Source organism: Hydractinia symbiolongicarpus, chromosome 1 (assembly GCF_029227915.1).
Source record: "Hydractinia symbiolongicarpus strain clone_291-10 chromosome 1, HSymV2.1, whole genome shotgun sequence".
NCBI classification, from domain to species: Eukaryota; Metazoa; Cnidaria; class Hydrozoa; order Anthoathecata; family Hydractiniidae; genus Hydractinia; species Hydractinia symbiolongicarpus.
The window spans coordinates 13148834-13209781 of NC_079875.1; the positions used below are offsets into that span (position 1 = coordinate 13148834).

The window sequence follows — 60948 nt, forward strand, 5'->3', positions numbered from 1 at the left end:
TTTGTAAGGAAAAAAGGAGAAGATGTATTATCCAATGCTCTAAATAGTTGTCATTCCATAATAAAGCTGACAGTCAAAGTTAATCCATCGAAATTCTTGGACACATATGATATTCGTAAAAATAACGATTTAAAACCGAAGTTCACCACAAAGAGAATAAATGACCCCAAGGAGGCTGTACCCAAGAGGTACAAAAATAAATTATATTTTAAGTGATCTTCAGCAGGCATTTTGAAAAGGAATTAATTTATATAAAAAGAAGATATAAAAAAGTTTTATAGATTAGAAGCTAATTACCCAGAAGGTTTTATTAGCAGTACCTTTATAGCTGACAGAGATGACGTAATGGTTTCAGATTTGTTAATTGATGAAAGACAGAAAGGTGTGTTTTACCATTCCATATTGCTTGAAAAATGAATCAGACGTTAAAAAATTTATTAATGAATTGAATGAATATTCAAGAAATCAGTTTATTTTCTTTGTCTTATGGACAACTAGAAGTATCAGGTCACTTTTTCCTTCGAAGGATAAAAACAAATTTACGAGGGAGGTTGAGTCTATTACAACAATGGGAAATCAGGGAGTTACCATTAACTTGCATTTAGGCTATTGGGTCCTCTCTTTGCAGTCCTACGTCCTGGGCTATTGTATTTGGTTTTTGTCTCCTGGGTCCTGCTCCAAGTCCAGCGTTCTGTGTTTTTCTTTAGGATACTTAGTTCTACCATTTTGTTCCTTGCAATCTAGAACTCATCCAGAATCCATCCCCGCCCCCAGGACTTAGACTTTTTACATCAACTCTGTCCTGATGAAAACAAAGAACGAGATTGGGGACGAGCTTGCCCTACGTTCTAGTTTTTGATGTGGCATTTTAAACGCGTTTCTTGTGTGACTCTTAATTTTTTCTTTTATGTTGATAAAACAATCATTTTAAAAACTTGTTGTAATGCAAATTATTTTAATATATTATAAACACCAGAGAGTAATTAAAAAAACAGAAAGCTCCAATTATTACTCTTAGTGATACAAAAACGGTTGCCATGCAGTTACCATAGAGTTTGTTTTGTGTATTCATAATGGCAGCGTTATTGAACTGAAGTCGCGTGGACATACGATCTTTAATAAATATTTGCGTTACAGTTTTTTTTTTTTAAAAAAATATTACAGTCAGCTGATAGACGAATGTGAATTTATTATGGTTAACTATTTCTAGATTAGAATATAAACATTAGTTTTTTATACCTATTCCAGATACATGAAAATAAATGTTTTAGTAAGTTTAAATACATGAACAAGAGGAGAAGAAATTCTTGTGAAGGTTGGTGCTGTATCTTTTATTATCAAAACAATATCTTTGTTAGGACAAGGAGGTTTAAACCTTCTTGGTTTAGATTTAAATTTTCAGGTATAACCATGAATGTTTTACAAACAGATTGTTGTTGTTTCTTAAATTTTGAATCCTGTTATGTCATTACTTCTTCTGTTTGTTTATTTTCATTTATTTGCTTGTTGTTTTATGTTTGTTTGTTTGTTTGTTTATTGTTCGGGTATTTATACGAAGTATAATTTTTGGCGAAAACCTTGTAGTATTTGCAACAAAATTTGAAAAGAGAGTGTCATAAAAACGTAATCTGTTTTGTTTACTAAACTTTTTTTTTCAAAATATTACTTGCCAACGCAGTAATTAGCAACCTATAAACGATATTTTGTGCAGATAAAACAAAATGTGAAAATAAATATTGTCAATAAAGATATTTAACAAAAAGACACAAGGAAGTGTTAAATTCTGGTCCTGCTTTTATTAGCATTAAACAAATTATATCGTTGGAGTTCAATTTATTTTGTTGTTGCTGTTGGTTTTTGTTGGTGGTGGTGATATTGTTTTGTTGTTGTTGTAGGTGGTGGTTTTGTTGTTGTTGTTGTTGTTGTTGTTTTCGTTTTTGGTTTTTGTAGATGTTGTTGTTGTTGGCTTTATTGTTGTTTCTGTTTTTTTTGTTGTTATTGTTTATTGCAATTCTTGAAAAGAACACTTTTCTAGGTCCTATATGGATTAAAAACGTCGAATAATCTTATTGTTGAGTCTAGGGTTTTAACTCGATTCGTTTTAGTTAAACTAAGATGCCTCTCTATGTTACTCTCCCACCTAATCTTTGCAAAGAGTTAAAGCATGATGGTAGATCTGTATACTACAGCGATTACTGTGCAAGGCATACGATGAGGAAACCATCCCCCGAAAGAAAACCGTACACGTCAATGATAACACAGGTACCGGTTTCCACGTTGAAAATTTTATTCCGTTTTTTTCCTACCTTTCCGCACAGAGCATAAATGCAAATGAAAAAGGGAAGGGGTCGAACATTATTTCTGCACGCAGTTAATTTCAAGGAACTTAAGTTATTTGATTAGACCAAACAATTTCCAATTTGTTCTAAACGGATACTTACTGTTTTGATGGCGTACTGCAAAATACAAATCCTGATGTTAAAAGTACGGACCAGCTTGTGTTAAAAGCTTGATCTGTATTTCCAACATCGGGCTTTGTATTGAGCAGTACAACGTCAAAACCGATCAGTATCCGCCTAACTTTCTCTACTTTTTTTACAAAAAAAAAATCATTTTGCATAAATTGTCAACAATTATTGTCATTGTTTTTGTAGTTATCTTCATTGTTTTTGTTTTGTTTATTTGTTTTTGTTTGTTTTTTGTCATGTTTTAGAACTCTGTCAACAACCTCATCGGGACCGATCACTACAGTACCCTACCACTAGGATATTCGCATCAAGATTACGACGAAACACTAGATCGAATCTACAAAAACTCCACAACAGGAAATAATGTGAAAGAAGACAAAGGTTGTTTTGTTTTTGTTGCTTCATTCTTTTTTAATTTATCTTGGGCCAATATAAGTTACTGCTGGGTTTAAATAATGTTAAACCCCTCTCCTCCCTCCAACCCCCTATCGGTTTATTATTGAGGGATACTTTCACTCTGTTGGAATTATTTTTAAAAAAAGTTTACATAGATTCTCACATAGATTCTTATTAAGAAACACAATATAAAAGGTAAATTAGGCAAATATAAATTAAAAGGATTAAAAAAAGCCATCTTTAAAAAAAAAATTTTTTGATGTCAATTAGTTTGCTACACCGTAAAAAAAAAAAAATATATTGACCCTTACCAAAGTTAATGTTCTCGATTGTGGTACATATGATTGTAATGGTCTCCCTTGATCTATTCTTTGTCTCACCAAAGAGCGCTACAAGAAACTGCTGCATTAGTCTACCGTTTGGTTAGTACCTTACCTTGTTTATTTGGAGAAAAGACAACTTCACTGAATAATTAGCGTCGAACTAAAACGATCAATAAGAAGCCTATACCTGTCTCCAGTGTTCGTATCGACACTTTGCAATGTTTGTAGCAACGGTCTTTAATGTTTGTAGCGACAGTCTGCAATGCTCGCAGCAACATTTTGTATTTTTTGTAGCAACAGTCTGCAATGTTCGTAGCAACGGCCTGTAATGTTCGTAGCAACAGTCTGTCATGTTCGTTGCAACACTTTGCAATGATCGTAGCAACACTTTACAATTTCCGTAGCAACAGTCTGCAATGTTCGTAGCAACAGTCAGCGACGTGCGTAGCAACAGTCTGAAATGTTTGTAGCAACAGTCTTTAATGTTCGTAGCAACGACCTGCGATGTGCGTAGCAACAATGGAATTTAACATATCGTTCTAAACTCTAAATATATATTTGCTTCCAATTTTTTAGACGATTCCACAAAAAACTTAGATAATATACTGTTAAATAAAGCTCCAAAGGTTTTCAACGATATAGAAACTGCATGGGCAGAAGAAGTGGATGCAACAAAACGGGATAGAGGTTTGTCAACATTTCTACGTGTTTATCTTTTCTGAACAAAGGAAGAATAAAGGAATGTTCTCCATCTGTCTGAGTCGAAAGTTAGTTGAAAAAGTCTTAAAAAATCATTTTTCGACAATCCATATATTGGAAAATGAAGAAAATGCAAAATTTATACCTTATGGTAAACCGGTGGGTTAAAAAAAATACCAGCATAAAAAAGTAACGTTAACAGACAAGTTTTGAAACTAAAAGATACTTCTTCTCCACTCCTACTTTAAAAAACTCGTCGATGTCTTTTAGAAACATTCGCAACATAAATATCAGATTTTTATTTGAGTTCATAATCAAACTCCTTACAGAATAAAAGGACTTTTTTAATTCTTAGGATTAATTTATGGTGCTGCAGGTAAAGGAATGGATACTCAGAGTAAAAAGGTATTTCTATTTTATATACAATTTTTTTATACGGTGCATGCAAACTAAGTATTCCTAACCACACAGTTTTTAGGCAAAAAATTAAAACAAATTTTAGCAAGAAAAATATAATTTTTAAATTATCCTTTATAAGCTATACTACATTGAAATGTTTTACTATCAAGAGCTCTTGCAAGAAAATAATGTGATTAATTAATAAGCAGAGGAAAGTCTGTCTTTTGCGAATTCATTAACAGTCTTTTGTCTCTTGTCTCAGTGCTCTGCTCCTAAGCCGGCAAGGCTGCAGTTCGCTGTGTATGTTTATATTTTAATACTTTTCAGTTTGGTGATACAGCAAGTAAGATGCATCCTGGATTTGACAGATGGTTGAATACTGCTAATGAATACGGTGTGTATATATAGTACATATATAGTACATATATAGTACATATATAGTACATATATAGTACATATATAGTACATATATAGTACATATAATACATATATAGTACATATAATACATATATAGTACATATATAGTATTCGGCTGTTGTATAGGTTATATATAGTATGCTATGAGTATGTGGTGGATGTATATAATGGCTTTTTACAAAAACCAGTAAATTTCAAATATATTTTTTACATGCGTATTTCCACATGTATCATTGGGAATACAATTTAAAACATACTTAACAAAACTTTTACATCAATTTTTAGAGAAAGAAGTGGTCCACAAATTTATGTCAACCGTCTCTGAAGATCCTAAACAGCAAGTAGAATCCAGACAGGCTTCAGCCAGACCGAAGACATGTGAGAGTCTACCAAGCACAACACGTGGCAGTCCTGTCGAAATGAAGACTTCTACAACAAAGAAAGTCCGAATCCATTCCCCTCCCAAATCTGCCCCTCCCTTGCTGTCTGGCCGTTCAACACGTAGTCCTAAAACTATTCATTATACTCCACCGGGCTCAGCTAGCAAACTAAAGTCATATAACTACTCTCCACCGTGCTCAGCCAGCAAACGAAGAGATACGTGGCTTCCATTGACAAGAGCGTCTTCTGATCAAGGTTCTGTTTTATCGTCTTCAAGCTCCACAAGATCATTCGCAGAAATACCAGGATACAAGAATGTTTCGACACAAGTAAGTAAAGTTGAATGTTTTTAAAAAAAATTCAGATTAAAAATGTAAACAAATATGGCTTCCATCCATCAAATCCCTACTGGCTTGATCAATCATCCATCCTGTCCCGCACAATTGAGACTTCCGCTTTGCTTGCCCGAGATCTAGTTTCTTATTGTAGTGGGGATAAACTGCATCAGTTTTTTCACACACAGTTGTAAACAAATTAAAATTGTTTCTTATATCTATATCTTCATTTGACAATTTTGTCGTGTAGTTACCTCACCCATACAAGGAGAAACCAAGCTCGCCGCTGTACAATCCAACACATAGAAGATCAATTTCGTCACCAGCCTCCAGTTTTAAACACAGTTGCCAAAACTGTGAAGCATGCAAGAAGAAATTGACGAAGAGAATGTTAAAAGAGTTGTCTTTGTAAGTCTCTTTTGTTTTCATTTTGTAAATTATTCCCAACATGCCAACAATTGCAAACAGGCGTTCCAACCAATGATCGCTTACTTACTAAATAGGCTTTTTGCGCTAAGGTCTTATGGGCGTTATTTTTAATAGCCCATGACAAAACATCAGTAAAGTCCACCCGTCTAATTACGTTATTTTGTGGTCCTGCGGTTAACCCACTTGCGTGTAAACCCAGTATAAAGCTCTTTAAATTAGCAGTTAAAACCTTTCACCTTCTAACAGTTAGGGCGTATAAAAAAAGAAACGTCAGAATCCAAAATGAGGAGTCTTAATCAACTTGACTAAACTAGAAAAGAAAATTTATAATAAACTTACCAACTAAATAGACCAGCAGGACACTTGACAGGTTGAATCAGAAAAGAAGTGAATTAACTTTTAACAGAACTTTCATTTTCAAACAGATGAATACGCAAGTAGCTAATTTATAATTCTGTCTAATGGTATTAACCTTATCTGTTTCCAGGGAGAATCCAAAATCATGTGATGAAATAAAGAAAGAAAGGTCCCGTTACCCTAAAACCATCTCAACCTATCTGTACCAGCCAGTTGAAGATTATGCACATCCTGGGACTTCTTTTCACACAGTGAACAAGCTTAAAAGGGGTTACTTTATCATCCATCCTGACTTTGTATCAGAACATCCAGCTAACCTGGCCATGAAAAGAGTTGTAAACAAGAAGTATTTCGGAGAATCAAAACCAGCTGCAGTGTACTGAAAAAACAAACAACATTATTTTATTGAGAAAAATTTCGGCAGGGAGAAATTTCGTGATCGAGGTCAATCAATTGTACATGCGTTTTTTTTTATTTCTTCGGGGTTGAATATTTTGAAATGATGCGGAATTTTTTCCCGTAAAAATGTACTCTGAGCAAAAGCACATGCGCAGTGAAATTGCTGCTAATTTATTAACACAAAGACAAAGACAAATTGTAAAATAACAGATCATGTGTAATTATAATTGATGGAAAAATGTGATTGATTCTAATGTTTGTTTTTTTTTATTTATTTATTTATTTTGAAAAGGCTGATATTTAAAAACTACTTCTTTCTTAAACCAACGTCATGTAAACAAACGACTCTGAGCGACCCGTAAAGTTTCATCACAGATACGACAATAAGATACTGCAATTTTTATTAAAACAGATTGTATTAGACATGGCTGTGTTTAAAAGTTCTTACTTTTAAAGGGAACATAATAATATGAATATATTTTTTAACTTGTACAAAAGGCCTAATTTTACCTTGACTGGTCGATGCCCGGTAGCTGTTTGAACACAAAGTTGTCACCATGCGCGGAGTATATTTGGTATAATCAAATCTAGATATCTCTATTATAATAGCCGTATTCCGTCTGTCTGTCTCTGCGCGGACCCCCCGCTGAGTTAGAAAATGATGTTACGGAAACACGAATATCAAATGCGATATATTTTTATCCACTTTGTTGCGACGGGTAAATATAAAGGACGGGTGAACCCGTGGATTTTCCACGGGCTAACGACTAGTCTATATCATAATGCCCGTATACGTCTTTCCGTCCGTCCGTCTGTCTGTCACGCAAAATGGTAGCTTAGCTGCGACGGGCGAACACGGGCTAATATACTCAATTAAAAACAGGCAGCTATTTTTTTTTTTTACTTCGGGTGAAGCGTGATGACGAGATATATCAGTTCAAAATACTTTTTTTTCAGAGTATGTAATACTTAAATGTCACAAGATTTATCCCCTCCTCCTTCCTTAACGTTAGATTGACGTTTATAAGCGTACACTTTTCATAGTCCATAGAAGAAAAACTTTCTATAGACTATGACTTTTTTGATATGTCAGCCATGCATATGCTTTTATTATGGAAGAAAGGGAAGAGTTTACATTATATGATCATTCATAGTTCTTTTACACTGGCTCTTATAGAAAGATGTAAAACTAATATTGCAAAAAAAAAGAAAAAGAGTAATTTGCTTTCTCAAAAATACTTGTCGAGTAAAATAAGTGTCTCTTTTTCAATTTCACGTTAAAAAATATCAATACATAAAAAATAGAATATATTAAAATTTAATAGCTAAATTTCTTCATCACTACATCTCTTCAGAAGTTTTTCTCATGAATTCAATTATATCCTCCGACTCCATGTTACCTTCGTAATCAGCAAAAAATTCACCTTTTTGAAAGATCTTTAAAGTTGGGTAACTGCTAACATCATAATGTACACACTTGTCATGATAATTTTCACAATTTAGCTGAAAGACAAATTGACAGTGACATGGCGTTATCCAACAACAACGACAATTACAGTTGACTCTTAAAACTCGATTACTTAAAAATTCTCTGCAACTTGAACTTTTTCTTAGTCCATTGGTTCCTTGACCCCTATGCCCTACTTCAGACAGTCCCTTGGCCCCTATACTCTACTTTAAACTTTTCTCAAAAACTTAAATGTCTCGATAAGTCAAATAACTTTGTATGACGCCTATTTTGTTTTGATAGCTCTAACCATTTTTTTGGTCCTATGGCAGTTCGCGTTCTCAAAAGTCAATTGTACCTATATTTAAATAAATAAATAAATCATACCCTGGCTGTTTCAATTCCATCTTTTTTTAGTTTCGATGCAATTTCTTTATATGTCGGCATGAACGTATGACAATGTGGACACCTGAAATTAAGGACTGTATTTTTTAAAACGAATAATGTTTTATTCAAAAATTGGAGTGTTTTCAGTTTTGAAACTAAAACTAAACTTGAAAAAAGTCCCACAGTTAAAGCGCCATAACCTTACGAAATAAAATAATGAATATATAAATTGTTAAGGGATCTAGCCTCTCTCGTGGCTAATGCATTAATTAGGAAAGGATTGAACTCACCATGTCCCGTAAAAAAGTACCAACGCAACATCATGTTTCTTTACGCTATCTTCAAATGAATCAGCAGTTAAACTGATGACATCACTGCAGGCTACCATTTTTATACAAAGCAAACAAACAATAATAGCTATGCGTGTTGTGAGGAGCATGCTGTGGCGATTCTGAGGGTTGATATCGAAAAGATAACGCTGCGTTTGAGCTGGTGTGATTGTGTAACCCCAATGTATTTTTTGCGGTGAAAGGAAGTGCTTTTTTTTAATTAAAATCAAACAAATTAAGGTATGTAGCACTTGCCCAATGCATCAGTTATTTTGTGTTCATCACGATCTCATTGCGCATGATTAAAACTTCCGCGTATATGTTTCTCACACGTACAAACAGGCATAATGTAATTCCGGTGTTTTTATACTCCAAGTCTGTATTCAACACAAACGGTTAGCCTTTGTGATAAAGCGTTCGCTTTCAGGTCGAAACTGCGATGGTTTGATCCCGGCCAAGCCTTACCTAAGACTAAGTACCAGCGAACCGTCCCTTTTTTTCGACATCAAAATAGAATTGATATTTTGCTCGACTTAAAGGGAAGCTGTAAATGCAACAAGACCTCCTTCGTTGACGAGGCTAGTCATGATAATAATAATGGTCATGTTAGTAATTTCTACCCTAAGCACTTCGTGGAATTGAGATTTAAATGGCGAACTAAATTCCCCGAAATGCATTACATCTCGCTCAACCGGAAATTTATGTTCAACAAAATTTTTTGGAAGTTTCTAAAACAAAATAGTAATGTTTTTAAAAACAGTAATAGATTTTGTAGACATTTGATTTGAGGTTTAAAGTGTAGGAAATCTAAAAAAAGTGTGTACGTGAATGTTATGAAATTTGAAATTTTTGGTAAAGATTCGTAACCGAAGTCCTACGATTTTACTACTTGATTTAACAAAAGGCATTTACATACATATTCTCAAAATTCGATATATCGCGAAGACAAATATTGCAAAAAAAAAGCAGTTTATAAAATTTCACCACAATGGGAATCAATTTGAGAACAAAGATGTAAGAAAAAAACACATACCCTGAAACTTCAAAGGGTTGAGGTACATCATTTGCAGTGGCATTCATCTTGGCAATAACTACATCTTTAATATTTTTAAATTTCTCTCCTAACTCGTTAAATTTGGGTTCCAGTGATTTACAATGTCCACACCAAGGAGCGTAGAACTCAATTAAAACGTCCTTTATTGGATCGTTTACTATTTCGTTAAAATTCTTACCAACTACAACCTGGAAGATGAAACGAAAAATAAACAGGGGTGGCAACTTATAGGAAAACAAATACAGGAAACTGTGCAAGTACTTGGTATAATCAAATCTAGATATATACTCAATTAAAAACAGGCAGTTGTTTTTTTTACTTTGGGTGAAGCGTGATGACGATATATATCAGTTCAAAATACTTTTTATTCATGTTATACTTAAATGTCACAAGATTTACCCCCTCTTCCTTCCTTAACGTTTGATTGACGGTTATAGGCGTACAGTTTTTTGATATGTCAGCCATGCATATGCTTTTATTATGAAGAAAGGAAAGAGTTTACAATATAGGATTATTTATAGTTCTTTTACACTGGCTCTTATAGAAAGGTACACATTATAAAATATATACTAATAAAACTAATATTGTAGAAAATAGAAAAAAAGAGTAATTTGCTTTTGTCGTAAAAAATAAGTGTCTCTATTTCAATTTCACGTTAAAAAAATATCAATACATGAAAAATAAAATATATTCTTAAAATATAAATTTAATAGCTGAATTTCTTCATCACTACATCTCTTCAGAAGTTTTTCTCATGAATTCAATTATATCCTCCGACTCCATGTTACCTTCGTAATCAGCGAAAAATTCACCTTTTTGGAAGATCTTTAAAGTTGGGTAACTGCTAACATCATAATGTACACACTTGTCATGATATTTTTCACAATTTAGCTGAAAAACAAATTGACAGTGACATGGCGTTATCCAACAACAACGACAAATACAGTTGACTCTTCAAACCCGACTCCATTGGTCCCAATACCCTACTTCAGACAGTGCCTTGACCCCTATGCCCTACTTCAGACAGTGCCTTGACCCCTATGCCCTACTTCAGACAGTCCCTTGACCCCTATACTCTACTTTAAACTTTTCTCAAAAACTTAAATGTCTCGATAAGTCAAATAACTTTGTATGACGCCTATTTTGTCTTGATAGCTCTAACCATTTTTTTGGTCCTATGGCAGTTCGTGTTCTCAAAAGTCAATTGTACCTATATTTAAATAAATAAATAAATCATACCCTGGCTGTTTCAATTCCATCTTTTTTTAGTTTTGATGCAATCTCTTTGTATGTCGGCATGAACGTCTGACAATGTGGACACCTGAAATTAAGGACTGTATTTTTTAAAACGAATAATGTTTTATTCAAAAATTGGAGTGTTTTCAGTTTTGAAACTAAAACTAAACTTGAAAAAAGTCACACAGTTAAAACGCCATAATCTTGCGAAATAAAATAATGAATCAATAAATTGTTAAGGGATCTAGCCTCTCTCGTGGTTAATGCATTAATTACGAAAAGATTGTAACTCACCATGTCACGTAAAAAAGTACCAACGCAACATCATGTTTCTTTACGCTATCTTCAAATGAATCAGCAGTTAAACTGATGACATCACTGCAGGCTACCATTTTTATACAAAGCAAACAAACAGTAATAGCTATGCGTGTTGTGAAATGCATGCTGTGGCGATTCTGAGGGTTGATATCGAAAAGATAACGCTGCGTTTGAGCTGGTGTGATTGTGTAACCCCAATGTATTTTCTGCGGTGAAAGGAAGTGTTTTTGTTTTTTAATTAAAATCAAACAAGTTAAGGTATGTAGCACTTGCCCAACGCATCAGTTATTTTGTGTTCATCACAATCTCTTTGCGCATGATTTAAACTTCCGCGTATATGTTTCTCACACGTACAAACAGGCATAATATAATTTCGGTGTTTTTATACTTCAAAGCTGTATTCAACACGAACGATTAGCTTTTGTGATAAAGCGTTCGCTTTCAGGTCGAAACTTCGATGGTTTGATCGCGGCCAAGCCTTATCCAAGACTATATACGAGCGAATCGTCCCTTTTTTTTGACATCAAAATAGAATTGATATTTTGCTCGACTTAAAGACATTTGATTTCAGTTTTTTTCTGTTTCCTCCTAAAAAACCTTTTATTTTGCCACGAGCAATGACACAAGGAAAAACACATTTGTTAGTGAAATTGGTACTTCGCCGGACTTCGCACCGCATACACTATACAACAGCAGAACTGGCGAGAGAGGCTTATGTGACACTACGTGAACATTCAAACTTATTTCAATGTGTACATGCACATATCCGATAACCCGATTGTATTGTAGTGTCAAATCCGAAAGGAAACTATTTTCCTGACTCTGCTACGCACGTCGAAACAGGGCTCATTTTGACGTGACGCGATTGGTATAATTTATTTGATTCTTTCTGATCTCCAGTTATCATGTTTATCAATTCGTTTTGCGTCTAGTTACGTTTCCCGTGAGACTTTTTTCCGAAAACGCGCAAAATTTATACTGTGAAATTTGCACAAATTTTCTTGTTTTAATCATCCCGGTTAATAGCTCCCGACAAGTCGGTACATGCGTACGTACGAAAAATTTACGAATAACCATTTACGTCAGCAATATTTAGCATTGTAAGAATAAACCCAACACCTTAACACCCCTCCCTCTCTTATACAAGTAGAGACAAAATAACCAACCCTCAGTTTTGGCAAAACTTCAAGTATCGCGTCCAATGGCGTAAAAGCTAGTTCATACTTTAAAATTTTATCTTTTAAATTTAAAACGAAACAGATACAAATACTCAATGGCACAAAAATCACCAAAAATTTTACTCTACTTTAAAAGTATATACCAAAAAACAAATGCTTTGTTTTGCAAATGTCGTTGCTAAGAGATAACGAAGATACTCCTCCATAGAGGCTTTGTAAAGATAGAACGTGAATTTAAAAAATACTACGGTGCCCATCGACATCTATAATTCTTTCTCCTTTGTACTCTTCTTCTTTTTCTTTGGAAATTCCACTGGATTGGTAGCTTCTTTCTTGATAAATTCAGTGAAATCGGTTACTTCCCGACCACCTTGGTATTTCTTTGGATTTTCTTTGTTCCCCATAGGGACCCAATAAAGTGTAGGAAATCTAAAAAAGTGTGTACATGAATGTTATGAAATTTGAAATTTTTGGTAAAGATTGGTAACCGAAGTCCTACGATTTTACTACTTGATTTAACAAAAGGCATTTACATACATATTCGCAAAAGTCGATATATCGCGAAGACAAATCTCGCAAAAAAGCAGTTTATATATAAATTTCACAACAATGGGGATCAATTTGAGAACAAAGATGTAAGAAAAAAACACATACCCTGAAACTTCAAAGGGTTGAGGTACATCATTTGCAGTGGCATCCATCTTGGCAATAACTACATCTTTAATATTTTTAAATTTCTCTCCTAACTCGTTAAATTTGGGTTCCAGTGATTTACAATGTCCACACCAAGGAGCGTAGAACTCAATTAAAACGTCCTTTGTTGGATCGTTTACTATTTCGTTGAAATTCTTACCAACTACAACCTGGAAGATGAAACAAAAAATAAACAGGGGTGTCAACTTTTAGGAAAACAAATACAGGAAACTTTGAAAATTTAGGAAAAATTAGGTATAGGGTCTAAATTTTATAAAACACAAAAAACGCATTAAAATTATATTAGGAAATTTTCATAAAAGTTGAGTTCGAGTAAACCTAATCTTCTTGGAATATATGTTAAGCCAGCCTGAAACAACAAAATATTGGCACAGGAAAGGGATTTCAAAGGACGTATGTACCTTAACTGGGCCATCATTGTTTTCTGGTATGTCTTCAGATTTTATGTATGGCTCCAATTTATTATCTTTAAATTCATTGACGAATTTCTCTAGATTGTCAACACTAAAATCGTCCGTCATTAAAAATACTTCTCCTTTAGCATTGCGGGCAGCTACTTTCACTTCGTCATCATCCTTAAATCCCCAGTCAGATATTTGTCGACTAAAATCACTTTTAGCTGCAATCGCAAAATTTATTTCGCCAATAAATTTTTTTGCAATTCGAGCAACTCTGTTTCGGTAATAACGGGAGCCCTTAACATAAATTACGAAATATAAAACAAAGAATATTGAATATGAAAGATTATCTTGTACATTTAAAAAAAATTGATGACATACCTTAGGATTTTTTTTCCAGTCAACACGATAATAAGCAATTACAGATGGTTTTTTTAGGATGGCTTCATTACTTTGTGTTATTTGACCAACCATGCCAAGTTGTTTTTCGTCGATAAAATTTAAAATATCGTCTACACTCGCAGCACTGGCTAATACTTCATGTTGCGCTTCAAACTTAGCATGCAAGTGCTTTGGACGGAACAATACAACCACACTTTAAAATAAGAAAAATTTAACAGTGAGAAATTTTCAAGTACTGTTAATCTAGAAAATAATTTGTCAACATAAGGGAAGAAATGAATGTGTTGAACAGGAAAAGAATTTGAAGTTAATGTTTGCCTTGTTTTTGCAAACTTAAATTCTGTATTTTTTAAAGCCAGGACAGACTTCTGCAGCTTGCTATTGGTTTTTGAATAATTTTTGTATAAAAACAGGTGCATTCACAGTTTTCAATCTGTACTTCGCACCCTATATCAGTTTTAATTCAGAAATTTTTTCCTGCTTAAATAATTTCTTCCCTAAAGTTAATCATGGTAAATATATAAACATACTCATTATGGCCATATTTCTCATTAATTTCAGATTTCATAGAGTGTGCAAAGTTGAAATCTGTCCTCTTCTTATCAGCAGCTTTTTGAAAATGTTTGCTCACCTCATTCTCACCACTGAAAAAACCTATGTAATTATAAAATAATTATTTAGATGATGACCTCAACTTAAACAGGATGGAGCATTAAAAAAGAATATTATGTATACATACCCACAATGAGAAGATCTTCTGAACTTTCTAATTTACTATCAAGATGGGAAACATCCTTAAGTTCAGTTGAAGATGGTCCAGCATTACTTTTCATATATTTGACAATACCATCTGAATCTCTTGGTCCATCATAATCAGAAGACATTTCTCCTCCTCGAAAAATTTTTAAGGTTGGATAGCCACTAACTCCGTACTTACTGCAAGTTTCCTTGCCTTCACCAACACAGTCCACCTAAAAATTATTAACATTCTTTAAACATGAATATAAAGTTAGATACTTTATTTCAAACCCAATAATTTTACTTACCTTGGCAAGAGGCACAGGTGGATCATTTTTTAATAAAGCTGTAGCTGCAGTTTCATATTCTGGTGCAAGCCTTTTACAATGACCACACCTGTTTATAAAAATTATTTGAACTATTATATACATATGTACACCAACAAAAGTCACAAGACAAGAGACACAGTCAATAATAATACTCTCATCTAAGAGCCTACCCACTAATGAAATGAATTAAATATGATAAATATAAGCAGGACATTTTTGACCATCTTTCAAAGGCTACTTATTGTGGCAGCTTCCTGATGAGGAAATCATATGGTTTAGGGTACGTGTCTCTCATAATAAGGTTGCCGCACAAAACCCTGTTCTAAAATTTTAATTTTATGGTAGTACTTAAAAAGCTGTTCATGAGCAAAATAACCTAAATATTACAAAGTGAAGCAAGACATCATTAAAAAGTGAGGCAGCTTGCAAAAATTTAAAGTGGGGCAACAATGAATTTCAAAGGAGAGGGTGCCGCAAACACCTGTATAAGTAAGGGCGAGTTCCTGTGACTTTTTGAATAAAATTGGCAGTTGACCTACGAAACCACCCAAACTTTCCTTAAGTCACCCGGGGCATTCCCAATTTCTTGTAACATACCATGCAGACGGTAGTTGGAAGAAGGCACTTGAAAAAAGGAGTTAATAAAGTTTAAGTTCATTCTACTACAATTTTATGTGTCGGGCAGCTTTTTATTGTCTGTTTTGCTTTCTTCTTTTCGGGCATTGTTCAGGTCTATTTGTGTTTTTTCGGGCGAGTACTTGATTTTTTTTAAAATGCCACACTCATCCGAAAATGACTGCACTTTTTACAGCGTATGCTGCTTATCGGCACCCTCATTTTAGAAGTGGGGTCTAAAAATTACAAAGCAGGTATTCCCTGGTGGTAAAGCATAATTACAAAGTCAGACAGACATTACAAGGTGGGTAATTATTATAAATGGGTCTGTTCTGCCCAATCTTGGAACGAGCCCCGTCTTTAGACTGGCCAGGCCAATCTTCCGACAGTGACAAATGGGTGGCCAGTCTTAAGACTGGACTGGCCAATCTATGGACGTACATGCCCAATCTTAAAATTTTTAGAATTTACCTCTTAATAGGAACTTTAAATTGAAACTTTTCTTAGAAAACAAAAGGCCAAAAATTTATATATACCATGTATTTTATGTATAAAAAATTGAAACTACTCAACCATATTAGCATAGTCTATAAGGTTTTTCTTCTATAGACTATGAGATTAGCTAGCTGGCTACAGCTCGCTAGCTGGCTAAACATCTCATCCAATGAAATAACAGCTAGCTAACTGATAATATGTTTTGATGTGCCTAAGAATGTTTGTTGGGACTTGCAAAAAACAGAGCTCGTGTGGTACATCCTTTCTTTAAAATCTAAAAGGCACCAAAGATGGGCCTAACATGGTCTTTTGCCCAATCTTGTGACGCCCTGGCCAGTCTTAAGACTGGGCAATTTATGTCCAAAGATTGGGCAGCGTCCTAAGATTGGGCAGAACAGGTCTCCCAATTGGAAGATGATCTCGTGAAATTGTTACAATCTTCTAAATGAGATCTGTTTCGTACTGTCAGGGCTTCACATGTGATAGAGTCAAGACCCAAACCTTGAAAGGGATCTGTGTATTCCTGACTGCAGTCACTTAAAATTACTATGGTACCTCTAGACAGAAATATCAATTTCCAGACATTATAAGGCTAAATAGTTGTCAAAGTCATACCAAGGTGCGAAAAACTCCACCAGCATAATATCTTTTCCTGCAACCCCATCTTTAAAGTTTGAGTCAGTTAGATCCAGAACATCACTGCAGAAAGCAGCTCCAATTACAAAGAAAAGACCAACCAAATGCCTCGTCATCGTGCTTGTTGTCTTCTGTCGCAGCAAAAAGGGTTAACTGTGAATTTTAACCTTCATATCGAGTGTTCGAATAATGTTGGCAAGCGCTGATTGGTGTAATTGTTGAAACTAACCAATGAACGGCCATTATCGTATGTTTAAAAGAGTACAGCGTTTCGATAGCGGTACAGTAAACACGTTTTAGTTAAACTTTGTTTTTGCATTTAAAATATTGTACAAAGAATTTCCTTATTGCACCAAATACTTTTCGCTAGTGTAAAAAGTTATGGTTAAGTCAATTTGCTTTGGTTTCGAATATATTTTCGGTGCCAAATTTAAAAAAGATATATTTTTGGCACTGAAACCTTAGTGACACTATATTATAGCTAGCTAAGAACCAGGGAAATTTAGCTTCAGCCTGGTAGTTATATTCCAAACATTTTTATTTATTTTATGACAGTACATTACAAATTGTTATGAAAGAGTCAAGCTTTGCAAAATCGCCCATTTACTCTCATATTTACCTTCTGTTTTTCTTTTAAAACAGAGTTAATAATAAGTAAATGAGTAAAAGTTAATTTTTGATCTTTGATCTTAATTTTTACTAATTTCTCAGCTACACCCAGCCTCAATATTCATATAAAATTCTTCTGCTTATAGAAAATAGAAAAATATATATAGCTACATAGAGAGAAAACATGTTAACCTATGTTTGCAAACTTCGTTCCCAGGACTTAAAGTTGCTATGTTTGCGCAGCCTTTGCGTTGTTGTGAAAATTGAAAATTGTTATCGCAGGTTAACAATCTTGAATTAGCACCCGCGAGCATTTCCGTCTAAAAGTTCATAGCAGAACTCAGAGTTCAATTTTCTATAAAAGATTTGACGTTTAAAATAGGTAGACAACCTCGTTCCCAGCGTATGTTGTCTCTTTTTTTATATCATAATGGTGCTGTTCCGTTGTCAGAAAAGATACAAGATGCCCTGTGGACAAGGTTGGTTGGTTTTCATCCCAGGCTTCTATAGTTACCCTAATTTAAGACAATTCTAACACTCTAAAAGTTGTCTTAGAAAAATGATAAAGTCTGCCAAAAAATTGCGTCTAAGACTAGATCCCACTCCAAGACCATGCTTAGGACTCAAATTTGACCCTATAGGCTACAAACTCCAAATTTTACAGAAACATTCTGCGCCATAGTTGAAATGTCATCTGTCATAAAGCTGATCAAAATTTAGCTCCTTAGCATAGTCAGATTGTCTTTCTCAGACCCTTTTTTTGTAAACGGTAAAAATAACCAAGGGACTTAAAAACCAGAACAACATTTTGTGTTCTATGCTATGTCATACATACATGGATGGCTTACTAAAAATGTGGTCCTATTAGCATGTTAGACCCGCCCACTAAGATCTAAACGGAGACTCGAATCAGACCTAATAAGGTGCAAACTGTAAATTTGCTCAGATTTTTCGTTTGTTCACACAAATGTAATTTAGTACAAAGTAAACCAAAACTTACGTCTTGATCAGATCGTACTGAAATGATTTTATATTTTTATGATTTTTTAGATAACATTGATATTTTACTATGTTTTTATTTATATCTTTTCCTACCTTGTTTGATTGTATCGCACCTGTTAAGCTATTATGAATTATGTAAAAGAATTTGTAGCAAAAAGTTAGAAGGCCCTCGCGTCGTATTTCCATCCAATGTGTTCACGGCCTTAACTTATTTATTGTATTTGTCTAAATAGAATACCTTTAATGGAATATATTTTTCGAGAATTAAAATAAACGATATCGCGAAATGCTTTAATTGTTGCTATATACACAACAAAATATTCTTGAACGCTTCAACCTTGTTTTTTGCAAACTTTGGGAGTATAAAGTTATTGTATTTGCGTAAAATTCGCAATCTTTTTAGGGACAATCCTTCGTTAAAATGGAAAAGCATTGTTTTAGGAAAAAATTGCTTTGCAAATGAAATGTTATTTAGGAAGAAATAATGACATCTGACGCTGGTTTTCAGGGTGAATCTTTCATTGTGGATTGGGTTGTGTTTTTTAGTTTTTTAAAGTCAGGTTTTTTTATTGGAAATCTTTCCATTTTTCTGAAAAATTTAGGTGACACCGTAGATCCTGCAGCAATTAGTTGAGCGTATAGTAATTTCTAATTCTTTTTATTCTATTTCCAGTACCCTTTCTTTCTTTCTGATCAATGGGATTCTTCAAACCTTGGTAATTGACAAACTAGGGTTTGCGACAATTTAATCCATTAAGGTTTGAGCTTAGCTAGCAGAATGCGACAAAATTCTAAGGGTCAACATCAAGCTATAATCACGATCAAGGAAATGACGAAACTGTTTATTGATACCATTTAAAAACAACATCTTTCTAAAATAGTATCAGGAAAAGCAGACGCAATGAAGTGTTTGCTTAACTGGAAGCAAAGCATGTGATAAATTTATTGACGAAAGTTCAACCAAGATTGAAAAACCTATACCAACACAACGCATTTTTAACTTGGGCAAAAAGAAGTATAATGTTAACTCTGATAACAATATAATGGTTGCTGAAACGATGATGAGAGCTTTCTATTTGCTACAAAAAAAACTACTATGAAAGAAGTACTAAAGTATCATCTACCGCCTGTCCCTTTATCTGTCGGACATGTTGAGGGTAAAATGCAAAAAGACCCCCTAAAGATATTTTTTAACTAAGAAAACGTCAATGTTAACATAAGCGATGGAATGTTCTTCCTAGATCTTTCTTATGATCTTCTAGCTAAATTTGTGCTGGCGAGAGAAACATCAAAGGTTTTCTCCTCGACAACATGGTACACCCGAGTATCAGGGATTGCGATGCACTGAGAGACATGGAGGTTATTAGATAACTGGACCTGACGAAGCCAGACTTTCAAACTGATTGAGTGCATAGAGTAGTGATCACTTGAAAGCAGAGTTCTTAGTTTTCTTTTAGAGAAATAACATACATTTAATAGTACAAAAGATGACACCTGCTACATGTTCAAAATTAGATCATGGTCAAAATGATAGAGAATATTTGTGTAAAATTTAAAGTTTATAACCTGCGAGGTCAAATTAGGATCCTAAACATGGACTTTAAGGGGGGGGGGGGGTGGCCTAGTCTTAGGTTATAAACCCTAGACCTAATTTTTGGTAAGCTTATTATTCTTTTATATAATGACACATGTTACAATCTTTTTGGTTTTAAGAATTATGGGGTTAGTAGGAGTTTTAAATAATGGTAATTTTAGAGGCTGGGACTTGAACGCCCCGAAATTGGGTCAGCTGACCATGTGATTTTGTTGTCCATTATGCTACAAACCTATTTGAAGGGTCAAACATTTTGTAGAAAATTGGATCTAAACTTCTGTTATGAGCTCCTGGACTATTAATTTTTTTCAATTCAACCACAGTAGAAAATTATAATCTGTTATCACACCTCAAATAATTATATAAATGACGCAAATGGAAGGGCTTCTGGGGTCAATATCTAACTAGGAAGAGAAATTCCCTTTTTAACATAACAGCTCGGTCTTCCTGTTAAAACTCACCCATTCTACTATTTCGTAACAGATCGTAAAAATTAAATATGCCACCTCCTTCCTGTAACGTTATATTTTGATGGTGCAAGAGCTTTGTATTGTCTGGCAAGAAAACATTATTATTTGTTCAGTTTTCAATTAGTTGTGCAATTTTGACGAAAAATATCTGTGTGTCTGATACCTTAACTGCAGAGATAAAATAACAAAGTAATTCCAAATCGCAAGTGGATCAAGTTTCCACAACGTTTTTTTAACGATATTTTTCCTGGTATTACATCTCGAAATGCAGGTTGTTGCGTGGTATCAAAAAACCCTTTGTTTACAATGAAATTCTCAAACTAACTAGCAACAATTAAAGCGCAAACCTTATGAATTTTTTAGCACTTGACGGTGGGAACGTTGGGAGAAGGATGCAGGTGAAGGGTTTTTTGCTATCATGACGCCTATTTCATAAGGATTAGGAAAAGGCAATGTAACATTTTTCAGAAAGTAAGAAGATGTCAAATATTTTAAATTTAATAAATGAATCTTTCCAATTTTGTTTAGTATTTGTGTGGAAAATAAGGCTTTTTTTCAAACTTTTTATTCTTTATTATTCTGTCTATGTAAAAAGCTGAAATAGCCCGTTGGGTGCAATTTATATCATTTATAATCTCTCCCAGTGATGAAATAAAAAACATGAACTTTTTTATACTGAATGGCTACCCGATACCAACCTAGTCCCTATTGCATTTTCCCACCGATTTATCAAATGTCATCAGTTCAGGGGCAAGGAACCATAAAAAAAATTCATTGGTTTTAATAAAATATGTATTTCTAGGTTGCGCGCTTCTAATATCGTGTTGAGACGCGACTTTTATTGAATGCTGTACCACATTCTTTTGTTTGGATTTCGATTTTTATGACTGTATATCGGTTTGTCTTCGATTTTAATGACCGTAAATCGCTTTGTCTTTGATTTTTATGACTGCATCTCCGTTTGGTTTCGTTTTTTACGACTTTATATCGGTTTGTCTTTCATTTTTAGTGCTGTGTATCGGTTTTTCTTCCATATTTACAACCGTATATCGGTTTGTCTTCGATTTTTACGACCGTATATCGGTCTGTCTTTGATTTTTATGACTGCATGTCGGTTTTTTTTTTATTTTTACGACCGATATCGGTTTATTTTGTACTTTTACGTCAATAGCTTCCTTTAGTTTTGTACCATATTATACAGTTTATATAAATCCTCGATTTCTACAGTATACGACAATTCCTCAGTGTGTTTTCGACTCTGGTGACAATAGCTTGCTTTTGATTTTGAAAGATTGGTACATGAGCATATTGTCGACTTTATCGACAGTCCGTCGTTTCGCAGAATAATGTTTGTCTGCTGTACAAATTGTCTTTCTATACTCTCCGGCACTGGCTTAGAATTTTTTCCGTCCTAAATTGGTGACGTAACTTAGACGTTGTCGCATTTACATTGTTTATGCTACTTGCTCTTCTTCTTCGTGCTCTTTAAGTTTCCGACAACAACTTTTAAAGACGTATGAATATTTGCTGACACAAGCACTAATACTGGTGGCTAGCGAAGCGAACAAGCCAAGTCCAATCGAGTAAAAAGTAGCAGTAAAAAGAAATAAATGCAGCTTTTTATAATACAATTCAAACTTCCATTCAAAGTCTCCGAATCCAATCGTTGTCACTGTGATAAACGCGTAATACACTCCATCCAGGAACCTGTAATTCTCTAAATCATCAATAGTGACCCAAGCGCCTATGCCAATAACAACTGCGATGGAGAGAAATGTTTGAATAAAAAGAACTTTCAGTTCGCAGCATTTTATTTCTTTTGCCTTCATTATTTTTCTTTCGAACATATGAACAAATGCGGTTGTCAAAGCAACTAGTCCGTTCCCGGCTGGAATGTATGACCCAACAGCAAGCGCAAGGCCCGGTGGAGTGTACAGCATGGTGACTATTTTACCAAGATCAGACCGTGTAACAATAACGCCATAACCTATGAAAAGAAAAAAGAAAATTAAAAATATTATTTTAGCGCCACAAACAAAAATTTGAACTTGGTTTTCTTAACTTTAGGAGGGCAGTCAGAAATCTTTTCGGAATCATTTCGCAAAACTAAAAAAACTGTCCGTTAAGTAAAATGTTCACCAATACCAATACAGCGTTTTACTTAAATTTTATCGAGAAGGTGGGTTGTAAGTAATTACCGCCCATCCTGCCTTGTTGTTTAAAAAATTATTTCTCACAATTTTTTGAACAAAAACTTAATTTTCTTTAAAAATTAATTTAGGAATTACGTAAATCTTTTATTATTAGGATTTTGGCAAAATGTAAAGTTCCTTTTTTTATATATTTACATCTGCAGTTGCTAAATAGTTGCTTAATTTTATTTAACTAATTTTCATAATTTATGCAGGAGGGGAAAAGAAAAATTTCTTTCCTATTTCGCAACAAATAATTTTTTGTGTTGGTAAACTTTAAACCTCCTTGTTTCCCTTATATTTGTACAGAACTAAAGTTGCTTGATAATTTTTCAAATCCAGTTTACCGTAATTCCTTTTTTTAGCCCCCGGGAGCTTATTAAATTTTAGTGATAGAAGGGGGTTTAATAGAGGGGAGGACTTAATAGAAGGAGGCTAAATAAAAAGAGGGGGCTAAATAAATAATAAAACTTTACACGCAACATCTATTTTTAGAGTCAATACATATTATTAACTTCATTTATAATCATCATCTTCGTCTAACAGAAGAAACTCTACGTCTTCTATGTACAGTTCCTCCATCTTCTATATTATCAGATGCACTCTGCAGCCGATTCAGTAATCCGGTTTAAGCACAATACTTGATGCACATAGAAATGTCTGCGAAGGGTTAGAGGTGCATACCTTTTTGAGCTCTGAAGAGGGATAGGGTGTTGAGTTCATTAGGAGAAGGGGTGGGAATAAAGAGTGGGGCCTAAAAAGAGGAATTGCGGTAGTTTCTTGTAAAACAAAATCGTGCATAAATACAACTCCTGAATGTCTGCGTGTTAAATTCAATTTAATTTAGAACATAAAGTTTTTAATTATATTTTAATCTATATTAAAAGACCCGTATACGTCTGTCCGTCACGCAAAATGGTAGCTTAGCTGCGCAAGTAGCGAGACGCACGGAATGCGGTATAAAAAGGACGGGCGAACCCGTGGATTTTTCCACGGGTTAACGACTAGTAATTAATAAATAGACGAGTTTTTGTTACCAATGAAAAAGAATTTTCTCGAGAAGAAATTAACCGATAGTTCCTGATTCACGAAATCCATAAAATAAAATAAAAATGCTTACTGGAGAAATATTCTTCCGCGCAAATTGACATTTTTACGAAGAACTTTTCTAATCACAATAAAATAGTTTCCTTTTAGCGAAACAAGGGTCTGGAAATTGCAAAAATTTGCGCGAGATAAAACTAAAAGACATATTTTAGCGGTCTTTGAGTTTCAACTCGCAAAATTTCTTCCGCGAAAATTTTTTACCTAAAATTCTGAAAAAAGAAATGACTAGTGATTTGGTAATTAATCGATACAAAAGCAAGGTTGATAAGATTATTTTTGTTAAATTTAAAAGCAAGAAATTGAATGATTGCTCTGACGTTTCTAATGTAAGCGAAAGAAAACATGAAAAGAGAAGATTGATTTGAAGTCAGTGTATGCTTGTATATACACTGCGTAGGAGATATGCCCAACACTCTCTTTCGTTTGGAGAGGAACGAGATATGAAAAAAAAGGTACTGCAAACTTGTCTTTTTTCGAGGTTTTACGTTTATGATTTTACTGTTACTGTGCAAAGATTTTGCCCTTTCAAAATGTAAATAATATGATATTATTGGGAATATAGAATTTGACGGTATTTGTGTGGGCCACCTTGAAAGACAATTTCGTTTCCTACGTGATACGATTTACTGATTTTAATAAACTTATCTGTGGTAACTGTCTGCACTAATAAATAACGTTTCCCTTCAAAACCACCAGGTTGCCTTTAAACATAATAAAGCTTACCAACCTATAGTATAGATGGCCGACATGGTGTACTTGAACCACTTGGTAAAATTGTCACCGTTTAAGATACACGTGATATCCACTTTGCTCAGCTCGTACGCTTTGCACCCGTCTGTAAAGTTTCGATGCAAGGTCGAGTTTTCTTGGGATGTGTTGGAAGAGAGTTTCAAATACATACAAAGCTTCTCCGCAATCTTTTCGCTTAAACTCAAATCCGCTGGAACGACATCGTAACAATGTTCGATATAGAGAAATAAACACGCCCCCAATGATGCGTAAATTACAGTCAGAAAAAACAAAATAAAAAATTGTATAAAACATCTTTTGGCGTAAGCTAGTTGTTGATGAGCCATCTTGATAACTGGTATCCTTTTTGAGTTTTCTTTTTCGTGCCTCTCAATACTGCGCGAGAAATGTTTGTTCACTTTTCTATCAAATGCATTCTTTATGATTTGACCGATCCTATTCTCTTTACCTGAATATTTTATAAGGCATTCAGGATAAAAAGAAGAATTCGATTAAGGTCAGTTGTGTTTTATACTGTATTCATATCTTAGCTACAACGTGTTGTGTTTTTTAATCAAATATTCGTCTAGTGTGGCAAAATATTTAAGCTGTTAAAATCCACCCTCTAATTCACATTTCAGCTGCGCACATAACTGCGCACAACACAAAAACACTGGTAGCAAAAATTTTTTTGTTATTTAACAAATATTATCAAAACAAACTTTTTCTTCTACGCGATCATCTTTATTTTCTTTTTCTTTATTCTTCTTCTAATTCACATTCTTTTTTTTTTCCTTTTTGACTTTATAATCTATTTATTAGGCTCCATATTCCCTTTATGAAGTTTGTTAAAAATAATTTTTGAATTGAGAGAAAAGATAATAATGCTCTCCATATTGAACAGTGCCCAAGTCTAAAAATATCGTTCTTCGTTTTATTATGTATAATAAATATGGCGTCTTCTTAATTGACGTCATCACGAATAATGCATAATTTATTTTTCATAATTCTCCAAAAATGCATAATTTATTATGTTTCTTTAAAATAATGGTAATTCTATTTAAAAAAAAATGGGGACAAAGTTTCTCACATTGAACAGCAGCTAGCATGGAGATTTGCTAATTTTTGCGAGAAATTGTCCTGAATTCGCTAAATTTTGCGATTTTTAAATGTGATCTGCGAAAATTAATTCCCGCTAAATAAATATTTAAAATTGCTAGATTCGCGATAATTTAATATTTTTCGTGTCAATTGATTAGACATTCAAATATAAAAACGAACCTTTCTTGAGAGGCTGAGAAATATTGTGTAGCAATGGGGGGAGAATATAGGAGAATAACATGAATTTTAGATTATTCTCCTTTATATCATCCTCGCAAAAAAAATTTAAACATTTGTTTCTTGAAATTTTATTCTTGCTAAATAAATAAAAAAAACTGAAAAAAAATAGCTAAAAGTTATTTTTGCGAAAATTACTTTTTGTGAGGCAGTGTAAAAACAAGAGAGCAAGATGTCCCGCAGTGGCGGTGTTTTTTACGCCCACAATAAAAACTAAAATAATTTTAGTAATTATTCGTAGTGGGGTAAATCGGTGACAAAAAATACCACTTTCGTTCTATACATTATAAGCCTCAGATCCACTTTAGATCTGCCCCATGTGGTGGAATCCTTATAGTAAGTAGGACCGTTTCCATAGCAATGAAATTTTTTTATCAAAATCAAATACATTTTATATCATTTAAATGACACGTATACAAAATTATGCGCATGTGTCAAATCTTGTTTTGATTAAAAATGGTAACCATAGCAAACATGTATACCATTCAAAAGACCAACGAAATGGAGTAAAAATACTGAAATATACTACTACATACATCACATATGATAAAAATGAATTGGTACAGAGTTACAACAGTCCAGGGGGTTAAGCATGTACTTTTTGAAAATAAATCTTACCGGAAGAAACGAAAAATGATAGAAAATGTATAAAAATTACCCCCGGATTAATTTCAAAAATGCAAAAACACAGATTTTTCATGAATAAGTGAATGAAATTGAATAATTTAGTTCGAATATCTATATTATAATACCCGTATACGTCTGTCCGTCCGTCCATCCGTCTAAAATACTTTTTTAGTTGAATAGTATTCGCAAATAATAATAAAGAGATATGTCGAGAGAAAATTAAGTTTAAATTTCATTGCATCTTTCAAATCGTTTGATTGGAGCTTTATATAGTTTTGCTTTCCTACGGAAAATATGGAAAGTATATCATCAAACAAAGAGGTTGGACGTGGGGGTGCATGATATTTTGTAGATAGTTTCAATAACTTGGAAACGGTCAGTTCAGGACGGTTAACACTAGAGGGGTAAGGGGTATTCCGCTCTAGCCCTACACCACCTTTTTTACCTAAATATGAGCAAAATCTCGATCCTATTGGGACAAAAAGGCCTTGGGACGAGGTTGCACATGACGTGTATTATATTTATTGTCAACATTGTTATTAAAATGTCAAAAAGGAACACATTTCTTATTATTTTAATATATTTTAGTAGTAACTAGTAATAACAAGAATTTTAATAGCATAAAAATGAACACTTCAAAGTTACATACATCCAAGTCGGGAGAGTTCATTTGGTGGCATTCAAGAACGTGAATTTTTAAATATTTTAGGTGCCGCCCACCTTGAACTTCCCCGAATTTCCTAATTATGCCAATCTTGATTAAAGAGGTCGATACTAAAATGATTCTCATCCCTAAATTCTTTATCAAAAGGTAGAACAAATTACCTAATTTCGTAAATATTTTTTTCGTTGTGCCTCAATTGCGAACTGAAAGCTACGGTCAACCCCTTCATATAGCCGAGCTTTCTAAGAATAGCATCGTTTTCAAAATAATTATTTTCTTCAAATCTAAATAGAATCCAATCAAAACGTTATATAGCTCTAAAAACTTCATTTTGTCATGGTCATTTAATATTCTATCTGAATATTCCTATTTTGTTGATAAGGCTTAGTGATGAGGCTCAATGCCTTCTACTTGCTCCTGCTATTTTTTTGTGAACCATTAGCACAGATGTAACTTTTATTATAGGCGAAATATCTATATATCTAACTACTTATCTATCTATTTGAAGAGCAAGAACCATTATAAAATTTTGGATGACGTCATAATTATTATAGTTTATGAAATCCGGGAAAGGTGTATTCCCCCAAGCTGGCCAAAACTATTAAAAAAAAATAATGTGTCCGTTTAGCAATCAATCACGTCACTCCTGCCTATCTATTGTATTTAATCGAATTTGTCAGCTTCTCATTTTGTGCACCGTATACAGCTTTTTTTATCATGCTATATTTAATCTGTCCTGGTGCAGCAAATATATGATATTAAATAATATATAATAGGGGGATAGAGTGACTTTACACAATGGTTAAACGGGAGGAACATGATCCTTATAATATGTATGGAAAAATTTCGGCAAAGATTGGAACGCTACATGAATCACTGATGGTGTAACAATAACCAAGACTATGTTCAATGAAATATCGCTTACTGAAAAACTTTTTTGGAGAATAATACTTCAGTTTCATAAAGACCGTGCTAATAAATGTTGTGATTTTTAAGTAGTGGGAGTACAACAATGATTACAAATCAACAGAGAGGAAGGCAATGATCGTCCTTCAGTTCAGCAAAAAACAGCATTGCTACATCCTTTAAGTTGTTCGCTTAGAGACTTCAGACACATTTTGTTCTGCGGATTACACTGACCGCTGACCCCACATGTGAAGGCCATGGGTCGTGTAAATATATTTAGTCTTCGTATTTGGTTCATAAAATACAGTCCTCTTTTAAACGTTAGTTATCTTTAACCTCCGCATAAGTTAAAGTAAAAGAATTCGAATCTCGACTTCAAAGAAAATCTGTGAACGCTTTTTAAGTTCAGAATAACAACTTTTCCTTCATCAATATAAAAAATAGTATAACACGTCATCAATTTAGATCGTTCATCTTCGTATCTCTTTTCTCAAACTATGACATAGAAAAATAAATATTGGAACTCTGCAATCACGAAGAGACACCATCACTCGAATGTTTCTTCACGCTAAACGTTTTAGTACCAGCTGTATCGAAGAATTCTTATTTTCCTCTTCAACACAGATGCCGCACTGATGATCAATTAAATTGTATATAGAAAACTTTTTGACTTAGTTTGGTACGGGGAAAATTAACGCTATACCTGTACACGACCTCATCCAAAGCATTATAGACCTTTACCGCTGTTTCATGCAATCACAAGCCGTAACCATGAGTCGTAACAAAGTATTTATTAATTTTTTTATTTTTTTCTTAGAGAGAGATATATTGAAAGCAAGGACAAGTTCAACGATCTAATAAATGCCCTTTCTTTTGATTTTATTTTGTTCTTCTAAAGGAAAATATGGAAAGTATATTCAACGCAAACGAAATGTAACAGTGCTATGGTTTCAGCGAATACAGAAAAAAACGAAAATGAGCAAAGCCTGATGGGATACTCCCTATTCAAGACTTTCTGCGACTACACACATACACAGCTTGATATTCTTGTTCCAAATCTTCTTTACCTGATCCACAAGTTTGGGATTAAAAATTATAAAAAAGAAGGTCACTATGCAATTGAATGAGCAACAATACTTAAAATATCAAAAAAAATGCAACGAACTAAATTTGTTGTTGCGCTGCAATCTGAAGAAAGTCTAATTTGGAAGTTGGAATGTTAAATGCAATAGGAGTTGTGAACAATGATTTTCATTGTTATTTTGTACTTTAAATCTATTATTTTAGCTTTTTAAGAATTTCGTGAAAAATTTCATCCCACTTTTGACTCAAGTACGAAAAAAAAAGAGAATAGCATGATAGTACCAATTCTTTTGTTATTTTTTTTATAATTTCGGAGGTAACTTTATCACAAACAAACAACCTTTTTCTATATTTATAATGTAATAGCATTTTTAATCTATTTTGGATAGCCTTTTGAATGGCATGAATATTTTTTGGTTTTAAGAAAATAAAACTTACCGTTGCTATGAAAAAATGCTATTTTCATGCCTTTAGCAGAAATAGGACAATGTTTGCACCGATTTGTCTACTGGTTGCCCTGTCGAAGATTATAACCAACTATCAACTAAATTATCTGAAGAGGAAAAAAATTATTTTACATGTGACAGGATGTCCTACCAATTCAATTTTTTACCAAAAGAATTGGGGGGAGTATGAAGGAACATGGTGCAGAATATATGTTTGTAACCAGCAAATCGAATAACCATAGTGAGAAAGCACAACAAAATAAGAAACACCAATTTTGATCCCAGGGCCTGTAGCGTTTTTCATCCTCATATAAAAAGACGCTAAAGACAGGCTCTGGGATCGAGGTTGAAAAACACACCTAAACAAAGATTCTCGCATTAATACTTGTTGTAAGGGGAAATGTTCTTAGCGCTGTCAAGTTTACAAATGTTCTTAGCGCTGTCAAGTTTACACTGTCCGCACCATCAAACGAGATGTTTTACAAGTACTTCTTCTATTGTCTCATGAGAAATATGTTACACAAAGAAAATAAGACATTACAAAGTTACAAAAAAATATTTACGACAAATATTTTTGCAGTTAAACAGTGTTTTTAAATACACGTCTACGACGGTAGAATACGGTAACATACGGCAATATACGGTAACATACCGAAACGCACAAAAAGCGAAACTGATACAACAAACGTGCTATTAAATAATTCGAAGTATAAATATATCAAAAGTGTATAAAACAAAACACGAAACGAAAAATAAAAAGAAATTGAATGGAAAAAAAGGAAGACCAGATGATTGTTCACGACATAAAATACGGACCAGCCGTATTTTGAGACTGTTATGCTTTTCACAACGATTTAGTGTAAGTGGAATTAATATTAAATTCTAAATAAATAAAACATAATGTACAAATCTTGAATTTTTTTAACAGTCCCACTAAAATTCGGAAGCAGGTAGTTATTAAGGATTTAACACGTATTTTTGTTTTGGTAGGTGTGAACACGGCTAACGTGTTAACGGTATTTTTTACTTTTAAATATAATACTATTCTTCAAGACAAACACACGTGTCTTTAATTAGGGAGTAAAATCTTTGTTTTTTGTTATATGGAAGTTAACAGAAGAGATAATTTTTTAAAAAGCAGTACCAATTCAACGCCCTTTCATACTGGACTGGACTCGGACAAGGTGTGGAGTATCAACTCCTACCCATAACACATGCCCTTTACATATAGACATGTTTTTCAATCCCATTATATATATTACGTCATCTATCAGGATTTTGCTTTCAAACCAATCAATTGCTACTGTAACTTTTCTTTGAGATCATGGAGCGCCTTACGCACCTAAAAAAAGGTTCCGTGTTTGGATTATTTTGCATCCAGAACATTAATATAAAGGAATATTATTATTACGGTAAAACAAACCAATTTATAAAAAACAAATAAAGAAGTCAACATACAAACAATTAAACAAACAAACAAATAAATAAACAAGTAAACAAGTAAACAAACAAATAAATAAATAAACAAGTAAACAAACAAACAAATAAATAAACAAGTAAACAAGTAAACAAACAAACAAACAAATAAACAAACATGAAGTAGCTGTACCTCGTTAACTGTTTCCAAGTTCACTGATAGTATAGACTTCATTCTAAATACGCAAATATGTCTTTAACTTAAGTGGTATTATTACAATAAATTTACTCATGCTTAGAACTCGAAATTAATGTTCTTCTCGCCTATACTCTCGGGAATATGGGCTGGTGTAGTGAGGCTCTGCTGGCTTGTTCAATCAGAGATTTATCAATGCTTAATGTGGCCAAAAGTTATTTTAGCTTTTAGGATTTCGGAACCTCTCAGTTATTTTACATCATACAGGCTATATTGTTTATACCCTGGATGATGTGTAAGTTACACTTAAGAAGATAACAGGTTTGCTTAAAAACATTTATTGTGTCGGTAGCCGGTCATTTAAACTTACCTTGCAACTTTCGCATTATGCAAATTATCACGATAATGAAATATATCTTGCATTCTAAGGTTGTCAGACCTATCAGAAAAAAAAATGGCGTACACGTGATAAAACACTGAACCGCTAAATGTGAATATAAAGGTTCCGTTACACGCAGAAAAAATTGCCACAACAAATACCAGAAAGTACAACATGCGACTTTGCTAATGTGCAGCGGGCCTTCATGGCTGATTAAGATATTGTGACGAGCTGGGCAAGCGGGTCAAACTTTATTTTACAGTCGACTATTACAGGTTTTTTCATTTACCTAGTCGGCGGCCCGCGCATAAATCAACGGGTTCACCCTCTTTTTATTTACCGCATTTGGTATATCTCGCTACTGCGGTTACCATTTTGCGGGACAGACGTATACGGGTATTATAATATAGACTAGCCAGTAGCTCGTGGAAAAATCCACGGGTCGCCCGTCCTTTATCCTTTATACATGACTTTTTTCTCACGCACAAACAGACAGACGGAATATGGCTATTATTAAAGAGATGGTTGCAAAACAAAAACGTCGCCAATTCATTTACTTACGTCGTGCTATCCGGCATGGATGCTTCGACTTGTAAGTTTTTCGTGGCAGCATTTACGCGGAGGAGGAGAACAAGCGATAGGAAAGTCAAACACATAAATCTAAATTAAAAAAAGGTTTGAACATTTTTATGACTGAACAACAGAATTTAACAACAATTTTTTTTGTAAGGGAGGGCTTAAATTTAAATAAAGAACTTACAATAACAACATAATGAACACAGCCGGATTTTTCAGTCGGATTCTAAACAGAAAAATTAGGTGAATTTAAGACTTAGTACGTGCCCAAATGAAAAAATGTATCCAACAAAAACAAGTTCCCGTATGATTTGTACTTAGCATGTGCTCATATGATTTGTATTTAACAACTGCCCGTATAATTTGTACTCAGCAAGTGCCCACATGATTTGTATTTATAAAGTGCCCGTATGATTTGTATTCAGAAAGTGCCCGTATGATTCGTTTTCAGCATGTGCCCATATGATTTGTATTGAACAAGCACCCGTATGATTTGTACTCAGCATGTGCCCATATAATTTGCATTGAGCAAGTACGTGCCCAAAAAGAACGTAAACAAACTACGTTTTTTTCCACTTACCTATTAAAGGTTTGATATATGACTTTTAGCATCAGCCTTATATTAACTGACGCGGTTGTGTAACATCTTTGCAGATGTGAAGTTTCTAAAACAAAAAAAAACAATGTACTCGAATGTAAAAAAGGTAAACGAAATGAGTGCTTTTTATTAACGGCGTCTAGCGCGAAAAATCAAATACGCCGGCGGGACATTTATGAGGACTGGAATTGAAGTTGTTATTCTAACTGTGAAAAGATAGAGGGTAAAAAAAGAAGAGCATAAAAACGTTTACCATTTAAACAAAATATTTTGTATCTTTTTAACATGTTTTTACCAATTTGATCAACTTTTTTTGATCCGATACTGTTGCTAACTCCAGCTAGTTCTCTCAAATCTCCTAATGTATTTGATTTCGTAAAATTTCGGCGTCGCAGCGCACTGTTCTCTATAAACACCTCCCCGTCATCAGGTTCCGTCTCTTCATCCATTCCATCTGAATCGGTATTAGTGATATCTCCAATACCTTCATACAACTTATCCGGTGCCAAATGCCGATAAGAAAATTGTGGAGATGAATTTAAAGATGGTGGAGATGTATGGGGACGAGCTGACATATAGTTCCCATAACTCGCACCAAGTGAACTATCATACGAAGTAATCGTGGTAAGTTGGTTGTGATTGACGTCTGTTGTACACTCTACAAATGAAGATATCCAGATATCGTTTTTAAGATGGATTATTTGGTATAAAAACCAGAAGCAACCGTGGTGTAACAATATCGAGTTATATTATAAGCAACTATATCATAATAGGCAATTGTAAGATTGTAAAATGGTGTCCGGTGATTCTGTAAATGTCCGGCGTATTATTGTACAATTCCGGCGTATTATTGTAAAAGTCCTGTCAGTTATTGTTAAGGTCCGGCGTATTATCTTAAAAGTCTAGCGTGTTATTTTGAAAGACCGTGTGTTAGTGTAAAAGTAAAAGCCCGACGTATTTATGTAAAAGACTGGCGTGTTTTTGGAAAATTCCGGCGTACTATTGTAAAAGTCCGGCGTGTTATTGTGAAAGTCCGGCGTGTTATTGTAAAAGTGCAGCATGTTATTATTTACCTCTACTGCACAAACGTTTTCCTTGACTGTTCAAATCTTGACTTTCCTAAAACAATAACAAAGCTAAATATTTTTGCGTAATTGAAAATTTTAAAACCCACACACTCAGGATAAACATCTAATACATGCATTCAGATCATCTATTTTTTGGTCATACCACAAACACACTTCTTTAGGCCATACTTCTAAGCAACATCTTTGTTGCTCAACTTCTGTTTATGCTTTAAATCAACCTCTTCTTTTGATCATAACCTCGACTTACTTTATTCATTAGTCATACCTCCTCTCTTCTTCTTTTAGAAATATTAATTTTCAACTAAAAACTTACCACTTTATCCTCTGTTGACGTTTTCCATATTCGCAAAATTAATTTGTAAACACTCTCACGTGACAGGAAGGAGCAAAACAAGTACTAAATATAAAAACAAAAACGTGTAGAATTCAAATTAATGATCTCGTGAACTTATTTAAAGTACTTATTTACTTATTTACCTAACTTATTTACAGTATTTCTCAAAACATGAGTTGGTACTACGACTACCTTACTCAGTACCAATAACTTATGTACCTCATACAATTTTGATGTCACACCCAAGGAAAACCCAAGGAACGAAAAAGCCTAGGAACGAAAAACCCAAGAAACGCGGCAAAAAACACAACCACATGATCTTGGATACATAAGGGTATGGGATCGAATGTGTAGTAAAAGGCGGAAAATAATTTGCCGTATTTTGTCTGTCTGTCTGCGATAGGCGAGTCCCGTGGCGGAAACACGAAATGCGATATATAAAGGACGGGCGACCCCGTGGATTTTTCCACGGGCTAACGACTCAATATTAATAATACCCTTATTTTGTTTGCCAGAAATACGTCGTGCTACGGACACACGGAATAAAAAAACGCATGCAATACATTTTTTCGACTTTGTAGCGACGGGTATGCTCCTGTGGATTTCTCCACGGGTTACAACCAAGTAAAAAAGGAACACTTACTCGTTTGTGCACCGTTCTGACGGAGATGGCGTTTGGTACCACAAAAGCTGTCTTCTCTCTTCGAACCGCCAACACATTCTTAAAGTATATGACGAGCTAAAAAAGAATAAGGGGTACAAGTAATTTAGGAGAAGCAAACAAAAACTCCAACGCTGGATAGAGAATGTGTGGAAATAGTCATATTTTGATTATTTCTTTAAATGACTAAAAGACATTACTTGGTCAGTGCTCTGCGGTCAGTAGGCTGCAAAAGTTGTACTTTGGCATGTGTGTGTGGGGGTCACTTAAACAACGTTGAAAATTTACTAGCTGCATTTGTCACAATGCCGGCATTATAAAAAAAATCATTTCCACGGCTCGAAAGATTCTAAATAAATGAGAGATGTGCAGGGTGTTGACGTCAGCATTAAATTAGCACTATTCAAGATTTAGGATCTAACCAAACACCTAAGTCCGCAGTAAAGTGAACTGTGGCACCCTTCCCTCTTCATTTAAATAATCGCCCGTCACAACTGGACGTATAACTAAAATGTTAAAGCTCATCAGAAAAATATTGATTGAGAAATTTTGAACGTACCCTTGTCTCATATCCAAAAATATTGGAATGGAAACAGATGCAATTCGTAGAGATTATCATTCGACCTTGAAGTAAAATGTCTTTATGTAACGCGCAGGTGAAGCCTAAAACAAAACAAAAGTCAGTTATGGCTTCATAAGACAACCGTGTTTAAAATAGCCTACATTTGTTATATCAATTGCCAACTGATAGCCTTGTGGTAGAGCGTTCGCTTTCAGTGCGGGAGGTCTTGGGTTCAAACCCCGGCCGAGTCATGCCAGAGACTATAAAAGTGTGAATCTATCCTTTCTGCTTAGCGCTCAGCATGAGAATAGGATTGATATCTTAGGCAGTTGTCTAGTTGAGCGATTGCTGTGCTTTCACGACTTTCGTAGCTCAAATGGGAGCTTTAAATGCACGAGGACCCCCTTCGCAGGACCCTTCGTTGATAGCAGTACCAATAGGAACTGAAGAGGCTATCCTGGGTAAATAATAGTAATAATAATAATAATAATAATGCTATGCGCATGCGCCGCAGGCCTAAATAGACGAATTATTATACATCTACTTTTCATTTTTCTTTAAAAGGTATCCCTTTTTAAACAGAGAATTAAATTTTGAGAATTAAATTGGAAAAGATTTCATGGATTGCGTTTTGTCGTCAATTGGATATCAAACACCTAGAATTCGGATTATCGATAATATCGGGAATATTGGAATAGCGACATTCCGGATATAAGATGTCGACCGGTCCGATTGCTGCAAAAATTCTACGAGTTGATGAAATAATTTTACGAGTTGATGAAATAATTTTACAGCTCGATGAAATAGTTTTACGAGTCAATGCATAAAATCTACGACTGTGTACAAATATTTCACAAGTGGCTTTGAAAGCGCGTTCATTCACGAGAAATATCATTTCTGTGTTCAGCGCATGAAAAATCAGCGCCATTTAGTGCCACGTGATGACCTGCGTGATAGGGAAGTATCCGAACAAAAAAAAAATAAAAGAAAAACAGTTAAAGCCTAATTACTTATCAGCACTAAATTATGGCGTGATTACAATTTAAAAGCAATAAAAATAAAGACTAATTTTGTGTGAGCGCGAGATCCGTTTATGGTATCAACAACATATCAAAATGGTAGCGAAACTGCAATGACAAGAAGAAGCAGATATAACTGAGAAATCTTTATTCGTCCAGCAATTTCAAACTCGTTATAACCAGTTGAATAATTTCGTTAATTACATTTATTTAATTCTATTGTTATAGACTTTCGTAAAAAAGGTGCCCTCACAGCAATTTTTTTTGTAAAGTCAGCAAGAAATACTGGACTTTGACCTATGTACGCCAAGTGGACAAGAAATACTAGATTTTGTTCTATGTTAACCAAAATGGCAAGAGAACCTAAACTTTGGCCTATACTCGCTAAGTTAGCAATAAATACTGGATTTTGGTCTATGTTTACCAGCTTAATAAACAATTATTGGACTTCGGTCTATGTTCGCAAGGTTGGCAAGAAATACCCTGGTCTATGTTGGAAAGGAATACTCCATTTTAACTGATTTAGATTCAATGACAAATAATTTAATGATCGTTGTTTTTCCTCTTTCACTGGACATTAGTTTTGAGCAAAATCTATACTGGCTAAAAAATTTGTAAGGATACCTCATGCGTAATAATTTGCGCGCGTATCAATTTTGCGCATGCGCGGAAAAAATTTGTTTTGCGCGAAAATTAACACCGAAAATTTTATCGTTTTTCCTTGTTATTTGCGAGGGAATTTAAACTTGCGCGAAAAATAACATTCAATTCATGCTCGCTAATAGCACGTATATCAACTTACCATTGAACGGCTTTTCACCTGGTGGAAGCTGTGGAAATAACCTGTACAATTCTTCAACGCGATTTTTGTTTGGAACAAGAACCTAAAATGTAAGAAGTTTTAAAAATAAAATTAGCAGATAGCTTAAGGTAAGAATAGTTTGCGCAAGTAAAGATTGCGGAAGTAAAGATTTTGGATCGGTGATATTATTACGTAATTTCGGAATTAAAGATTGCCAATCTGATATTGTGTTAAGAAATTGTGGAATTTAAAATTGCGAGTTGAAGCAATGATCCATGAATTTTTCCATGCTAATTTTTTTTTCACCTTGGTCATTAAGATTTTTTCCTTCCGATGCAAGTAATTAAATGGTTTCCTTCACACCGCAAAACAACGACAGAAATAACTTGTCTTTTTCTTGGAAATCGACAAAGTTAGATTGCAAATTTCGGAATTGCGGAAGAAAATTGCAAATTCCATAATTTTTTTAGAAATTGCAGAAAAATAGATTGCGAATCTTAAACAGGTGTATAAGTTATGGAAAAAAGCCCATAAAATAACATAGTCATAGGGTCAGAATAGTATTGGTTAAAATATTTGCTTGTCATTAGTCACTTAATGTTTCGGACCGTCACTCCGATTCACTTTAAATGTAATGCTGTCAGCCCGTTTGGAGCCATCTACTGACTACGAAGCAAATGCTATACGTATCTCTGGCGGTAATGCAATATAGTTACAGTCGCAGGGAAGGAAGATCCAACCTTTAGGAGAAATCTCCAAAGGCGTTAAACCTCCCTATTATCACTAATTTTAAAAAAGCATAAAATATTAATACACTTCTTCTTATAGAACAGGGAACAGAGAGTACCAACAGTATACGCATTATATACATATTTGTATCGAATTATTTCCAATAAAGCTCCTTGATGTTGACTACACGTGATCTTCGACTGGTAGAATTTACGAGAACCGAGCATAAAACTTAACTTACAGTATCACAAAGTTATTCGAAGTCCTATAATTCGAAAACTAATCTAAATTAAGGAAATTTACTGGTCGCATGAGAGTTCGGCTCATGCGAGTTTACTGCACATGAACAGCTAAAGGTTCGTTTCTATGTCGCTACTTTTTCTGGCATAACGCAAAAAAGGTAACAAGTTTTCTTGTTAACTCGTCTGCACTTCGGAAAATGCAGTTGAATGAAAACGAGCCTTGAAAGAAGTTGCAACACATAGAAATATATTGCGAAATTGTGAAATACAATTTTTTTATATTTTATCTGAATCATCTGCTAAAATAGTAACTTTTCCGCCTTTTTCAGTGCAAACGGGATTTTTTTAAAAATTCTCAAAAACTTGCAAGTACTGGTCACCCGTGATTTTAAGTACTGGTCACCTGTGATTTTTTTTGATTTTTTTTAAAAACTTGCACCGTCAGCAGATTTTGTAAAGCAGGAAATTATAAACTTACACAGCTTGGAATGAAAGTTTCCGACACCCTGCGTAGTAATCTTTTGCGATGTCTCTGTTCGTTCACCACGAGTCGAGGCATAACTTGAAAATCATATCGAAAATTTAATTTTTTCTTATTGTATATTATATTTTATACGAGTTGGCTGAAGCAGAGATTGAATAGGTAAAAATTGTAAATTATTTTTTACGGAAAAAGCAAAGTTAAAAAACGATGTGATATTCATATATTATGTATGCTGATCCGAAATTATCCAATCAAGTTCAAATTCCATTTTAAAATCCTTTTAACTTTAAAAGTATTTATAAAAGAAAAATAAGAAAACAACTATAGAAGATAAAAAAAACAAAGATGAAAGAAATAGAAAACATGAAAATACAAGAAATAACATCAAACATAATGGCAGATGTGATGTTTAAAAAATATTATATTTAATTAAATTATAAGAGATAAAAAAAAACAGAAAAACTGATTTTCTACGGAATTACATCACTTTGAAATAAAAAAAAGTTTTGCAAAAAAATTAAAAAAAAGTTTTGCAAAAAAAAAAAACACTCCAACTTTTGCAATTTAGAAATTGACAATAAACAAACAAGCAAACAAACAAACCAACCAAAGAAAAACATCGCTACAACTACCAAAACCCTTTTAAGCAGAATATAACATCATGCAAACTTCAAAAAAGCTTGTTAAGCATTCTATAACATAAATAGCTCACTAATTAATATTAAACATGGCATTCTCTTTTCAAAAAACTTCTGAAGATTACTATTCTTGCCTGCATGCTGGAAACATTTAATAGGATTAAAATTTTTTAAAAAAATCAGACCATTTCGGTCTACCACTCCATCGCAGAGGCTCAAACTAAATCTATTTATTTTGAAGGTCATCTGATTTTTATTAAAATTTCTGCACGTTATCTAGCCGAATAGCATCTATTCAAAAACCACATATTTTTTTTATAATTACGTACTTGTACCAAAACAAAAGCTTAGAAAAATGATTTTTCCTTATCTAAAGTTCTCTGAGTAAATACTTTCAGACAAAAATTTCTTTTTTTTTTACATTTTTAATGAATTATTATTTTTTCAAAGCCTTGCTCCACCAGTACATAAAATATTTAATAACCACGAAACGTTTTCTTCCAAGGGAAACAAACTTCATCTATGATTGTAACAGAGTTTTCATGAAACACTCAAAATAGTGGTGGTGTCATCTCGACTTCATGGTGTGAGATCATTCACAGTTTAGCATCCAACTGTGTCAATGAGATTGCCCATTCATGAAAAGTTTCATCAAAAATTTAATTGACTTGTCTTAGGTGCTCGAGCCGAAAGAGAAAGTAGGAAATCAAAATAATTGACAGCATAAAATAATAATAAAACTAATATATATATAAAAAACATTATTTACAATTATTCACCAGTGTTCCAAAAAAAATCCGTAGGCAAGGAAATGTGCAATTTTTATGTTTTCTTTGAAAAAAAAAATAACATTTCAATATTGCGTGTTTAAAATTAAAAAATAGATTAAATATACTACAGACGCCAAAAACGTTATTAATTCTTAGATAAACATAAAATCTTAAGAAAATATTGCGGCAGACTATATGCTTAATTTTCATAAAAAAAGATGTTTTTCTTAGTAGCTAAATCAAACACACAAAAACTAACAATTCTTTTGAAAAACTCTCAGATTATTCTAAATCTAATTCTTTGTATATATCACTACACTAGAGTATCAATTTAAAAATATATAAATATCGCAAAATCTTCTGGATCACTAAGCTCCTTTTTTCCTGCATAACATTCTGTTGTAAAATAGTCATCACTTCGCTTCCACATTCATGCATCTACTGTTAAAGTTAATTGCATTAATGTAAATTAAACAAAACTAATCCATAAAATGATTAAATGGACAAAAATGTTCACCTAATTAGAGTCCTTTTGTGTAGATACACAGAAATTAAGATTAGCTAGCATAAATGGTTTCAGACGGAATAAAATAAAATAAAAAATACGTTTAAAACGAAGTTTATTAAGATTTCACAAAATGTGGTATTTAATAACCAAGGGTAAGTATTATAGGCATCATTTTTTGTAGTGTTATTAGAGCAAAATTAATATTTAAGAACATTTTTGAATAGCAAATTTTTCTTCAACATTTTTACACGACTTGACAGAGTGACTGCCAATTGTTCTACAACAGTAAGGTTTTTATTTTATTTTTTGTTTTGTTTTTCAATCATTTTTTTGCAAAATTTCTGAATTTTTTTCAGCTTTTTGAAGCACGCAGAAGAGGGAACTCTATTATCTACAAGCAATACCAATGGAGAAATACTCGAAATGTCATTATCAACCCATTCATTCATCTTATAAAAGATTTTTTAGGCTTTTTTATAAGAGAAAGATTGGCACACGTTTTTTTTATAGTATTCAATAAAATCTGACCTGATTTGAGTTTTTAATCTGATATTTTCTAATTTAATTCTTATTAGTAAAGTACATAACTCCAGAATTAAGGTTTACTTTGTTTCGTTGTTTTTTCTAGAATTTATCAGCTTTTATAACAAATTGGATGATTTTTGTTGCTGGTGCAACTTTATAATTGTATTTATGAACAATCACACTTATAGAATACTATTCCGTAGTTTTTGTAGGTGAGAATACACACAATCGCAAGCAAAAATAATTACGCGTACACCAAAATAAAATTGTAAGATAATTAAGACTAGGTTGCTATTTATTTTGAAACCAATGATTTAAATGTAAGAGTGTGTTCTTGTTTTGTTCTTATTTTTCAGCAAAATCTGAGACTGGTATTCTTATAAAATTGTTCTTATGAAACAGAAAGCATGTACTAAGGTTAAAAGGTCACCTTGGTTCATGCAAGCAGACACCCAGTGTGAGTACAAAACACACTTTCTAACTATAGTTTTGACTAAACACCGACTTAAAGCTCTATGGACTTTTAGAGACTTTTAGGTACAAAAGCTACGAATCTGTTCCTCATAAGGCAGCAAAAGAATCACCCAAAAGACTTTGTCAGATCAGACATGTCTGCGCCAAATTAAATATGTCTTACCCTTTTTGGAATTCTCCATAAAAGAGTGACTGCTTTTTTACATAAAACAAAGACACAATGATTCTTCTTCTTCTTTGCCAATTTCTTATTTACTGAAGCAGGCATAATACTGTGCCTTACTTTAATTCATCCGTTAGTAGATCATACTGCACGCATGAAACACTCTGCAGCAACAACCAATTAAAGGCTCCAGAGAAAGGTTTAATAAAGGAAGCTGAAAGTTATCGGACCACTTGTTTTAAATCATGCTGCAAATAATAGCACCACATCACTTTCTGTATAATATAAAACAGCTTGAGTATTAAGTTATTTCTCACGATGTGTATGTTTACATGGCTATTTTTAAAAATCTAAGTTGTTGAAATTTCCTCTAATCTGATTGGTAAAGAACCCTTTTTTTCTGCTATTGCTAGAATATCACACCACTTGCATGAGTAATGCTTTCTCGAATTTAATTGGTAAAAAAATAATCACCTTACTGAAAAAGACATTAGCTTATCAAGAACTACTTTATAATTCAGTTCCGTTAACTTGAAAGGAATGGGAAATTTGTTTCAGATTAAAAAAAAAAGTTTTAGATAATGAAAGAAAGCTATATTAAGAGCTACAAAAAGGATTCAGTTCTATATTAAGGTAGGTTTTCATTAGCTAAGTCAGTAAAAGCTGTGGGACAAGTGTAGAGGTAGTGCGTTGTGTTGATGTACAACATGTGTTTCTATGGTTGTTGTACAACTTTTGCTTATCACTTTTCATGTTAATGGAAACCAACCTTTACAGATCAAGAGAAGTGTGGTATGAATGGTATTTGAAATAAAGAAACTGTATTTACATCAAACAAAATATTTTGTTGATGTTTTAATGTTTGTAATGTTCTCCAAAAAAAATTAGAAAAAATGGAAATGCTATATAGAGCACATAGTTCTATCAAAACTTAGGGGATTTTATTTGACTTTCAGGTAATTTCAATTGGTAGCTGATCAATCAAAATGAATAGATGCCTTTCCATTCTGTGAGTAATGAACATTAAAATTAGCACAATCTTATAATCGTTGCAGTAAGCAATGTTACAACATATATAAATATATGAAGTAAATTTTATTGGGGCATACTATAAAAAGGCCTCATTAAAAATGTGATGAAATTCAAAACGTGTTGAAATTTCATACTTTGGAGAGTAATGCAAATAATTTAACAGCAATTAACGAAAATTTTCAAATATGTATTTAAAATGAGGTATTCACATGAAGGGCGGGTTTCGGATTCCTTAAATCCAACAATAGTAAATTATCAAAATTTACTATGAATTGTTCCGAAATTTTTTAAAGACATATGTAAAAACCTCGTCAAATGCTATGGTGCTAAAAAAATGTTCCTCGAATTGAGGATACTGGACTATCCCAGAGAAAAAAATGCAATGAATGGTGAATAAAACCAGCTCTTCGATTTTATCACTTCAGAGTATTGCAAATTCCTTCCTATTAGCATAGTAACTACCTAAATTTGTAGTAATATATAGTTAGAAAGCTTATTCATGTCTTATTTCTCAATTTTGGAGCCATAGACATCTTGAAAGACAGAATTTATTTTAAAAAAAGGAATTTAGTACACATTATTTTAACATTAAATTCATTATGAAATCATCCTTGGAGGTCTCAATCTGATTAGGATTGGGAAAAAAAGATAGCTTCTCTCCTTAAAGTAACTTGACAGTGATGAGTCCAAGTGAGGTTGTGCTAAAAAAACACACAAAATAGCAACCTGACTGGTGGACCCGTAGATTCTTCCTAATAGTGTAAAAAATATCTGAGTCCAGTAAACTATACTTCATGCAAATATTAAAAATCTGCTAACACGATTTTAACATTATATACTGCAGTGAAGCTAAATGCTCTTAAGCCAAAAAAAATTAACTACTTTGAGTCAGACTTCTTCAGTGAACTGTTCTTCTTATTGCAACCAAGAAAACAAAAATGTACCTATATTTGAAATTTATTTGAATATGTTTGAAAGTAGATCGTCTCAGGACTATTAGAATCGTTTGCACCCCTGCCCCCTCACTATTAGGGGGGGGGGGGGCTTTTCTAAGATCCCTGCCATAGGTGGTGGTTGAAAAAACTTCTAGATACTGTCTTTCTATTATAGGTGGGGGGTATTTTTTTGTTAAAGGGGTTGAATAGTACTAATAAAGAAACTTCTGAGTTAAGATTTCTGGTATGTGCATCAATATTTACCATAAAAACTAGACAAAATGGTTGGAAAATAAAAGAGAACTGTCCCATAGTCTATATTTTATTTCAGTACAGAGTTGAACTATAAATTTAACATCGTCTCCAGTTGAACATCATCAAGGCATTTTAGGCTCTTTTTTTAAAAAAATTTAACATATAGAAGTTTTATTCTGATTTTTAATTTTAAAAAAAAATGGAAGTTTTAATACGGGGTTGAGGTAAGTATCAGTTTTAATGTGGGGTTGATGCAAAAGGTGGGTGTTTAGTTTACTAACAAAATTATGATATAGGTTTAAAATGTATGAAGGGGCTAATTTTTAGTGTGGGGGGACCTTACCCTTGTGCACACTATGATCAAAAAAGTGGAATTGGGCATTTAGTGTCACTGTCATAAAATATTACTGCAAGAAACTATACAATTAACTTGAAAATGTTTACCTTTAGAAAACTTCGTTTTCGGTGTGAGGATGATAGTATAGTCTATAAAAAAATATTCTGAATAACTATTTTTAAAAATAATTGCTAAAAAAAGAATTGGAGGAAATGTTTAATAGACAGAAATTGTTAGGCACTTAATTTGACAAAAAAAATCTGTGAAATGCATTTAATCTGACTCAACCACAAAACTCTTTTCTGGAAAATTTAATTTTAACAACAATGTCTTTTGCACAAAAATCATTCAATAAAAAACTTTTCCTGCACTGTTTCTAAAAAAAATGTTTTAGTTAATTTTTTTTTACCTTTTTTCACCTTAATTTCTGTTCAGAAGAAAAAATTCCTCAAATTTCACTCAGATGGTGAGACTAAATTCTATGAAAATTTCTATTGTTTTAAGAAGAAAAAATTATTAGCTTTGTTTACATATAACTTACAAATGGCTCCTTTCCACCTGATCTAGTCTTCCTTTGTTTGCCTCTAAAAATACAACAAAGAACAAAATAAATAAAAATTTGACAGAACTAAACTGTATTAATTTTTCTTTATTTTAATTTTTCAATTTCTGTATTTTTATTTATCAATTGTCATTCATGGAAAATTTACGGTTGGCAAAATGCTATTTTCTTTTAGCTCAATTCGCATTATCATAAGCTGAAATTCTAGCTAATTATTTCTAATCATGCTTATTTTAAGTCTATAATTTCACCTTAATAAGTACCGACAATACCGGACATAAATTAAAGAAAAGGAGAGCAGAATTCTTGTGGTGACACAATCACAAGTAATTAGGGAAGATGTCTCTGTCTAATGAACACACACTCTGAATGTGCTAATTCTAAATTTTCCAGCCATTTCTAGGCCATGGAGCAGATCATTAAATAACACAGAATAGTGGCTAATGCAACTAACACATTTTAGACATTTCTTAATTTACCTACACATCTTATTATCATATAATTTGCCACAAATATGTCCAGTGTTTAAAGCTTTCACAACCAAGCAATAACATTAATTATCATCTTTGATTGATCATAAAGGAAATATATACAACGCTTTTACAGCATTTTATTCTGTAAAAGTGGAGAATGATATTGCTTCTTATATATAGTAGATTGCTTTCCACAACAACACATTTAAAATGTTTCTTCAGTTGTACTACAACGGTTGAACAACATACACTTCCTTGTGTTATAATGATCTGTCTGAGGAAGAAAATAATATTGGTAGTAAAAGTCAATGTAAATAGAAAGTAATCTTCTGAATGCTTAATCATATTGTGTTCATGATTCTGTGATCGACAATCTTAAGGTAAACAATAACATAAATACACAATATGTATACCAATTTACATTGTGTGATCCAAAACAATCGTAACCGCGTCAGTTTATACCGTATACCAGGACAGTTACGACAGTAGTGATAATGAAAAGTGGTAAAGCAGAAAGACCTTGGATGCTTAGATATAAGGATAGTTTCGTAAATGTGTTACACTAGTCTGAGAGGCAAAAGGAGTTTGGCTTATCTAGGAAGCAGGTTAGATGCTCATAAAATTAGAGATGTTATCCAAATAAATAGATTGATTTGATGGCAATAAAGTATAGAAGTTTGATAGTTTCTGGTAGATGAGACAAAGGTAGACAAAGAAAGAGATAGCAGAAGGTAATGAGGGCAGACTCTGTCTAACCCACATTAGCATGGAAAACGGATATTGAGCCAGGATTATTAAAGTTGCACCATATAGTTAATCGGCATATTACTTCAAAATCATTTCTTGACAAAATCAATTCAAAAAACCTACTTCGACATTTCCAGTATAGCATAATTAGTTAATTGTACTATACCAAGTAGGGTTAAAGCATACGAAATCCAGCAATGATAACACACTTTTTACCTAAATTTGGTTATTCTTTAACCTTCAAACTTTTTTATTAGAAACCATGCAAACAGTCAACTAATAAAAGCTTTTTAAAATTCAGAGGTATATAATCTTACTAATAAAAGTTTCTTAACAAGGTTTTTAAATGGAGTAAACTGCAAGTTTTGCTCATGACCGAAGTACAGCCCTTCTAGCATGGCCATTAAAGACCTGGCAAAGTTCTGTTATTTCCAGCTATAAACCTAATCTAGGCTGCAAGGGATATAGTCTCACTTGCCTGAAAAGGAACTGGATCTTCTTAATGTCTCGATTATAAATGGCAGCCTTTAAAAAACAAGTATCTTACACTGCACTAGTTCTGTTTAGCTCTTCTTTTGTCAGGGTATCATTTCATCATTTCAGTGACAACAAGTAGTCTGTAAGTGGCTCTAATTTATCTTGGTGGGCATGTTGGGCCTCCTTCGTCAGCTGTGTTGATAAAAGACACTGTATATAGTTTTTTTAACCATGTGCCTGTTGCACAGGACATGAGGTATATATATTTTTGTGCATATAAAGAGGTATCTAAAGAAGGCGTCTGCATTCTATGTGTACCAAAATTTTCTCAATATGTTCAGTACCTATAGAACATGTTGTATTTACTTATTCAAACTGAAATACAATGTTTTTACTTAATTTTGCATCAATTTAGGGACCCAAAGCAACTAATTTATATCCTCCTGGTCAGCAAGTGATACTTTTGAACCAACTGCACCTCTATTTTTCAGGGTAACCATTATGATTTAAGGAAAAACACACCATTGACGCAGCCAGCTTTTCATAAACAGGGGCTAAATATTTTATAGATTTGTTGTTTTCTAACTTCAAGTCTGACATATATAATGTGTAGTTTTAGGTGAGTTTTTGCTAACTTAGCTTCAGCTTAATTTAGATATTTACTTGTATTTTTTTTTTTTTTTTTTCTAATCAAAGCTCTTTCTGTGAGAGTTTGACCGTGAAACGCCCATGTTTTTTTCTCGATCAAAAGTTGTACCACATGATATTTTGACCATGAGAATACAAGAAAAGATGAAATAATGCCTTTACTTTTTATTTACCATCTAAAATGATGTCTGTTCTATTGACTAGTAAAAGTTTCGTAATTTCTTACTTTCTTAAAAAACTTACTTAAAAAAGGCAATACCAACTCAACATCTCATGTTATTTCCATTGAAATTGTTTGAGTAATGTGGCTCCATGTAGCTAGCTTACCTTTCTTATATCATAGTCTTTTTTCTTATGACTATGCTTACATGAAAGAAGAGGGGGAACCTGCATATAACATACCGGCAAGAAATCCATGAAGAATAATTAATTTATCTTTTTATTTTACCTCCTTTTTCTTAGGTTTGATGACATTGACGCATTGATTTTGAATGACAAGGTGGATTGAAGACAGAATAACAACGCCCAACTTTATAATAAAAAAATCATTAGAAGATTTAACTGACCCTTCAGCCCTTGTACATTGTTTTGTTGTTTGTTTTCAGATTTTCATGGGTCAGTGAAGCGGCCCACTTGTTTCCTGGAATTTCATGCGCACGCAGTATTTTCGTTTTTGAATTCTTAATGTAGCCTCGTCCCCAGGGTTCTCGGCCCCTAAGTGGGAGGCGATATGTTTTTAACCTTGTCCCAGCTAAAATTTTATTTAATTCAAATTTCGCTCAAGCAGCTCATTTCTCGAAGTATGAGTGTCAAGATGCTTGACTACACAACCTGGAGCGTTTTTTGTTATAAAAATAAAACGTGCATAAGTTTTATCCATGTTAAAATACGCTGAACGACCTGTGATTAAGGTAGACTGCGTTGCGTTCAAGTTTAAGCACCTGTGACCTCCCGATTGAAGAGTCACTGATGGACATAACGCAAATGCTTTGGAAATAACCATCCTGCTTAACGTCTCTGCGCTGTGGTGTTTTCCTAGCCAACGTGATAACTCGTAGGTACGTCAATACCACTTTCCATTAAGGTGTTTACTATCTCGGCATGCGTATTAGAATATTTTTCCTACCCGCAACGCGCTGCTAACGCACACCTTTTTTAACAACCAATAAAAGTTCTAAAAAGGCTACTATCTTTAGCGTCTGTAATCTAAATAAGCATATACAGCACAACAAACGCTCGGAAAAGCAGCCATAAAACACGGTAGATTTAATCTATGACTAATTTTACAATCCTTTCTTCCGGTAAAATGGAATAGGTTTTAACAATAAAATATAATCTATATTTGCTTGCAATTTTTTTTATTCGTTATTTGAATATTTCGCGCGACTATTCGTCCGTACTCCTTTCGGTTTCTAGCAAATTAATCGCTACCATTAAAAGGTATAGACGATCAAGATTGGATAGGATCGTTAGTTCGTAAAGAGTGTGAGCAATAAAACTATAATTTTGCTGTAAGCTCTGTAACCGACAATAATTTTGTTGTTATTCGCTTTAAGTTTGTATCTACGATTTCGTATCTTTTGGATTAGCGTATATAAGAGATTTAGCAGCATACGAGGATAAATGGCTAAAGCTTAGTTTCCATTACACAAAAAAGTGTCGCGCGCAACAGACGTGCAACAGTTGTACAAGGTCACTGTACCAAATTTAATGAAAAGACATGTTTAACACAACAAAGCGACACAACAAGAGCCGCACAAGAAACGTTTTACTTTATTTCTCTGCAATAGTGGCACAAGAATTACCCTAATAAGCCCCTGTGTAACATTACCTTAATTATACCTCAGGAAGTAAAACGTCCGTGGCAGTATTGTCACGGTCAAAAACTTCCTAAAATTTCAGGTTACCCTGTGACCCCTTTATTTTTAACAAGAGACAAGTGGCGACATGAATTTCAAATAATATTTCTACCTGCGGTAAAAACTAAGAAGAAAGCCGCATGTCAAAGTAAGTAAATTCAAAAAGGTGAATATATAGCAGTACTTTTGTCTTTTTCATTTCCAACTATTATACCCGAAGGAATACTAATAAGTACTAGGGACTGGGAGGGACTGAGGAGGGTTTGATCAATAGCCAGTAGGCTAACATTTCATATCTGTCATTCAAATGTCTAGTTGGTATACGTGACACCATCCTGTGTGAAAGCGAGGTCAATTCTCTAGGTTATAGATTGGTAGTCAAACCGACAGTTAGTCAGGATTTATGATCTTGATTTTTCATTCAGTAAGAGAATCTGCAATTACCGTTTTGTTTATATACGAAACGACTTTCAACATTGACAAATAAATACAATGTTTCAGTACACGAAAACGAGGCTGTGTGTAATTCAATCAGCCATTGGTCCTTAAAATAACCAACCAGCGTTACTCACCCAACTAACAAAGACGTTCGATGGTTGATCTGATTGACACCTCTTCTTTTTAATTTGCTTTCTGTAGCTTCGGCTGCCATTATTAACTTAAACGAAACAACAACAATGACGCTTATATAAACCGAAGTTAAAGAAAAAATATGAAAAATATTGCAGAGACATTGCTGGGGCGAGATAGTAAATTTATAGATCTTTATTTGTGTTAAGTGGTTATCGAGGTCCCACCACAGTTTGACCCACTGAGCAGAAGATTTTCATCTAGCCCTATAGATTGGCTGAAATGTGTTTTATATATAAGATCTCGGTAATAAACTGTATTATAAGAGACGCTAGTACATCATTGCATACAGAATAACATGTCTGGTTCAAAATGGATTCTTTTTGTGTTCGATATCTTTCCTGCGGAGACAAATGTGGGGCCTGAGAATGAGATAGCATATTTTGCCTAAAAAATGAATAAGGATTATAAAGTATATGTTTTCTTATAAAGCTATATTTAATCTCTTCCTAGTTAAGCCAACCTCGTCCCTAGAGTGTGTTATTTTTTAATATTTGGACGCACTTGTTCAGGCTCTAATATAAAGCCTAAGAACAAAGTTGCTGCTAAGTCTTTAACTTCGTCCCTTTAGCAAAAGCTTCATAGGTCCCAAGAACGATATTATTCCTATTATAGAGCTACGAAACCCTTCTACAACTGAACTTCGTGTATATCTATAAAGCAGAAAACATATAAGTCCGTTTACTAGCCGCTTCAGCTCTCAAAACCCATATCTGCCCCAGTCTTTTTTTAATTCTGACTGTTTAAAACCAAGAAAACATTAAAAACAAAGTTACTTTGCTAAAATTAGAAAAAAAATGTATTCCTAAATAGGAAGCTTCTCTTACCGTATCTCAATTAATGCGACGGAAATAATTTCACGCAAAATATTTTCCATCACTTTTTTGTTGCTTATTGCAATTTCACTTCATAACTTTAACAAAAAAAATTTATAATATGGTTCTCTTGTTTAACAGATTTTTTATTTCTTGTCTACATTTTTATCGCATATAGGTATATACATTTATGTAATACAATACTAAATCATAAAATATTTAAAATGATGAGTCCATGCCAAGTTGTCAGTCACACTAGGTTTACTCTTTTTGCATGCACTGTATACGCTGGTATACTAAAAAAATAATTAAAAACATCACTGTGGAATTGCTTTATATTGTGGTGATTTTAGATGTAACAGAAAATAAGAAGATACAGCCTCCGGTCAAGTTAATGAAAAGTATTTTAATTTTTAGTTTTTACGGTTGTATGTGCCAACACGGAGAATATTATATACATAAATAGCTGTAAAACAATAATTATTTATTGAGTTCGGGACGAATTCTTCTTTTTTGAAGTTATGAGTGAATTAAAATAATAAATAATTTATGAAGAATTCCTGCAAACATATATAGGTTCATTCCAGAATAGTGTTACAACGGCGAAGCAACTTTGTTTTTTGTAATGAATACGGCTATTCTGTATTCAGCTGAATAAAAACGAGACGTTATTTTTTCTTTAATTTTTGTAGTTTTATGGTTAACTGTGATAACTTTGTTCTTGTACTTTTGCCATATACCTTGTCGGTAAAAAAAGTCGGTAAAAAAATCAGTCGGAAAAAATAAAAAGTCGGAAAAAATATTAGTCACTTGGACAAAATTTACTTTTTGCTGACTAAATTTTTGAATTTAGTTAATTTTCGTTAACTAATTTTTGAATTTAGTCACTAATAAAGAATAACTGCATAAAACTGATAAAAATTAGCAACAATGAAGAAAAAACGGCGAAAAGTTAGGTCGAAAAAAAAAATGTAAGCGAAAAAGTTTGGTCGGTAATAAAAAAGTCGGCAAAAATTTTAGTCGGCAAAAAATATTAGTCACTTAGCCAAAATTTAGTCACTGTTTGCCGACTTCTTTTTCACCGATAAGGTATACAATTTTTATTAAAAAAGTACACCAAGGTTCTAACCAAACTGGTCATTATTCTGAAAATTCTCTATTGTTCTATAAAATAATAGACCAATTTGTTTTTAACCTGAAATCCAACCTTATCTCCAAATCTTATAAAAAGCGTGGAAATATATTTTATTTTTATAAGTGTGTAGTTTCATTTGTCATTTCATTCCAGATTCCTCAAAATATGGAAACGAGTGCGACACCTTTAGTCATAAGAGTCCTGGGGAAGAGGTATGTTTTAACAAAGGAGACAAAGAGATCTTGGGTCGAGGTTGATCAAGTATCGCTACTAAAGTGGACATACTTACGGATGTACAAGGTTTTTTCGCCATAGGGTATTTCTGAACACATGCAGTACAACAAAAAATAGCGAATTTTCTAGTAGAATAAAAAAAGTTCGACTTCTCGTTAAAGCGACACCCCCATGCATTACCACCCCTCTCCATTTCCCCTTGCCCCTCTTCACCCCTCGTAACCCCTATTCCTATCTCGTAACTCCCCAACCTCTAAGCCCCGCAAATCCTATTCCTATCTTGTGTCTCCCAAACCTGCAATCTTTGTTGAAAATATTTGAATTATTGCCATTTTCATTCAGGATCCGATAAAATCGCGAATCCTTATTTTTGTTTTGATTTTCTATGAGATTATAAAACAAAAATTTAAACTATTCCAGAATTCTACAAATAAAATTTGTCGGACAAAATTTTCACCCCCTAATTTTGTCCAACATTATTTTCTCCGATAAGGTATCCTATACAACCACTCTCCTACCTGTTGCGTGTGTGTTTCTATTCTCGAACGAAATGGTAATTTTGCGAAAGAGAAGAACAAGAATGGCGGTTTGTAGAAAAGGATATGTATGTATTTACAAAACTAATGTACAAGAATAAATTCTTTTACTCGATTTTACAAAGCCAAAGAGTAGATATATATATACAAAAAATTTCAAGGTATACAATACATTCTCAAAACTGAAACACACATACACACCACGAATTGCACAAACAGAACTTCCCGCCTTAAAAGACAAAAAGTACTATTAAAAAACTGGTACAGTAACAAGAACCAATTCTTTAGTAATCGAGACTAGTTGTTTTTCTCATTTTGTCTCAGAAACAAAAAAATGAAGCATATTAAATATTTCAGGTTACTATGGAAGAGTCGCCATGCTTTTTGCGTGTTAGCTAACGCACTGGCCAGGAGTTGATAAATGTTTCGTCATATCTGCGGCTTGCAGAAATCGTTTCCCACACTTTTGACAATCTAAAGGCGCAGTCTTCATAATGTCTTTTACGGGCAGTTTCGGTTCATTCATTGTATGACTACGCATGTGTGCGCTGAGTGCATTTGTACCTGAAAAAGACCGTGCACAAACGCCACATTTAAACGGTCTCTCTGACGTGTGCATGGCCATGTGCTCTTGTAAATCAACTGGTTCTGGAAAGGAGAGTTGGCAACGCCCGCATTGGTAAGGTTTTGCTGCTTCGGCAACACAGTGATGCGTTTCCAGTGCAGCTTTTTGCGAAAAACTTTGTCTGCAACCTTGGCAACGATAAATTTCCCATGGTTCAGACGGTGCGTTTCCTTCATGCATTGCTCTTTCATGACTGGACCTGCCACGCTCCATGTTCATGCGTTCTATTCTCTCGTGTTGACGCGCCATTCGTTCACGTTCGTGTAACACCCTGTCCTTCTCACGAGCGAGGCGTTCATGTTCGAATGCATGTTCGTGGTATAGCTTCATTTCGTTATGCTTAGTTATATCGTCGAGTTTTATCCGAGAGCGTTCGTGTGTCACCGGTGTTACTGACATCACAGGAGGAGGAAGCTTCGAGTACGTAATCGAAGAAGGATAATGATGTGGAATAGCACCTGGTGGAAGATTCATATGAGAACCCAGCAACCCAGGAGAAGGACGGTTACCGCGTTCGGCATGTGCCATATGTTCCAAATGTTCTAAATGTTCACGTTCCGATGGCGGCCTATCACCAGCACTGTTGCGCTTACGTAAATCATCCGCACTCATTGATCGAAGCATACTGGACGAAGCATGGTTTGGCTCTCTTCGAAATCCAGGATTCCTTTTTCTGGGAGAATGACTCGGAGGAGCATTTGGATGAACGTGCGGTCGACTTACTGATACATGGGTTATCGAGTGAACAGATCGAGTATCTATTATACTTGGTGCTTGACTTAATGTAGGCGGTTGGGCGGGAGGTTGAGCGGAAGGCGGTTGAAATGTGTTAGAGGGATGACCATGAAGCGGTTGAGTGTGTAGGTGCCCATTTGGTGGTATGCGTGGTGGTTCGTTTCGTTCGCGTCCAACAGGTGCGGCGTTTGGGATTACTTTGCCTCCATGTAGAAATGGATGTGATCTTTCACCGTGATGGATGCGGTTTGGATCAAGATCAGATTTCTTTGGTACTTCTGTTGGTGCTTGAATACCTAAAAAGTTTCACGAAAATATAAAAATTTCTAAAGTCAAGTTAAGCAAAATTTCTTTAACTGTGGATCGCACTGCATTGTCAGCACTAGCTCTTTCAAATAGCTCTGGTGATGGAAATGGATCGTACCTTTGCGTGGTTATTCATTTTCTCTGGACAGTTAATGAGTTTTTCACAAAAAAAGGAGTCTATAGAGAGATGTGACTCTTTTTACTGGAGGATTTCTATCAATCGGAAAAATTTTATTCGGATAAAATATTTGTTTCGTTATGGAAAATTCTTTTTTACGGCCTTTGTTCAATCACTTTTCTATATGGACGCAAAGAAACAGCTCCAAAAAATAGTTATTAAACACATAATTTGTCGGGCAAAATTTTGTCGGACAAAATCCTCGTCACTACCAAAAAATTTCATCACCGTTTTTTGTCGGATAGGGTTAATTTCCTTGAAAAGAAGAAGAAAAAATTGAAAGAAAATAAACAAGAAGGCGATCTATCTTACTTTCCATTGAAAATGACGACATATCTCTAATGTCGTAGGGCATTCCAAAATATTGCGGGTATTTGTCGTCATACCATACCAACAGCTCACTTCCGATTGCGATATCTTTGAAAGCTCTGTAGTAAATACTACCATAGTACTGAAAGACAAATAAATTCTGCTCGCCTCTATGTCGAGCGCATTGGATAAACCGCATCCAGCTAGAAGCGTTTTCGTCACTTGCATCCAAAAAGTGACTTAACCGTAAGTTTTCGTAAATCTAAAAAGAAATTATATTGAATTACAAACGAGGTTGAGCACTAAGTCATAATACGGCAACAAATATTCGAAATAAGCTGCATTTTTACAACTTCGTGTCTAGGGTCTCTTTTTCAAATTCGTTGAGGACTACACGTGCGAGTTACTTAAGCTAGCCGTACCTCTCTTTTTACAACCGCATCTATTGTTTCCTTGTTGCTCGCTGACTAACCACTTGGAAAGACCTAATTTATGTCTTTGTTTGCTCAATTCGTCTAGCGCGCCAATCAGACTTTAGCTTTAACCACTTACGTAATCGGTTTGCATTTTTTTAACGACAACATAATGTCTTGGAAACTACTGCTCTTTTTATAATCCATATTTTTGATTTCTTACTTTGTATTTACTCACTGTAGGACGACGGTTGCTTATAACTTGCTTTCGTTTTTTGTAGCATTTAAGCCTCTTCTTGTTCACAAAGCGTTGCTTATAAAAACGCGCGTATTTTCTATTGATCAATCAGTGCTAGGAGATGAAGACACGATAGTTAAAGTTGCACTAGAACTTACCTCCCAAAGAAAAGGAGCGTCACCCTGACTTATTTGCTTTAGCCCATCTTCCACAGCTATTTTTTTTCCTTCATACGGCCCAATCCATGTTCCCATGGGAATAAATTGTTTGGCAAACACACCATAGCCTGCCAGTGGAAGTGTAGATATGCACAAACCAACCTCGTCGGGGAAGGTGGATACTGCATATGACTTTGGACCAGATAGTGTCAAAGATGGCAGCGAAGGAAGCGGTCCGTCATGTTGAGGACATTCTCCGAATCGGATTTCTTGACACATATCACACCCTAAAGATACACATTCTTATAATGTGGTTAAACTTCACTACCACTCAAGTAGAAAAGCAAAGATGGTAGCGAAGAAAGCGGTCCGTTATGTTGAGGACATCTCAGAATTGGATTTTTTGACAAATACCGTTTACTCTATTATTTTGGCATCTGTGCAATTTATGCCTCTCCAGTAAACCCACCTTTGTGGAACGGGTTGAACCCGCCTTTTTATTATTCCCAACTCTCTAATATCCCCACCCGTAAACCCGCCATTATTTCCAAGGTTGAAACTTTAATCCCACAGCGAAAATGACAAAGCAAACACGGTACCACACCCTTAAGTAGACACTGGAATATGCTGTCAAATTTCAGCATCACCAAAGACACAGAGCAAAGTACACCATGTAATTAAACACTTTTTTATCTGTGGTTTAAACTGTTAGACAACATGTTATCTAATCTGTGCAAATAATGGTGTTTTGCTGACTTTTGCGATCTTGTTGTTGGATCAGACTATTTTTATAAACAGCAATATTAATTACATTTTTTTGTTAATCTTGTGTAAGAAGGGAGGAATGTCTCGAAAGAAAATAAATAGTACAGAGGGTTGTTTTTAAAACTAAATTTTATGTGTACATACACTTCGCCGGTTTGTTTTTATCTTCGGAAGTTAAGCCAGAAGATGTAGAAGAAGGCTTCGAGGGAGGTGTTGATTTACGGTCGCCGATTTGGACCACTCGCATTTCTAGTTTTCCATATAAACATTTTTCTAACTCGTGAACAGTGAACTGGTGAGGACGATACTGCTGACGCATGCCATAAGGGTGATACTTTGCAGAATACGGTGCGGCGTGGGCAGGATTTTGACCAACTTGTTTTAAAAGTCCATTCTCTTGCGGTGGCGGAGCGACGCCATGCATGGTCCATGGTGGTGGATGCGGGTGTGGCTAAGCAATCGTAAAAACAATTAAACTTTCGAGTTAAAATTAAATTTAGAGCATTAAAGCATTGATGGCCGCAGTTTTCAGATTTTTCATTTTTTGGATATACCCATTTTTTTTTCTTCCGCAGGGATTGTATTCTTGAAGCTTGGAAAGTTCTGATAAATCAACTTCAAGCGTTTGCAGACCGGAAATTTTATAAAAAAGAAATAATGTGTGAAACCCCTGTAAGCTGACGTCCAAACACTGAGAACTGCAGCCATGAATGCTTAAATAGAAAGCCATTTTTACAGATATCGAGTCGAGAGAATTAAGAAGCTCTGAGACCCCTAAAAATAACTTTAATTTTACTTAAAAATATATCTTAAATAAAAAAAATCATTATATAGCAAAAAAGCGTCAGTGAAAAACACGTGATGTCTTGCTCCATCCGCCTTTCATTTACAGACATGCTAAAATTTAATAACATTACCCCAGTCCACCACAAGTCGACACAGGTAAACGAACACGCGACCGTATATCTATTTAGTTTCTAATAATGACATAGCCTAATTAGATATAAACGAGACAATTAATAGCTATTTTGTTTCTAATTACAAAAATTTACGAGCTTAATTATGGAAATTGGTAAATTTCACCGCAAACGTGGCAACGATATCAAGTTGTCACCAGTCGGCTAATGGGTTTATAATAACAATCCATGCAATAAAACTGTCGCCAAGGTGATAGGTTTTTAACCTCGTTAGTGTCAACGGACAAAGATTATTTTAAAAGCGCACATGACTTGAACACGAAGGACAATAGGTCAACACAGACAGTTAGAATGCCATAGGAAATTCCGTCCAATCGCTTGTCGAATGGTTCAATTTGCGATTACGTAATACGGAGCATTTTAAAGTCACGTGAGGAACAGTTCTATCAAAATTGTAGAGAGATAGAACTTCGTGCCGCGATAGGCCCGAGTTACACATAACAATGGTTCGCATCAACGGTTCGCGTTACACTCACTTGCTTTCTTGACACGTTAGTCTTTCACTAAGCACTTGTACAAAAATAAAAATAATTTTTCTCAAAAGCTGTATTAGTGTACAGACATTTATATCTCCGTGTGAAAAGCTCCAAGACTTCTCGCTCTGTTTATGAGTAAAATAGTGGAAGTGAGTAAATAGATTAGTCGCGAAACACGGATTATTTGTAGCACCCAGTCTAGTGTTGACACGGGATTAGGCATAAGAACGAAAAGCTACCGGTATTTATAACAAAGAGCTATGTAGACCTAGATTATCTAGCTGGTGTTATAAACTTCTTTGATTCTATTTCGGCGTTTACTTGTTCAGTGTTAATAAAAAAAAGTTTTCATAGTTGCCAAGAAACCGGCGAATAACACCAACTTCGTACTCAGATCTAACTGTTTCTCATTAGCGCAGTCCTTTGAGAGCTGGCACTGAGTTTGGTAAAATTATGACACGTGCATGGCTCAAACGTAGACACAAATTCTGGAAACTTGGAAACAAGGTTGGTAAAATGACGCAAGCAAAAATACGCAACAGTAAGCATAGCTTAACTGAAGCGGGATGACTTTTTACACAGAAAACCTAGTTCCTAGACCTGTAGTATCAATCAATTATAACCAACTGTACTATCAAAGAGAAGAAAGTACAAGAGACGAAAATGTATTTCATTTTTCAAGATTTCCAACGTTCATCCTTAAGGCTGCTACCTCGTCCCCAGAGCTCTAGGTTTTCTCATATTTGATGGCAGCCGTCCAAGTATAAGAAACCTAACAGTCCTGGAGGGAAGGTCGTGAAAGCATTTACACACCATGGAAGCAAAAGTTGTGGCATACGTTTATAGATTGTTCAAGTTCCACCTTTCATGTGGTCACGCCTATGTTTAAACTCTCGGTAACCGAAAATCGAAATTGTCGTGATGCAACACATGTTACTAAACTTTTCGGACTCAGCGCGGGTACTTGAGAATCTTTCATTGTTGTTGTTATTAAACATTGAAAACTGAGCTGTTTTGACAATAACTGCATGTTCCGTCTTCGGGTGATCACGTTACTGATGTGAAAATATTTGATGCCAATCAACCAAACAAAATAAAATAGGTAAATATAGAACTTGTGTAAGTCTACGAAATTTGATCCGGTTTCATTTTTTTTACCGCCACACATGAACTTCATGGCAGACGGGAGAAATACCACCATGCAGCGTTCCTTTCATGTTAACTGAAGGAATTAAGCTGCAGTTAACATTTTTATTTATTTCTATTTAAATTTCTTCGCATGTTCATTTATGTAACCAAACCCTTTTTACAAAGTAAGTTTAGTTAACACAGGAGGCTGCTATTCTCGTCACAGGGTTTGTTGCACGTTTACTGGACGACTAACAAGTTTTTCACCTCCGACAATAATGTTATGAAGGAAAGAAACCCAAGAGCGAGATTATGGAGACTGTTTCTACAGTCAACATATAAATTCGAATTTTTTTGCTATTTCGTTCTAAAAAAATGAGAAGAATATTTATATCCCATTCCTGTTGGCTAAGACACCGATGTAACTTATCTATTTATCATTGCCTTCATTTTTTGTACAGGTTTTCGGTGTAACATTAGAGAAGGCGTAACGCCCAGTGTTGTTACGCGGTGTTACACCGCCAATATGGATTGACCTAAAAAAGGGGGCGGTAAAAATAGTCTCCTATTTTATTGCAATTTTTTTTTTGGCTGGCGCATTTTAATTTTTATGTCATACGGGTCGTTAACAAAATATATGACGTGTCCATAATGAACGACGTGTGTCTACAATGCACAGCGTCGCGTGTACAATGAGCGGCGTCGCGACTATAATAAACGGCGTCGCGACTACAATTGGTTGCATGTCATACGAAGTAGTTTCATATTTATCATTAAGACAGAGAGACGTAACTTTACTTGTCGACTTCTTTTATTAAAGTTTATATATAAAAAAAAGATATAATTTGAATATTAATTCTCTCGATCCTAACAAAACCTGATATTACCGCGAATTCGTTGTATGAGATAGAAACATTATGTTGTGATAAAAAGCAATTTGTTAGATTTTCTGAAAAAAGAAAAAAAAAATACGCGAGGTTTTCCCTTATAGATTTTTAACTGCGATTCTGTTAAAAAGTCTTCCGGTTAATCAACAATTTTTTAACCGTTTCTTGTTTTGGTTTCTTTTTATGTTAATATATTAAAAGAAAAAGAAAATATCACTGTCAATAATAATATAATATAAAAATAAGTAAATTAAATAATTTAAAGCAAGCATACCGGTCGTCCTCCTTCAACAAGCATCCAACCAGCGGCAGGTGGTCGGCGTAATTCATGATGGCTGCGCATTTCAACTCCCGCCATACGATGTTTCGAAGCAACATCCATTTCACGTTTAAAGTTTGGAAAATAGTGTTAAAATTCAACTGATATAATAGTTTGTGTAAGTTCATATAGTTTAAGTTCAATTTACTTCTCTAGTTTGTTTCCCACTCTGAGATATATCAAAAACGCCACAACAACAATAACAACAACATGCATTCCATGAAATAAACAAACTTTCACATATATATCCACTGAAATAACTTTTACATTTAACGTGAATCTCTGTGGTGATTTTTGTGTCGCCTGTTTCGATAAACACACGTTTTTTAGCCGCCTCGTTTGATCATATTAAGTTGTTTTGAATGAACTAAACTCAGTGAGGCGAAGCAAGTTTAAATTCAAATCATAATCAACCAAGATTACTGCACCACAAGATGCTGGCATCTTGAGAATTTACTTGAAAATAGCATCACGGTCATTATCTCCATCGCAGAGACTAATGACTAGGCTTGCTAAATCGAACTTTGATCGCATTTAGCATAGTGCAGGAACAGATATATTTCCGCTGCAAAACTCGAAGAAAAAAAGCTCACAGGCTTCCCTCGCAGTATTTTTAGATTTTTGATTTAGTAACATGTGAAATGCTTTGTAATGACTTCACTTACAAAATATAAATGACTATTTTGATGGAGTAATAATCTCCGTGGTAGAGATCATAAGCAGGATTTAAAAACGTAAGTTATTTGAGATAACACACCATTATAATTTGTGATGTTGTTAAATGAAAACAATAGGAATTGTCAATTGTCTAGTAACGTCAAAATATAGTTAATACAGCTACGCTCCATTGCTTCTAATAACATCATATATAAAAAACAAAGACACGGGGGGTTAAATGTATAATTGGAGTTATATTAATTACAAACAGACACTATTTCCCAGTGACGTA

At 34.1% G+C, this 60948-nt stretch overlaps 6 protein-coding genes and 2 long non-coding RNA genes across 11 annotated transcripts; 3 read left to right on the top strand and 5 right to left on the bottom strand.

Moving 5' to 3' along the window:
• The first annotated feature begins 1161 nt into the window (after nt 1-1161).
• On the top strand, nt 1162-7483 carry LOC130640658 (uncharacterized). The gene is made up of 9 exons (XM_057447180.1): nt 1162-1315; nt 2106-2262; nt 2714-2849; nt 3764-3874; nt 4242-4291; nt 4613-4679; nt 4988-5412; nt 5669-5826; nt 6335-7483. The coding sequence occupies exons 2-9, from the start codon at nt 2116-2118 to the stop codon at nt 6585-6587; spliced, it is 1347 nt and encodes a 448-aa protein (XP_057303163.1). The 5' UTR covers nt 1162-1315; nt 2106-2115; the 3' UTR covers nt 6588-7483.
• A 40-nt stretch (nt 7484-7523) lies between these two features.
• On the bottom strand, nt 7524-10164 carry LOC130640669 (uncharacterized; the record flags this gene model as incomplete). The annotated part of the gene is made up of 1 exon (XM_057447191.1): nt 7524-10164. A coding segment is annotated over one exon (504 nt), but the record flags the coding sequence as incomplete, so codon positions are not given.
• A 2431-nt stretch (nt 10165-12595) lies between these two features.
• On the bottom strand, nt 12596-17044 carry LOC130640646 (protein disulfide-isomerase A3-like). The gene is made up of 8 exons (XM_057447169.1): nt 16859-17044; nt 15113-15200; nt 14806-15037; nt 14597-14720; nt 14046-14259; nt 13668-13961; nt 13207-13415; nt 12596-12981 (listed from the first exon to the last, which is right to left on the bottom strand). Exons 1-8 carry the CDS (start codon nt 16993-16995, stop codon nt 12816-12818), a joined length of 1464 nt encoding a protein of 487 aa, XP_057303152.1. The 5' UTR covers nt 16996-17044; the 3' UTR covers nt 12596-12815.
• Nucleotides 17045-21332: 4288 nt separating this feature from the next.
• Nucleotides 21333-25688, bottom strand: LOC130640681 (two pore potassium channel protein sup-9-like). Its single transcript, XM_057447201.1, has 2 exons — nt 24581-25688; nt 21333-22541 (listed from the first exon to the last, which is right to left on the bottom strand). Exons 1-2 carry the CDS (start codon nt 24927-24929, stop codon nt 22009-22011), a joined length of 882 nt encoding a protein of 293 aa, XP_057303184.1. The 5' UTR covers nt 24930-25688; the 3' UTR covers nt 21333-22008.
• Nucleotides 25689-30123: 4435 nt separating this feature from the next.
• On the bottom strand, nt 30124-50825 carry LOC130640691 (uncharacterized). 4 transcript variants are annotated; one of them, XM_057447211.1, is made up of 16 exons: nt 50593-50825; nt 49708-49793; nt 44911-44953; nt 44477-44518; nt 37278-37359; nt 35454-35557; nt 34877-34972; nt 34213-34296; nt 33885-33930; nt 33065-33469; nt 32794-32878; nt 32398-32439; nt 32199-32297; nt 31629-31697; nt 31256-31298; nt 30124-30988 (listed from the first exon to the last, which is right to left on the bottom strand). In XM_057447211.1, exons 2-16 carry the CDS (start codon nt 49785-49787, stop codon nt 30947-30949), a joined length of 1362 nt encoding a protein of 453 aa, XP_057303194.1. In that variant the 5' UTR covers nt 49788-49793; nt 50593-50825; the 3' UTR covers nt 30124-30946. The 4 variants fall into 4 exon arrangements, with proteins under 4 accessions (XP_057303194.1, XP_057303199.1, XP_057303206.1 ...); XM_057447216.1 differs by lacking the exon at nt 49708-49793; XM_057447223.1 differs by lacking the exons at nt 49708-49793; nt 50593-50825 and adding an exon at nt 47725-47866.
• Nucleotides 40686-41198, top strand: LOC130640726 (uncharacterized). The gene is made up of 2 exons (XR_008982386.1): nt 40686-40800; nt 41005-41198. It is a non-coding gene; the product is annotated as an uncharacterized LOC130640726 (long non-coding RNA).
• On the top strand, nt 46891-47857 carry LOC130640722 (uncharacterized). Its single transcript, XR_008982385.1, has 2 exons — nt 46891-47247; nt 47739-47857. It is a non-coding gene; the product is annotated as an uncharacterized LOC130640722 (long non-coding RNA).
• A 1711-nt stretch (nt 50826-52536) lies between the features above and the next one.
• Nucleotides 52537-60481, bottom strand: LOC130640730 (PR domain zinc finger protein 15-like). The gene is made up of 5 exons (XM_057447258.1): nt 59955-60481; nt 56357-56663; nt 55448-55734; nt 54642-54900; nt 52537-54141 (listed from the first exon to the last, which is right to left on the bottom strand). Exons 1-5 carry the CDS (start codon nt 60060-60062, stop codon nt 52877-52879), a joined length of 2226 nt encoding a protein of 741 aa, XP_057303241.1. The 5' UTR covers nt 60063-60481; the 3' UTR covers nt 52537-52876.
• Between the last annotated feature and the right edge of the window lie 467 nt (nt 60482-60948).

Coding starts and splice junctions, on each gene's coding strand:
- LOC130640730 (XM_057447258.1), bottom strand. CDS start 60,062: ATGGATGTTGCTTCGAAACATCGTATGGCGGGAGTTGAAATGCGCAGC. Junction 55,735..56,356: donor TAAAAACAAACCGGCGAAGT/GTATGTACACAT, acceptor GTGTATCTTTAG/GGTGTGATATGTGTCAAGAA. Junction 54,142..54,641: donor GTCGTCATTTTCAATGGAAA/GTAAGATAGATC, acceptor GAAACTTTTTAG/GTATTCAAGCACCAACAGAA.
- LOC130640681 (XM_057447201.1), bottom strand. CDS start 24,929: ATGGCTCATCAACAACTAGCTTACGCCAAAAGATGTTTTATACAATTT. Junction 22,542..24,580: donor GTCGGCCATCTATACTATAG/GTTGGTAAGCTT, acceptor TTCTTTTCATAG/GTTATGGCGTTATTGTTACA.
- LOC130640691 (XM_057447211.1), bottom strand. CDS start 49,787: ATGGCAGCCGAAGCTACAGAAAGCAAATTAAAAAGAAGAGGTGTCAAT. Junction 44,519..44,910: donor CAGGTGGAAAGGAGCCATTT/GTAAGTTATATG, acceptor ATTTTTTTATAG/ACTATACTATCATCCTCACA. Junction 33,470..33,884: donor AAAACGTTTGTGCAGTAGAG/GTAAATAATAAC, acceptor CTTCATTTGTAG/AGTGTACAACAGACGTCAAT.
- LOC130640646 (XM_057447169.1), bottom strand. CDS start 16,995: ATGACGAGGCATTTGGTTGGTCTTTTCTTTGTAATTGGAGCTGCTTTC. Junction 14,721..14,805: donor AGAAGATCTTCTCATTGTGG/GTATGTATACAT, acceptor ATAATTACATAG/GTTTTTTCAGTGGTGAGAAT. Junction 13,416..13,667: donor ACAATGATGGCCCAGTTAAG/GTACATACGTCC, acceptor TTCATCTTCCAG/GTTGTAGTTGGTAAGAATTT.
- LOC130640658 (XM_057447180.1), top strand. CDS start 2,116: ATGCCTCTCTATGTTACTCTCCCACCTAATCTTTGCAAAGAGTTAAAG. Junction 2,850..3,763: donor TAATGTGAAAGAAGACAAAG/GTTGTTTTGTTT, acceptor CCAATTTTTTAG/ACGATTCCACAAAAAACTTA. Junction 5,827..6,334: donor ATGTTAAAAGAGTTGTCTTT/GTAAGTCTCTTT, acceptor ATCTGTTTCCAG/GGAGAATCCAAAATCATGTG.